We start from the raw sequence: 72,089 nt of genomic DNA, 5'->3' as shown, positions 1-72,089 counted from the left end.
TTCAAGAGTAAGTGGAACTTTTTCTTAATATCTTTTTCTGACAGTTTATTATTGGTATATAAAATGTTACAATTTTCTGGCCCTGGCTGGTTGGCTCAGTGATAGAGCATCCACCCAGTGTGTGGATGTCCTGGGTTCAATTCCTGGTCAGGGCACATAGGAGAAGTGCTCATCTATTTCTCCACCCCTCTGCTTCTTGCCTCTCTCTCTCTCTCTCTCTCTCTCTCTCTCTCTCTCTCTCTCTCTTCTCCTCCTACAGCCAAGGCTCAATTGGAGCAAGGTGGACCTGGGTGCTGAGAATGGCTCCATGGCCTCTGCCTCAGGTGCTAAGAAGAGCTCAGTTGCTGAGCAACAGAGCAACATCCCAGATGGGCATAGCATCGCCCCCTAGTAAGCTTAGCAAGTGGATTCTGGTTGGGGCATATGCAGGAGTCTGTCTCTCTGTCTCCCCTCCTCTACTGAATAATTAATTAATTAATTAAAATGTTACCATTTTCTGAATATTAATTTTGTATCCTGATACTTTGATGAATTCATTTATTAGATCTGGTAGTTTTTTTGTGTGTGTGGAATCTTTAAAGTTTTCTATATATAATATCAGGTCATCTGAGAATAATGATAATGTTACTTCCTCCTTCTTAATTTGGATGCCTTTTATTTCTTCTTCTTTTCTAATTGCTGTGGCTAGTACTTTCAGTACTATGTTGAATAAGAGTAATGAAGGTGGACATCCCTGTATTTTGTCCATTGAATATGATATTGATTGTGGGTTTATTATATACAGCCTTTAGCTGGAACAGCAATACTTATTATCAGACAAAATAAACTTGAAAACAAAGGCCAAAACAAGAGACAAAAGAAGTCACTATTTAATACTAAAAGGATCAATCCAGCAAGAAAATATAACCCTTGTAAACATTTATGCACCCAACAGAAAAGCACGTAAATATATAAAAAAATCTTGGTGGACATTAAGGACAAGATAGACAGCAATACAGTCATAATAGGGTATTTTTAACACCCCATTGACATCGATGGATATATCTTCTAAACAAAAAATCAACAAGGCAACAGCAACCTTAAATGACACACTGGATCAGATGGGTTTAATTGATATTTACAGAACATTTCATATCAAAGGAGTAAAATATACATTTTTCTCAAGTGCACATAGAACATTCTCAAAGGTAGACCACATGTTAAAATACAAAACAAGTCTTAACAAATTTATGAAAATTAAAATCTTATCAAACATCTTCTCTGACCACAGTGGTCTCAAAATAGAAATCAACTACAATAAAAAAAACTGAAAAATATTCAAACACATGGAGGCTAAATAGCATATTATTAAACATTGAATGGGTTAACAATACAATCAAGGAAGAAATCAAAGTTTACTTGAAAACAAATGAAAATAAACATATTAACAACCAAAAATCTATTGGATACAGAAAAGCAATCCAGACAGGGAATTTTATAGCATTACAAGCCTCCCTCAAGAAGCAAGAAAAAGCTCAAATAAACAATCTAACTTTACTCTTAGAAGAACTAGAAATAGAACAACAAAGAAAGCCCAGAGTAAGTAAAAGGAAAGAAATAATGAAGATCAGAGAGGAAATAAATTACATAGAAACTTTAAAAAAAAACAATACAATAGATTAATCCCTCATTCTTTGACAGGACTATGGTTCAGTATAAAACAATGTAAATGAAAAGAAAGGATCTTTTTCTTCACTGTGTTGTTACTATCAGTTCAACTCCCCAGGTATCTGATGTATTTAAGGCTATCTGAAAACAAATCTTAAAAAAAAAAAGAGAGAGAGAGAAAGTCAGTGCAAACCTTGTATCTTCTCTTTAAAGTTTCAATTTAGACACCCCAAAATAATATACATTCTCCATACAGTCACTGTTAAGAAGAATCATACAACATTTGGAAACAGGCAAAAAAGGTAGATGTCACATCCTGTCAATATCATGTGCAGTAGAAGGTTTACCTAAGGATTATCTAGGGAAATGTTTGCTCATTTTTAGCATTAACTAAGGTCAAAGATAAACTGAAGTTATGTGAAAACTTAAAGAATTTTGTCCAGTACAGGTACAAATAATTTCTGTCCAGTAGGAAAGATAAACCCAAAGGTAGTAAGTTTTTGGTCCTATAGCAAAGTTTGGTATTTAACCCAGTTATTTTATTCTAACATTTTATTAAATACTTATATATGCCAAGCTCCTCACATGTTCTTTAAACTAACCAGTCTTAATATCCTACTGTTTTCCACATTAATCAATAAATTGAATAAAATGTTTGGCATGTGTTCCTTTTATATATGTATGAGTCAGGATTTTATTATTTGTGAAAATTTTACCTTAGTGCCACTTAATACTTCACACATCCACATGCAAGCAAGTAGCTTCTGGACTACCTCATGAAAAAGAATGCAAATCAGAAAGAACTTCAATATGAAAAAATGAAAAATTTCTGAGGTAAGGGAAGAGTTACCTTCACTCTTCAAAGAGAAAAATATAAATCAGTCACCTTAGAAACCAATGTGGTACTAACTTTTATTCAGCATTCATTCTGCTCCTTTTGTTAGGAAAAGAGAAGGACTGGGTTTAAGCAGTAGAGAAGTATAAGGGATGCCTTGTTTGTAAACTAGAAGGTTAGTTACAGTTCTTTTCTCATTGAAATCCCTGAGATGCTTTAGCAGCTAAAGTTTAGCTGATATACTGAGAGCACTTCATTTCCTTTTTTCTGATTAAAAAAAAAAAAAAGTTAAATCATCACTTAGTTTCCTGAGTTACAACTCTTATCTCCTTGCCTATCCCCATTTTCAAATGTCACCCGAGTCATATTTCAGCCTTCAGCAAGCATTTAATTATTGCTTACCAGTGTCAGTCAAATGGGAATAAGCCATAAGCCATGTTCCCTCCCCTTAAGGAAGCCACAATCTCAGAGTAAGAAAGGGCAACAAAGGAGCACAGTGGACACAGGTCAGTGGACGCCAGAGGGACCGACTGGAAGAATCTGTTAAGATTTGTCCACTACTAAAAGTACTTAATTCTAAAGTGAGAGACAAGGGCAAGGGGTTTCACCTTAAGGAGAGTTCCACCATAAAGAATAAAGACAGTGGGTTGAAGTCCACTGGACTGTCAGTTATTTTTCTAAGAAATGAGTCAAGCAACTATAAATTTAGTATTCTAATTTCAGAGACTATGTAAGAGCTCTTAAGCTATTTATTTATTTAGAAACCATTTTTTGAGAGATGCAAATTTTGTGTTATTTTAATTTTCAATTAACAAAAAACATTAACACACTCTTTTTTATTATTATTTTTTTATCCATTGATTTTAGCAACAGAGGAAGAGAGAGAGAAAGAAGACCATTGATCTGTTCCTGTGTGTGCCCTGACTGGGGATCAAACCAGCAACTTCTGCGCTTCAGGACAATGTTCTAACCAACCAAGCCATCTGACCAGGGCAACACACTCTTACATGACGTGGTCTTATATACTAAAATTTGGCTTTCTCTTCACCTTGGGGACTTGATATGGAGAACCAAGCTCCAGAGAACCTACCAGTGGGTCAGCAGCTTTGGAGAGGAAACAAAAGTCAAGCATGTGGCTTGAAGGGAACTGAAAGCCTGGGATTCAGTCTGGAGCAAGAAACATCCCCTTGGTACACAAATAATGTGAGACCATCTATCAGTGTTATTTATATATATCAATGAGCTTGCCTCTCTACTATATCCATACCTCAGGCTGCCCATGCATAACTTCCTCCTGCTATTGCCTTGAAGTTTAACAAAACTATTTGCCTCTCTGTTCTGATGTAAATGCTAGGAAATAAAGAAAAACACAAAATAAAAATCACCCATAATACCACCTCATAAATGTCACACTCAGTCTCCTCATATAAGTCTTCCTTCTGTGTATATTTTTTACATACCTATATTAGTTTGCTAGGGTTGCTACAACAAATTATCAAAAACTGGATGGCTTAAACAACAGAAATTTATTACTTTATAGCTCTGGAGGCAAGAAGTCTGAAATTAAATTAAGGTGCCAAGAGAGGTGATTCCTTCCAAAGGGTGTGAAGGAAGGGTCTGTTTCAGACTTCTCTCCTTGGCTTGTAGATGGCTTTCTCCCTGTTTCTTTACATTATCTTTGCTCTCTGGGTGACTGTCTTTCTGTCTAAATTTCCCCTTTTTATAAGAACACAAGTCATATTGGATTAGGGTTCATCCTAATGACTTCATTTTGAGGTAACTACCTCTTTAATACAATACTCTATATCTAAATAAGGTCATATTCTGAGGTACTAGGGGTTGGAACTTCAGCATATATTTTGGAGGTACACAATTCAATCCATAACAATAACTGACATATTGACGAAACTGGTTATTCTCTGTTGCACCTTATTTTTCACTTCTCAATCTTGCTCTGTGCCTGAAAAAGCTAACTAGCTAATTTCTACAGATGACATCAATGGCCCCTTTTCCTCTGGCTTTCAGTTGGGTTGAGCTAATAGGAGATTCTGGCAAAAACACAACAACAACAAAAAACAAACAGAAGGCAGAAGGAGGGAAAGATGTATTATTTATTGGCTTCATTTTCTTCCATCTTTGCTGTTTCAGACCTACGGGTAGGAAATCACTGTTCCTAATACCTAGAAATCTCAACATCTCTTTTTGGTCTTCTTAACTCTATCCACCACTACTCTGTAACTAGTCTATTTTGTTAATGTTTCTAGGTTGTCCTTTGGTATGGCATGAATTTCCTGTCAGGACCCTGACTAATACTCAAATATATTGATACAAACATTTTATATAGTTGCCATACAATTTATTCAGAAAAATATCCAAAGACTAGAAATAAGTCAAGAGGGTGGGTAAACATGTCCTTTCAATATCATACTAAGAGCACTGTGTAACATAATTATATAATTATCTAAGAAAATATATCTGCATTTGACTTGACTTTTTACTATTTGATTAGAGTTCAGGCATTTGAAGTTATATGTTAACTTATAGATTTTTCTGTCTGGTAGAAAAGATTACTTCAGAGGTTTGGTTTTATTACCCTATGAGTTAATGAATTAGCTTGTATTTTACATAGCCTTATTCTAACATTCTTTTTTATTAATGCCTATAGATACACAGTTTATTAAATGCTCTCTGAACTGGTTTTATGATCTTACTGATTTCTTCACTAATAAATTGCATAAATCTTTGAAACATGTTTATTCTACATTAGATGAGTTTGATTTTTATTTTTTTGAAAATTATGCTTTGACATACTTAACACAGTCTGCATTATATATTTTTACACCATATATAGTCATCTGATTTCACTCGACCATTCCCCAAATGTTGAGAATTTAGGTTGCTCTAGTATTTAGCTATTATAGATAAGCTTTGCTGATGATACTCACTTTTAACTTGTAGTTCACATGTAGGCAGATGTTTGTGGGAAGAATGGTAGAGAGTTTACACTTCAGGATGGTCCTGCCCTCACTTTCTTCCTTCCTTGTCCTACTCTTCATCCGATCTCACCCTATTACAGTCACCAAGGTGTCCTTTTAGAATTATAGCCAGTTTGGGCATGGTTAGTTTGGGTCATGGCCTGAGCATATTCTTTGCTAACAATAGCATTTGACATGTAATAAGTCCTTACTATATACAGACACTGTGCTACATACCTGATAAATATTATCTCCTTTGGTCCTCATGACTATCAGTCACCCAGGCCCGTTATTGTCTCCTGTTATCCCTGTGAGGAAGCTAAGTTAGGAGTTAAATCCAAGTCTGACCATAAAGTCTGTGCTCTTGAGCACTAAAGTAAGAATTTACATATGTTTTGAATTACCTGAGTAAATGCATGAATGAATGGTCAAAATCCTCATAAGTGGGCTTAGCTGGAGGGCCAGAATAACAGTTTCATCAGCTAGGCACAATGCTGATTGGGGCTACATTCTCAGGCCTCTTCCTGGCTTCTTTACAGTTGTTTGCATGTTCTGCTGACCTGCTTTCTAGTTCAGGGGTTGGCAAGTGGTTCTAAAGGGCCAGACAGTAAATATATTAGGCTTTGCAAGACAAATATAGTCTCTATCACTTATTTTTTATTTCTTTTTTTAAAAACACTTTGAGAAGTGTCTATTCATTTCTTGTGCCCATTTTTTGATTGGATTGTTTGTCTTCCTGGTGTTGTTTTACAAGTTCTTTCTAAATTTTGATTATTAACCCCTTATCACATGTATTGTTGAATATGTTCCCCATTGCGTGTTTTGTCTTTTTATTCTGTTCTTATTGTCTTTAGCTGTGCAAAAGCTTTTTAGTTCGATATAGTCCCATTTGTTTATCCTGAAACTATTATGTTGAGTGAAATAAGCCAGGCAAAGAAAGAAAAATATCATATGACCTCACTCATTTGAAGAATCCAAGGAACAATGTGAACTGAGGAATGGAATTAAACCTGAAGGGAAGGGGGGAGGGATATGTTGATAGGGGGGTAAGGGAGATGTTGAGGGGAATACAGGGGAGAGGGGATGCTTTGGGGAAGACACTAGAATCTATGTAAACACAATAAATAAATTAATTAATTAAAAGAAAAAACTCTTTGAAAACGTGAAAACCATTAGCTCACAGGCCACACAAACACAAGTTGTGAGCCAGATTTGGCCCACAGGTTTTTGTTTACTGATCCCTGTTCCAGGTCACTGATTCTCTTTGCATATTTGTTTAGTCTTCTGAAAAAATCCAACCATTGAATTCTTAATTTTGGTTATTGTATTTTTTTAGTTCTTGAAATTTTATTTGGTTTATTTTAATAGTTGCTAGTTATCTGCCAAATTCTTGATATAGTTTTTTATCTCCTTGGGATAGGAAGGATAAATATTTTAAAGTTTATTTTTCATAAGTCTAATATCTGTCTATTGCCAGTATGAATGTTTCTATTTTCTATAATTTTTGCTATTTTCAATTTATGGTATTTTTCTTCTTATGTGTTTCATTATTTCTTGTCAAATACTGGACATTGTATTTTTAAAATTGTTTATAGAAACAATTTGATACATGATGTTATTTTCCTCCTGAGAAGATATATGCTTACTTCAGTATAGTATCTAGGCATGCCAGCAGTTTGAGATGCCCAGAAGCACTAGCCAGGTTCAGTGACTGAGATTCCAGGCTGAGCTATAGATCTTGGGTGAGTTTACTTCTGGTTGTTGAATATAGCCCTTTGGGGTAAAGACCTTAATTTCCCTCTATCTCCTTGACAAATTCCTCAGCTTGTCAGGACTATGAAAAGTCCTGTTCAGCTTTTCACCTTCCCTGCTGGAATTAGTATAAGTACCCAGTGAAAAGCAGCTTCCTGGGCTTTCTTCTGTTAGGTCATGGGCAGGTCAATCCACTTTGCACTCTAGGGTCCTCACACAGAACTTTTATATCTCAACCATCTTCTTCAGTTGTCCTGAAATCACTGTGCTTCAGCCATCCCCTAGCCTTCTATTCCAGAAGTAGGAAGCCAGAGATAAAGTAAATTCTCCAGGAGAGGAATTTGGACCTTATTATTGAAAGATAGTTGAGAAGAGGCTTATACTGTCCTTCAAAAAAACTCCAAAGAAGATAGATCAAACCAGCAAACAAATGAAAAATAACCATTAAAAACATACCTGTTAATTTGGTTTACATTTTCTACTGTAGCATTCATTTTTCAATATACAAGAGTTGTTGAATTTTTTAAAGAAAATATTTCTAGGTTATTATTATCCATGTTATATATACACTAAAATCAACAAGGATTGACTATATTTTGAGGTTCTTGTTGAAAAATTTTAAAAAACTAAATGAAAATTCCTTTGTGAAACAATTTTGAATTACAATTTTAACAGGATTCTTGAATTTTAAAAATACATATATGAAGGTTTTTCTCTCCTCCAATATATTCCAGCTATCCAGATATTCTCTACACTGGTTCTGATGCCTAGGTAGGTTTTGCTTAATAAAGTCTTATAGATCCTGAAAAAGAAGATACCTACTATAAAGGGCTCTGGATGGCTAACTGGGGTCAATTTAAAGAAGAAGAAAAAAGAAGAAAGAAGAAGAAGAAGAAGAAGAAGAAGAAGAAGAAGAAGAAGAAGAAGAAGAGGAGGAGGAGGAGGAGGAGGAGGAGAGAAGAGGAGGAAGAAGAAGAGGAAGAAGAAGAAGAAGAAGAAGAAGAAGAAGAAGAAGAAGAAGAAGAAGAAGAAGAAAGAAAGAAAGAAAGAAAGAAAGAAAGAAAGAAAGAAAGAAAGAAAGAAAGAAAGAAAGAAAGAAAGAAAGAAAGAAAGAAAGCCTAGCAGCCACCAAACTGCACTTCAGAGAGAAGCCTGCACTGAACTTCCTGTCTCTGCACTGAACTACCTGCCTGCACTGTGTTTCTGCCATCTAAGTCAGCCTTTATAAAGAAATTTCACTTCAAAAACTTAAGTTTTTCCTGTCCAATCAAAGCTGCACAGCTATATTCCCATCAACATTTTCACCAACCAATTAGAGCAGCTCCATTCTGACCAATCAGGACAGTACTTTTTGTACCAAGCAAACTTCAAGGATTTGGAGTCCCCATCCACATGAGAATGGAATAATCAGGGACCACAAGCAGGGACTTCTGTTTTTGTATCAGCTTCCCTCTGGTTCTGGGAGCGCACTTTTCCTTTCCACCAAAGACTGAAAACTACATTTCCTAGCTGAAACTAAACCCCTGAGGATAAAACACAAAAAATATCTTGATAGAGCAAAGCAGACCATCACAGAGTGGAGCAAACCAGCACAGCCCAAAGCAGACAAGCAAGGAGCAGAATAGAGTAGACCAGCTGGGAGCATAGAGAGCTGTCTAGCTAGAGAAGGACCTGGCCCCAGGGCTTCCTCACATTCATGCTGATTTCAGCCTTGTTGTATCACAATTGAGCTGTTTTCACAGCTGTGCTGTTTTGCAATGAATAAAGTTTTCTTTGCACCCCAAACTGAGGATTCCTTTTGGCATTGAATTGGACCAAGAACCTTAGGTTGACAGCTGTTTTATTAGCATCCTGTTCTCTTTCAACGCACAAGACAATTGCATTCTTCTAAAGATACAAAATGTAAAAAAAAAAATGTATATATATATTATACCAGCGGTTCTCAACCTGTGGGTCGCAACCCCGGCGGGGGTTGAATGACCAAAACACAGGGGTCATCTAAAGCCATCGGAAAATACATATTTATTAAAATACATATTTATTAAAATATGTATTTCCGATGGCTTTAGGTGACCCCTGTGTAAATATGTATTTTCTGATGGCTTTAGGCAACCCCTGTGTAAATATGTATTTTCTGATGGCTTTAGGCAACCCCTGTGTAAATATGTATTTTCTGATGGCTTTAGGCGACCCCTGTGTTTTGGTCATTCGACCCCCACTGGGGTCGCGATCCACAGGTTGAGAACCGCTGTATTATACTCTTGCCTGACCAGGCAGTAGCACAGTGGATAGAGCATCAGACTGGGATGTAGATGACTCAGGTTGGAAACCCTGAGGTCATTGGCTTGAGCACAGGCTCACCAGCTTGAGCATGGGGTCGCTGGCTTGAGTGGGGGATCATAGACATAACCCCATGGTTGCTGGCTTGAGCCCAGAGGTTGCTGATTTGAAGCCCAAGGTCCGTGACTTGAATCCAAGGTCACTGGCTTGAGCAAGAGGTCACTTGCTCTGCTCTATCCCCCCAGTCAAGGCACATAGAAGAAAGCAATCAATGAACAATTAAATTGCTGCAACAAATAATTGATGCTTCTCATCTCTCTCCCTTCTTGTCTGTCTGTCCGTATCTGTCCCTCTCTCTGTCTCTGTCTCTGTCACTAAAAAAAAATAAAAATGACAATAAAATTTTTAAAAAAGTTATACTGTCTAATGTTATTAGGAGAAAAAAAAAAGAAACCTCTACTCTCACTTGTAAGACAGGGTGAGACCCTGATTAAGGAGTAGCCATAACCATATAGATTGTAGGGACCCTCCAGCCTGAGAAAGAGTACACCAAGTACACCACAGCAAGGGACCCCAGAGGACATGGAAAAGAATCCACACAGTAATGGTCCAGCAACTGCTTGTTGACCACTATAATGCTAGCAGCTGAGATCAGGCAGGTTCACATTGTATTCGGGCAGATAGTAGAGGAACTGTGGAGCCAGAAAACTTTGGGCTATTCCCATTAAACAGATCCTCACGACAGCAGACAAGCAAACAAGCAGGAAAAAACCACTTCTCATAGCAGCAGGAAAACAAAGAGCAAAACAGCCCCTCACAGTGATGGGCAAGTGATCCACAATTTCCTCTTAGTCGAAGTGCCAGTAGCCTTACACAGGCTATGCGCACATGGCTCTGCCACGTGCTCATGCACTAATCACGCAAAGTGCAAATGAGCAAGCCTAACACATCTATTTTCCCAAAAACCCACCACTTTAAGGTTGCTCACATCACAATCTACACCACAGGTATCTTCCATGACAGTCCCTGTGCAAGGAGTGAGGTATATTACACAGGAACAGTAGCAACCAAATTACAAAGGCACAAGCTATACACCAAAAATGATAATATTACAAAGGTGCCCTTCCTAATGTCTCCCTGAGCACTCTGCCCAGGGATTTAACTGGAGGTCCATCTCTAGCCTCCTACCCAAAGATAGGTGGGAAAGCCTGTATGGTCCAGTGCCATGTCTATTGTAGCCATGAAGTGTCCTTGTTGCATATCTGCAACTGCATGAGAGCAGCTGTCTGGTGTAGGAGGGCCTCCAAAGGTGGTCTCTCATCGCTATCCATGAGTGGCCTGTCCATCTAACAAAGGAGCCATGCCCCCCCAGTCACAGTCCCTGCTTCAAGAGTCCACTACACCACTCAATGATCAGTCCCAGCTGCCTGTGCAAATCATAAATCACCCAAGGTGAAAGTCCATTACAGGCAACTAGCCATACAGCTCTTTATAAATGGACCTCAGCACCTTTCTATAAGTGCTCTGTCCATTGCCACAAGCCCCATCCAAACCCCTCAGCAAGCTCACAGGGCCTGGTGGGGTCAAGAACATTCAAAGCCTGTGCTGCCTTGACAGTTCTCTTAGTTGCAAGCAAGCAAACAAACAAACGAACAAAACATTTATTATCTTCTAAGACCAACAGCTGGAGCACATTAGGAGGGGAACCAGTGGATTGCCAAATCCACATGGGGCCTCATGGTCCCTGCTCATCCTCATTAGATAGGCTCCTCAGCCTTTCCCCCTATTCAAACTAGAACAGTAGGTTTTGGGGATCCTTCTCTCCCACAGCAGTCTCAATCATATAATCCTTGCAACCGTACAACCTGAACACTAGCCATTTTTTTGGCAGCTGCTGGCGCTGCCAGTTTCTCCTATTTTTTGGCAGCTGGAACCTCTGTTTTAGTTTAAGCTGCCACCAAAGCTCTAAAATGATTTTATTAGACCTGCCCTCTAATTTCTTTCTATCTTCCCCAGTAACAATTAAATCTACCCACATCTGTATTCAAGTAACCTTTACAGACCCATTTTTCTTGTTAGTTGAGTGTGGGCAGCATAGGCCTACACAGCCTTATGCTTTCGTGCTGCCTCCACCTCCCCCAAATCTGCTACTGTCTGTGTAACCACATTGATGGGCTGCCCCACATAGAGGCTCAAGTGTCCCACTAGTGCCTCAAAAAGGGATGACAGGACACTAAAGAGAATAAGGTCCTTCATCCCTGCTATAAATACTGAGGCCCACGGGACCTCAGATTAAAAGCAGTATTCTTCATACTGTAAGGTATTTTTCCCCGCCGAGAAGGAAGGAAGGGGCTGGAGCCACGAAGTGTGGAATAACAAAAGGCTTTATTGAGTACAGAACACGCATCCCGCCCAGCAAGGTTCCCTGGCCCCGAGGAAAGATGGAGGCCAGATGGAGGCCAGGGAAGTCGCAAGGATTAAACTGCATGGGAGATATTTAAAGGGGTCCTCTAGGGAAGTCAGGCTAATATGATGTGGTGAAATCTCACTGGCTGGCAGACGGTCGCTTTTTTCCAAAGGGTTCCTGTGAAGCCTCTTTTGGTGTGCTTGGTTGTGGGCGGTCCTCCCAAAGTTTGCCACATGACCATCCCCCATTATCCACTGACCTTACATTCTGACCTTTTGTGTTAAATAGAAAAGGGGCGCCATTTATTCATCTGGCTACTTCCTGCTGATTAGGGGCATCATGGGGAGGGGGAGATCGGAAGGTGGTGGCTTGGAGGGGTGTCCGGAGTTACATCTGTTTGGCCCTGACTGGAGAAACTTTGTGGATGCAGCCCTGTAGGGATTAAAAAAAAGAGTAATAGGGGATTTGTAGGGTCCAGGCTTTTGGTGAGCTAGAGATGGATGGAGTCCAGTGGTTCCGATTGCCAGTGGTCCTGTAAGGAGGCAAGCTTGAGGCAAAACTGCATGTCAGGAGTGGCATAAAAAGGGGGAAAGGAAGGGGTCCCATCCATTCCCATAACCGAGATCTGTGAGGGAATTAGAGGTCCAGAGTGTGATGGCAAAACAGAGAAGGTAGCCCCTGTGTCCACAAGAAATGAGATGGACTTACCCACTTGTTGCAGCATACCCTGGGTTCTCCGTGTCCATGCTGTGTCCTAGGAGATTGAGCGATGCACACACCTGGCTGGATTGGCCTTCCATTCGGGCGGCTTGTCCTCCACATAGAGGCGCTGAGGAAAAGCCTGTTGCCCAAAGGGGCAATTGTTCCACCAGTGACTGGGCTGCTTGCAGTCAGGGCAGGGCTCAGTGGGCAACCGTGGGCAGGGGCCCTGCTGGGACCAATGATCCTGCTTGCCACACTTAAAGCAAGCTGCTGGTGGCTCTGCTGGTCTCAGGGTTGCCACAAGAGCTGGGGTTTGGAGTGTTACCTTCTGCTGCATGTGGGCCTGGCGAACAGCCTTGGCCTGTTTCTACTAGTTGGGACCATTAAAAACTTTAAATGCCATGTTCACAGGTTCCGGATAGGGGTTTGGGGGTTGAGAATAAAAGGAGGAGGGCTCATGTGGAGCCCAGCACCCAGATCCTGCAGGAAACACTGGAGCCAAAAGCAAGACAGGGCCAGAACTTCCTGCAAGAAAATTGGGATTAGACGTCCTGAAAACTGGTGTAAGAGCCAATGCCAGGCTGAGAATGGCCTGACGGAGGAGGAGTTTAAGAACACAGTGGAGAAGGGAAGGAACCTGACCAGCAGGGGAGGAGAAAGAGAGATGGTAGTGGTGAATAAGAAACAGGATTTTGCAAAGGGAGGGGAGGGGGCTCTCAGAGGGAAGAGACCCGAGCACAAAAGAGGTCCGCAGAGGGACCAGAGAAAAGTCCCGAGAGAGGGGTGCCCCTGGGGGTCAGACAGGAGGGAGAGAGGGTTGGGAGTCTTCAGAGAAGGAAAGATTAGGAGTGGAGGTTTTAGGTGAGGTTTCTCTGGCCAGAAAAAGGCCTGTGTGGTGGAACAGGTGGCACAGAGATTAAGGACAGGTGTGTGAATAATTAGAAGCCATGTATGTAAGAGATCTCCAATCAGTTCACAGCTTTTTTGGTGATAGTTAAATTGGCGAGGGTGTTAACACCAAAAGTCCCTTCAGGAGGCTAATTCAGTAGGTTCTATGGCCTGGCCACAGCGGAGAAGAAGAACAGTTTCTTCTTCTTTAGGGAGGGAGATTCCTGTGCAGCCCTCAGTCCTTGGAGTGGTCAGATTTGAGTATTAGCATCCTAAAACTCAAGGTCTGGCCACGGATGGAAAAGGTAAAGTGGATATGCTTGGGACGTCTCCACAAGCACACGCACTCAGACGGAAAGATTTCCCTGACGTAGCTACGGTTTCGGACAGGGAGTCTCGGAGGAAAGAACTCAAGGGTGGCTGGAGGCAGGGGACTTACCACACCGTGCATGGTAGTGGGTGGAAGGTTGGAGATCCTGGTTCTTTCTCGGAGGAGATGAGGAAGAGGAGCAGTCCTTGTGGACTTCAACTCTTCCCAGATTTTTGGCACCAAAATGTAAGGTATTTTTCCCCATTGAGAAGGAAGAAAGGGGCCAGAGCCACAAAGTGTGGAATAACAAAAGGCTTTATTGAGTACAGAGCACGCATCCCGCCCGGCGAGGTTCCCTGGCCCTGAGGAAAGATGGAGGCCAGATGGAGGCCAGGGAAGTTGCAAGGATTAAACCGCATAAGAGATATATAAAGGGGTCTTTTAGGGAAGTTGGGCTAATATAACGTGGTGAAATCTCACTGGCTGGCAGACGGTTGCTTTTTTCCAAAGAGTTCCTGTGAAGCCTCTTTTGATGCGCTTGGTTGTGGGCGGTTGTCCCAAAGTTCGCCACGTGACCATCCCCCATTATCCACTGACCTTACACATACGAAGATCCTAGAGGACTTGCTACAGCTCAGTATATGACTGCCATCAATTCACTGCCCCTAGCAAGTCTCCAGCATTCTGCCAGACTGTATGAATGTCAGTCATCACTCATTCTAATAAGGTATGGTTTCCTGGGTTGTCATGGCAGTTCTGAAGATGCTGCCTCAAGGAGTAGTGCATGGTAATGACGGCTAATTTCTCCATCTCTGTTCTGAAGAGCATGATGCCATCCATCCCTATATCCCATAATTGCAACAACCAAGTTGCCAGGGATTCAGTGGGTTTCTGCCTGAGTTTTGCCCCTAACTCCATCAACTCTGTCTGGGTGTATGGCCAGACCACAGAGTTCTCACCTACCTGTAGAAGGGATTGTGCTTGCCTCTGAGGCACCTTTCATTGCTTAGCTTTTTACTTTCCAGATGACCATCAGCTGGGCTCTGAGTCTTCCAATGGCAATTTTAGCCTGAACCTTCTCCTCCTTATCCATCAACTGCTTTGGCTCTTGCAGCTGCTGGCTCTCAACCTGAAGCTAAAACTTGAGTTTTTGAACCTGCAGCTGTGTCTCTAATAATTGCCAGTGCCAGCCTTCAGCTTCTAGGGCAAACCGGAGTTCTCAAACTCGGGTGGCCTCTCTCACAGAGCTTTCAGTTCTTCTCACAGGGCTGTAAAAAACACCCAGCCCACAGCCTTGAACAAGAGAGCCACAGGGAACCATATGCTGGAGAAAAACAGACACTCCTCTATTCCACACATTAAGGGTGTTGGCGGCTCCATACAGATCTGATCCGAATCCTGCCCACAACGCCAGATGTAATGCAGATGGCTGAGCCCAGACAGGTTCACAGTGGATTCAGGCAGATGGTAGAGGAACTATGGAGCCAGAAATCTTTGGGGCATTCCCATTTAATAGATCCTCACAATGGCAGACAAGCAAACAGGCAGGGGAATACCACTTCTCACAGCAGCAGGCAAACAAACAGCAAAATGGCCCCTCACAGTTGCAGGCAGCTGATCCGCAGTCCACCCTGAGTGAAAGCACCCATAGTGTCGTGGTCCAGCCACGACGAATTTATTACAGCAGTGGTCCCCAATCCCTGGGACACAAACCGGTACAGGTTGGTGGGCCATTTGGTACTGGTCCGCAGAGAAAAAATAAAAAACTTACATTATTTCTGTTTTATTTATATTTAAATCTGAACGATATTTTATTTTTTTTAAATGACCAGATTCCTTCTGTTACATTCATCTAAGACTCACTCTTGATGCTTGTCTCGGTCATGTGATACATTTATCCATCCCACCCTAAAGGCCGGTCCATGGAAATATTTTCTGACATTAAACCGGTCCGTGGCCCAAAAAAGGTTGGGGACCACTTACAGGGTCTTTGAATGGGAAAAGGTATGGAATTAAATAAATGATAGAGAGTTAAAGATATATATTGATACATACAGATGGGTTCGGGAGGACAGCAGGGCGAACAGTCTCTACTCCTCCTTAGTTGATGCAATGGCGGCTCCCAGAAGCGCCTTCATTTTTATTCAGGGAAAAAACATGGTCCATTAGCAATTCAATTGTTTCCAAGACGACTCAAAGACAACCTTCACCATACCAATCAAATCTAACTTTACACCAATAAGAAACTAGCTTCCAATGTCTTCCGGAGAACATGGGTGGGACAAGCGAGAATCAGGTATAGTTCTTTGTTAACTTAGGCAGGTGAGGTTGGGGATTGGGCCCAGCACCTCTGTCCCCTAAATATATCCAAATTACAAAAATACCCTGTTTATTTATTCAGTCCCCAACACATAGCCTTACACAGGCTATTCACACATGGCTCTGCCACATGCTCATGCACTGATCATGCAAAGTGCAAGCGAGCAAGCCTAACACAGCTGTTTTTTCCAATAACTACTGTCCTACAGTTGTCGTTTTAAGGGAAGCATGACAACTGTGGTCTTCATCTTTGGCTGGGAAAAAGTCTCTGTTTATAAAAATAAAGACTAAGATAAAAGGTTGTTACCTGAGGTGACCTCTTTGTCCACACTAGCCCAGTGATTAGCTGGAGGAATGGGGAGGGTGGAACATCCTCATCATTGGAGGAGCATGTTCACCTCACAGTTTCCACAGTGCAACCGTCACATGTCTGCCCCTCCTCTCCACTACTTACTGTCTCAGATTCTGATACATAGGGTAGGCAAAAGTAGGTTTATAGTTATGTACAAAACAGAGTTTATTCTTGCATTATTATTTATTAATTATTATAATATTTTACACATAAACAACTACAAACCTACTTTAGCCCAACCCTGTACTGGCCAAATTGGGTGAGTGTAGGTCTCACCAGATGATCCAGATTTGCTGAGCCTCTCTTAACATGCCCAAGCCACACCCTCACTTTTATTTTATTTTATTTTTTTTGAGAACCACTGGTCTGATCTTACATGGTTTTTCCTCTACTGGGTATTCTTTATCCTGACCTATGTTTGCCTAATTATTTAAAGATTGACAAAAGTTTTCTGAAAACCTTCCTTCCCCGGCATACACTGTCCTGTGTCTAGGTGAAATGGATTTGTGAAGATGCCATTCTGGTAGACAAGAAGAGCCAAGGACCTGAAGTAATGTTCTAAATGTTTTCTTTATTTAGTATTTTTCAGATTTGGGTTTTCTATTTTAAAGATTAATTTCTATAACAGTAAAATTCCCTCTTTTTGGTGTACTCTTCTGTGTTTTGATAAATGCATACAGTTCTGAAATTACACTATAATCAAAATATGGCCTGACCAGGCTGTGGTGCAGTGGATAGAGTGTCAGACTGGGATGCAGAGGACCCAGGTTCGAGACCCTGAGGTCGCCAGCTTGAGCACGGGCTCATCTGGTTTGAGCAAAAGCCCACCAGCTTGGACCCAAGGTCACTGGCTCCAGCAAGAAGTTATTCAGTCTGCTGAGGGCCCGCGGTCAAGGCATATATGAGAAAGCAACCAATGAACAACTAAGGTGTTGCAATGCACAATGAAAAACTATTGATTGATGCTTCTCATCTCTCTCCATTCCTGTCTGTCCCTGTCTATCCTTCTCTCTGACTTACTCTCTGTCTCTGTAAAAAATAAATAAATAAAAATTTTAAAAATATATATGAAAGAATCCTATGGCCCCAAAGATAACCTCAGTGAGAAGCCCTGAGGATTCACTGCAACACCTCACCTGCAGGTGTTGTAAGTACCAAAAGTTACAGAATCGATATTAATATTTTAAGAGGCTTAAAGAACATTTTATTAATTTGGGTTAAGGTGTGCAGAGAGATTTTGTGAATGATATCTGTACTGTGTGATTGGCATAAAACCAAGATGGCCCTTGGCATTGTATTGTAAATGCAAAGGGAAGGAAAACATAGATTCCCTGACATTCCACCGCACCTGTGGGGAACAGGGTGGGTGGCTGGCCAGGTGCAGGAAGAGAAAAGCCAAAATAAACCTTTTCTTATAATGATGAGCCATTTGCGGGCATTTGTCCCCATGGAAACTACCTCTTCCATATGAATGCATATAGTTGATGTGTGTGACTCTGGACAGAGAGATGGCGGATGGACATTGGAAAATATAGGAATGTCTTTTAATATGTAAAGAGACATCTTTCTATCATTGTGTTGACTTGTAAATTTTGTTTTCTCCAAAAGAATGTATGGCCTGCAAATTGAACATGGTCCTATCATGTTAAAGGTCATATGACTATAACCAATAGTGGTAAAGGACACCTAATTACAATATTTGCTTCTATACTTCCCACTTACAAAACTATAAAAACTAAGTAGAACAAAGGGTCAGTGCGCTCTCCCTCAAATTTCTGTCAGAGTTGCCGCCGCTTGGCCAAGCTAAACAATAAAGCTTTAGTGTGTAATCGACGAATTTTGTTCATGTCTTCAATGTTTTGAGTCCCTCCGGATTAGGCTTAACACTCAGGTCCCATTGTAGTCAAACCTTCTCCCTACTCCCAAACCCTGGAAACTATTAATCTATTCACTGCCCCTATATGTTTGCCTTTTCCAGATAATCATTTAAGTGGAATCATAGAGTATGTAGCTTTTTGTGTCTGAGTTCCTTCATTTTGCATAATACATTCCCCAAGGTTTTTACGTATCAGTAGTTAGTTCTTTTTTTTTATTACTGTTAATCCAAATTCGGAGGGACCCGAAATATGGAAGACAGGAACAAGGTCCATCGTTTATACATTAAAGCTTTATTGTCTAGCTCGGCCAAGCGGCGGGAACTCCGACAGAAATCTGACGGGGAGCGCACCGGCCCTTTGTTCTACTTAGTTTTTATAGTTTTGTAAGTGGGAAGTACAGAAGCAAAAATTGCAATTAGAAGCCCCTTACCGCTATTGGTTATAGTCATATGTCCTTTAACATGATAGGACCACGTTCAATTTGCAAACCATACATCATTTTGGAGAAAACAAAATTTACAAGTCAACACAATGGTAGAAAGATATCTCTTTACATATTAAACGGCCTTCCTATATTTTCTAGTGTTCATCTGCCATCTCTCTGTCCAGAGTCAGACGTATTAACCACATGCATTTACATAAGAGAGGTAGTTTCCATGGGGACAAATGCCTGCAAATGGCTCATAGTTATAAGAAAGGGTTTATTTTGGCTTTTCCCTTCCTGCCCCTGGCTAGCCATTCACTCCTTTCCCCACAGGTGTGGTGGAATGTCAGGGAATCCATGCTTTCCTTCCTTTTTCATTTACAATACAATGGCAAGAGCCATCCTGGTTATGCCAATCACACAGTACAGAGACTATGTCTCACAATTTCTCTGCACACCTTAACCTAAATTAATAAAATGTTCTCCAAGCCTCCTAAAATATTAATATTAATTCTGTAGCCTTTGGTACTTTACAACACCTGGGGGTGAAATGGCTCAGTGGCTCCTCATTACTGAAGAATGTTCTATGTACATTAGTTTGTATAAACATTCATCCATGAGGGATATTTGGGTTACTTTTACTTTTTAGTAATTATGAATAAAGTCTGAGTTTATTAGTGAACAGGTTTTTGTGTGAACATAAAATTTCCTTTTTAAATGGTAAATATACTGGTGTGAGATTGTTGGGTTGCATAGGAAGTATATGCTTAATCTTATAAGAAACCGCCAAATCATTTGCCAGAGTGGCTGTATCATTTTCATACATTCTCATCAGCAAAGTATAAGAGTCCAGTTGCTTCTCATTCTCACCAGCACTTGGCATTGTCATTATTGTTACAAATGTTATCCATTAAAATAGGAGTGGAGTGGTATTTCACTGTGGTTTTCACTTAAATTTCCCTAATGACTAATGATGCTGAACTTCTTTTCATGTGATTATTTGCCATCAATGTATCTTCTTTAATGAAATGCCTCTTCAAATTCTTAGCCCATTTATCAGTTGAGTTGCTTGTTTTCTTATTATTGAGTTTGAAATGTTTTTGTGGGTTGCTTTTTCTTTTTTTTTTTAGAAATAACTCACATACCATAAAATTAACTCTTTCTGTCTATAGTTCAGTGGTTTATTTTAGAACATCTTCATCACCTCAACAAGAAACCCCTTATCCATTAGCAGAACAATGTCTGTTCTCTCCCCAGCCCCTGGTAGCCACTAATCTACTTTTCATCTTGTAGATTTGCCTATTCTGGACATTTCATATAAATGGAATTAAACAATATGTAGCTTTTGAGTCTGGCTTTATCCACTTAGTATGTTTTTAAGGTTCATCTATGTTGCAGCATGCTTAAGAACTTCCTCTTTATGGCTGAATAATCATCCATTGTATGGACATACTACATTTTGTTTATCCATTTGTAAGTTGATGGACATTTGGGTTGCTTCCATTTTTTCACTATTATAAGTAATATTGCTATAAACATTCATGTACAAGATTTTGTGTGAATTTATTTATTTGTTTGTTTGTTTGTTTATTTATTTATTTTTTAGAGAGCGAAACAGACAGAAAGACCAACAGGAGGGGAAACAGATGAGATGCATCAACTCATAGTTGCAGTGCTTTAGTTGTTCATTGATTGCTTTCTCATATGTGGCTTGATCAGGGAGCTCCAGTCTAGTGACCCATTGTTCAAGCCAGCGACCATGGGGTCCTGCCTATGCCATGATCAAGCTGGCAATCCCGTGCTCAAGCTGGTGAGCCTGTGCTCAAGCTAGATGAGGCTGCACTCAAGCCAGTGACCTCGGGGTTTCAAATCTGGGTCCTCAGTGCCTTAGCTCGACACTATGTTCACTGTACCACCACCTGGTCAGGCTGGCCATGTTTTCTCCTGGGTATGCATACAACTAGGAGTGGAATTGTTGAGTCATATTGTAACTGTATATGTAATGTTTTGAAGAACTGCTAAACTTTTCCATAACAGCAACACCATTTTACATTCTCACTAGCAATATATGAGGGTTCCAGTGTTTCCCCATCTTTTCTAACACTTGTTATTGTCTGTCTGTTTTATTTTGGCCATGCCTATGAGTAGAAAATGGTATCTTACTGTGGTTTTGGTTTGCATTTTTCTAAGGACTAATGAGGTTGAACATCTTTTGTTCTGCTTATTAGCTACTTGTATGTCTTCTTTGAAAAATGTTTACTCAAATATTTTCCCATATTATTAACTGGGTTGTTTTTATTGTTTAGGTTAAGAGTTCTTTAATTTTTTTAATACAGGTTTCTTATCAGATATAACATTTGCAAGTATTTTTCCAACTTTGTGGATTGTCCTTTTACTCACTTAATGGTGCCCTTTAAAGCACAGAAGTGTTTAATTTTGATGGAGTTCAATTTGTTTGTTGTTTTTTTCTTTTGTGTCATCGCTAAAAAAATCATTGCTTAAACTAAGGTCATAAATATTTATGTCTCATTTTTTCTATCAGTTTTATTAGCTCTTACATTTAAGTCTTTGATTCATTGATTGACTTTTATATGTTGAACCAACCCCACAATCTGGGACAAATTCTACTTGGTCATGATGTATAATTTTTTTTTGTCTGTTGCTAGCCTTAGTTGGTTGGCATTTTTATGTTATTGTTGAGGATTTTTTATATATGTTCATAAAAGATACTGAGTCTGTAAATATCTTTTCTTGTAATATCTCTGGTATTGGTGTCAGTGATCCTGAACTCAGAATGAATTGAGGAGTGCTCTTTCCTCTTTTACTTCTTTAGAAGAGTTTGTCAAGGATTTATGTTAATTCTTCTTTAAATTTTTGGTAGAATTCACCCACAAAGGCATCTGGATCCAAAATTTTCCTTGTAGAATATTTTTTGATTACCAATTCAATTTTTTGCTTGTTATAGATCTATTCATATTTTCAATTTCTTCTTGAGGTACTTTTGGTAGTTTGTACTTTTCTAGGAAGTCATGCATTTCACTTAGATTATCTAGTTTGTTGACATACCATTGTTTATAGTATTCCCTTATAATATTTTTTTATTTCTGTAACATTAGTAGTGATGCCTTCCTCTTTCATTCCTTTTTAGTAATTTTTCCCCTTTTTTGCTTAATCTAGCTAAAGGTTTGTAGAGTTTGTTGATCTTTTAAAAGGACTCACTTTTGGTTCTGTTGATTTTTCTCTCTGTTTTTCTGTTCTCTATTTCACTCCTTTCAAATTGTGCCAATTTTATGTATTATATTTCAGGGCTCTTTTGTTAGGTTCATATATATCTATCAGTGTTATTATATTTTCTTTGGTGAATTGATCTTTTAACATTATAAAATGTTTTCTTTGGTCTGACATGTGGTGGCGCAGTGAATAAAGTGTAGACTTGGAATGCTGAGGTTGGTGGTTGGAAACCCTAGGCTTGCCCAGTCAAGGCAAATATGAGAAGCAACTGCTATGAGTTGATGATTGTCCTCTTTTCTATCTCTTTCCTCTTTCTAAAATCAATAAATAAAATCTAAGAAAAATTAAAATTAATTAATAATTTAATTTAATATCTTCTTTGTTGCCAATAAAAATTTTTGTCTTAAAGTTTATTTTGTCTAATAGTACAGCCATTCCAGCTCCTTTTTAGTTACTGTTTGTATAGTACATGTTTTTCCATCCTTTTACTTTCAATGTATTTGTGTCTTTGAGACTAATGAGTATCTCTTGTAGACAGCATAGAGTTGGATCATGCCTTCTTATTCATTCTGCCAATCTCTACTTTTTTATCAGACTGCTTCCAGAGAATTGCCAAGAAAAGTTGTCTAATACTAATTCTCTTGGGATAGTGCTTTTGGGGAGCTCTAAACCTCTCTGTTCTCAGTGGCTATTAGGTTGATTGTTTTCACAGCTATTGTTTTTGTGAAACAATAGGTTGTCAAGGCTTCTACTGAGGTGAGAAGGGAACAATTTTATGAGGCAAATTAAGATATCACAAAGCTCCCTAGTCTTATTTAGATTCCATACTTTTTCTAGAATAAACATTCCTCGAATTGTTGCAAACTTTAGATACTTTTCAGTGTTCTGAAAAAGTTGATTTTGACCATTTTTGTCAGTATTCTCATTGTTCTTATGGAGAAGCAAATTTTCAGAGGTCCTTAGTTCATCATTTCTACAGATGTCGCTTCTCCAAATCTTCTTTTATACCTAACCACCCTTAAGGAAATTATGTCAAATGTTTATTTGTTTAGGAAATGAAAAAATATATATCTATATATTTTTCTACACTGTAAAAAAACTGAAAACATCTTAATAGGTAGGCACATTTCAGAGATACAAATAAGGAACAGAGAATAAATTTTATATAATTCAGAAAGATAAGGAGCAATTTGTAACAGTAGAGCAAAGCCACAGATTTTAATTCCATACATAATAGAATTCAACAGGTTAATGCATCCAAACTCCAAATTATCTGAACATTTTTCTCTTAGTACCTGGATCTTTCTAAAATACTATGTCAGTTTTTTATTGCTGCCATAACAAATTTACCACAAACCTAGTGGCTTAAAGCAACACCATCTATTTGCTCACTGTTCTGTATGTCAAAAGCCTAGGCAAGTTCAGGTCTTTACTACATTCTGGGTCTCATAAAACTGAAATTAAGGTTTCAGTCAGGTTGTATTTCTCTCTGAAAGATCTAGAGAAGATTTCTTTTCTAAGCTCATTAAAATTATTGATGAAATTCAGTTCATGTGATTAGACTAAGCTCACTGAAATAATCTCCCCATTTTAGGGCCAACTGTGCTATGTAATATAACATAATTAGGGGAGTGATCTCATTGTATTCACAAGACCAGAGTTTAGGGCATAAAATCTTGAGAGAGCCATAATTAGAATTCCGGCAACCTAAGTAAAAGCTGGTTTATTTGCAAATTGGTAGGCCTAAGTGCAAATTTGAAGGCAAGATGTATGCTTACACAGAAATAAATTTTCGCCCAAATTTTAACTTTGGAAATTTGCAAACATACAAAAAAGTGGAAAAAATAGTATAATGTATATACACACACACACACACACACACACACACACATCTACCAATAGGTTGAAGAGGTTTAAATTTTTTGCTATACTTTATCCATCTATCATCTATTTATCTATCTATCTATCTATCCATCATCTCTCTATCATCTATTATATACATACATACATTACACAAGTATTATAATATCACACTCTTGAATATTTGAACACACATCTCCCAAGAATACATTTTGTCACCACAATGCCATTATCATATCTAATTAATGATTATTTCCTTATAGTATCTATTATGCAGTTAGTATTCAAAATCCACTAATTGTTTAAAAATGTTTTTATAAATGCTTTTTAAAGAAATTGTCTAAAATTTATAAAATATATTTCTCATGCTATCACTTTTGCGTCCTTTAATCCAGAACTGTCCCCATGTCTTTTTTACTTACATTTCATAGACTTTGAAGAAACAATATCAATTTATAGTCTTTTGGAATGCCTTACATCATTCTGAATTTGACTTGTTCTTAGTAGTATCATTTAATTTATTTTCCTGGACCTTGTATTCCATGTAAAAAAGTTGATTTCAGAGCTTATGCCATTTTCTTCATATCCTACTAAGAGTACAAAATGTCAAACTGTCCCACTCTTAGTGTTGTTAAGTTTGATTCCTGAGTGAAAGTGGTAGCTATTAGATTTCTCCAATGGAAACTTATGCTTTTCCTTTTATAGCAAACAAGTTTTATGATAGTGACAATTTGGCACCATGAAGTTATTCTGCTCACCAACAGTCTGACATATAATAGTTGTGCATCCATTGAAAATCTGTTACTTAACCAATTGTGTCACTAGGACTTGCACAATGGTGATTTTCTAATTTTTATCATTCTTATATGTTTATCAGTTGTAATTCTTCTGTAAAGAAGAAGCTTCTATCTTCAGTTAAATAGAGGAAATACTAAATTTTTTCAAAGTACAAATTTTCAGAGAAAAAGTTGACGTAGAAATCGTCAGTGGTAGCAAATGAGTGTTTTTTTTTCTTTTTTATTAGCAATATAAATTTATGAATTCTATTTATTTTATTTATTTACTTACTTATTTTTTAAGTGAGCGGAAGGGAGATAGAGAGACAGACTCTCACATACACCCCGACCAGGATATACACAGCAGCTGCCATCTGGGGCTGATGCTCAAATCAAACAAGCTATCCTCGGTACCTGAGACTGACACTCAGACCAACTGAGCTAGCCTCAGCACCCGAGGATGATGCTCAAACCAGTCAAGAGAGAGAAGAGGGAGTGAGGGGGAAGAGAAGCAGATGGTCACATCTCATGTGTGCTCTGACCAGGAATTGAACCTAGGATGTCCACATGCCAGGCCAATACTCCATCTACTGAGCCAACTGGCTAGAGTATTTATTTATTTATAATCAATTACATTTGTCATTATTTTTATCATCATTATCATTATTTTTTTGACAGATACAGAGAGAGAGTCAAAGAGAGGAACAGATAGAGACAAACAACAAAGAAGAGAGATGAGAAGCATCAATTCTTTGTTGTGGCACCTTACCTGTTCATTGATTGCTTTCTCATATGTGTCTTGACTATGGGATGGGGCAACAGCAAACTTAGTGACCCCTTGCTCAAGCCAGGGACCTAGAATTCAAGCCAGCAACTTTGGGCTTCAAGCCAGTTAACTTTGGGCTTCAAGCCAGTGACCATCTGGCTCAAGCCAGCAACCATGGGGTGATGTCTATGATCCCACACTCAAGTCAGCAACCCCATGCTCAAGCTGGTGAGCCTGTGAACAAGCCAGATGAACCTATGCTCAAGCTGGTGACCTTGGGGTTTTTTGAACCTGGGTCTTCCACGTCCCAGTTCAACACTCTATCCACTACATCAGTACCTGGTCAGGTCCATTGTCATTATTTGCTGCTCAAATTGCTCAGTCAAATTGGCCAGTGAGAACCCCATCAATGTGAAGCCAATGTCTTTTTGAAATGACTCATTCATCATGGAGGTGTTTTTGTTTTAGTTTTGCTTTCTGACATTAGACAACCCAAGATTATCTTAAATTTTTCCATCCCTAGACCTGGAATCAGGTATCTCTTTAAGAAGCTTTGATTTCTTTTAGTAGGAATTGGAAATCAGAAACCAACATGTAGGTGCAAAATGTTCTTATTACTGTTGGAGACAGGGGCATGGATTCCAGACTACAAGTTACCAAACATAGCAAACTGTGCTCCTTAAACCAAATCAATCCCACTGCTTGTTTTTGTAAATAAAGTTTTATTGGAACACAGTCACATTTATTAGTTTACATATTATCTGTGGCTGCTTTCATACAACAACAGTGGAGTTGAATAATTACAACAGAGAGGATATGACCTTGAAAGACTAAACTATTTACTATTCAATTATTTACAGAAAAAGTTTTCTGACCATGATTTGCTGTGCAGGAAGCATGGTACAGAGTTGTAATTACTCATAGATGAATTTTAGAAGGAAATTTATTATGATTAATAACAATAAAAAATAATCAAGGTGCCAACCAGGTGGTGGTGCAGTGGATAGAGCATCGGACTGGGATTCAGAGGATCCAGGTTTGAGATCCCGAGCTTGCCAGCTTGAGCGTAGGCTCATCTGGTTTGAGCAAGGCTCACTAGTTTGAACGCAAGGTCACTGGCTTGAGCAAGGGGTCACTCAGTCTGCTGGAGCCCCTGGTCAAGGTATGTATGAGAAAGCAATCAATGAACAACTAAGGTGCTGCAACAAAGAACTGATGCTTCGCATCTCTTTTTCTTCTTGTCTGTCTGTCTCTCTCTCTGCCTCTCTCTGTCTCTCTCTGTCTCTGTCATAAAATAATAATAATAACAATCAAATAAGGTTTGGACTTATATAACCTAAAGTAGAATAAAGAAAAAGAATCAACGCATCAATAAACTACACAACATCACCAGATGGAGAAACATTAGCCTGGGTTCTAGAGTAATAGCTAGTTAAAGCTATTAAAAAGGCTAAGAAAAAAGAGAATTACGAATACAATTTTCAACAAACCGTGGAGGAACATATCACCAGACCAAGGAGCCTCAGCCTGGCCTTCAAAGTCAGCCACCCGCCGAGCACATCAACAAGAAATAGTTCTCTAGAGCTTGAGAAGCAGTCTGAGACCCTACCTATATTATGGGAAATTTTTGGCTGGAGGCTATAACATGAAGGGCTTTCATGCATAGTGTCTAGGAACAAAGGAAGGTCACTAAATTCTGCAATAATTAACAAGACTGGCAGTCAAGTAATAAGAACATCCTCCCTGGCTTCAGGGGAAACTGCAGCAGAACAACTTATCCTACCAGAGTAAATGACTCAGTCATTCTTTTAATCATTTTTGTGACCCTTATTTTTCATGTTCAATTAAGTTCAAATTAATATTTTTCATATACTGTTTCTCCATACATGATATAAGCATCTAGAAATTATATTTTGTGATAATAATATTTCACATTTGTTTTAAATTCAAATTGGACCACAGTGTTTTCCTTAATTTTTTTGATTTTTATATTTTTATTCTTAAAAGTCTTGATTATTTATTTATTTATTTATTTAATTCATTTATTTATTTATGTTGTGTGAGAGACAGACAGGAAGGGAGAGGGATAAGAAGCATCAACTCCTAGATGCAGCATTTTAGTTGCATTGATTGATTCTCATAAGTGCTTTGACAGGGAGGGTGTTCCAGCTGAGCCATTGACCTCTTGCTCAAGTCAGCGATCATGGGATCATGTTTATGATCCCATGCTCAAGCTGGCAAACCTGAGCTCAAGCCAGCAACTTCGAAGTTTAAAACTTGAGACCTCAGCATCCCACGTCGACGCTCTATCTACTGTGCCAACACCAGTCAGGCAAGAAAAAAGTTTTTTTTTTAAATTTAATTAATTGTGTTTACATAGATTCTAGGGTCAGCCCAAAAGCATCCCCCCTCCTCCATATTCCCCTCAAAATCTTCCTTGCCCCTCTCCCTACAGCACCCTCCACCCATCCCTTCAGGTTTATCCCATCCTATCATCCCCTTTCCCTCTGTCCTCTTTCCCTCTGGTCCCTTTGATCCCTCCTCTGTCTCAATTCTGTTCCTCAGTTCTCATTGTTTCTTGGGTTCCTCAAATGAGTGAGGTCATATGGTATTTTTCTTTCTCTGCCTGGCTTATTTCACTCAACATAATAGTTTCCAGGTCCCTCCATATTGTTGCAAAAGGTAATATTTCCTTCTTTTTCATAGCCCCATAGTATTCCATTGTATATATGTACCACTTTTTTAATCCACTCATCCACTGATGGATACTTGGGCTGTTTCCAGATCTTCAATATTGTGAACAATGCTGCCATAAACATGCGGGTGCATTTCTTTTTTTTAGTCGGTGATATGGTGTCCTTGGGATATATTCCTAAAAATGGGATTGCTGGGTCAAAGGGCAGTTCCATTTCTAATTTTTTGAGGAATCTCCATACTATTTTCCACAGTAGCTGCACCAGTCTGCATTCCCACCAGCAGTGCAGGAGGGTTCCCCTTTCTCCACAACCTCACCAGCACCTATCATGTGTTGTTTTGTTAATGAGTGCCATTGTGACTGCTGTGAGGTGGTATCTCATTGTGGTTTTAATTTGCATTTCTCTAAGGATTAGTGATGTTGAACATTTTTTCTTCTGATAATTGACCATCTGTATGTCCTCTTTGGAGAAGTGTCTATTCATTTCTTGTGCCCATTTTTTTATTGGATTGTTTGTCTTCCTGGTGTTGAGTTTCACAAGTTCTTTATAAATTTTGGTTATTAACCCCTTATCAGATGTATTGTCGAATATGCTCTCCGATTGTGTTGTTTGTCTTTTTATTCTGTTTATATTATCTTTAGATATGCAAGAGCTTTTTAGTTTGACATAATCCCATTTGTTCATCATGTCTTTTATTTCATTTGCCTGTGGAGATAAATCAGCAAATATATTGCTGCGATAGATGTTGGTGAGCTTACTGCCTATGTTTTCTTCTAGGATGCTTATGGTTTCACAATTTACATTTAAGTCCTCTATCCATTTTGAGTTTATTTTTGTGTACGGTGTAAGTTGGTGGTCTAGTTTCATATCTTTGCAGGTTGCTGTCCAGTTTTTCCAACACTATTTGTTAAAGAAACTGTCTTTACTCCACTGTATGCTCTTACCTCCTTTGTCAAATATCAGTTGTCCATAAAGATGTGGGTTTATTTCTGGGTTCTCAGTTCTGTTCCATTGATCTATAAGACTGTTCTTATGCCAGTACCAGGCTGTTTTGAGTACAATGGCCTTGTAGTATAACTTGATATCAGGAAGTGTGATACCTCCCACTTTATTCTTCTTTTTCAAGATTGCTAATGTTATTTATGTTCTTTTTTTGATTCCATATAACTTTTTGAAATATGTGTTCTATATTTTTGAAATATGTCATTACTATTTTAATTGGTATTGCATTGAATTTATAAATTGCTTTGGGTAATATAAAAATTTTAATGATGTTTATTCTTCCTAACCAGGAGCACGGTATATGCTTCCACTTGATTGTGTCTTCCTTGATTTCTTTTATCAATGTTTTATAATTTTCTGAGTACAAGTCTTTAACTTCCTTGCTTAAATTTATTCCTAGGTACATTATTTTTTTGTTGTTGCAATAGTGAAGGGGATTGTTTCCTTAATTGCTCTTTCTGACAGTTCAGTGTTCATGTATAAAAATGCCTCTGATGTCTGTGTATTAATTTTATATTCTGCCAAATTGCTGAATTCATTTATTAGGTCCAGTAGTTTTTTGACTGAGACTTTAGGGTTTTCTATATACAGTATCATATCACCTGCAAATAATGAAAGTTTTACTTTTTCTTTTCCAATTTGGATGCTTTTTATTTCTTCTTGTCTGATTGCTGTAGCTAGGACTTCCAGTACTATGTTGAATAAGAGCGGTAAAAGGGGGCACCCCTGCCTTGTTCCTATTTTAGGGGAATTGCTTTTAATTTTTGTCCATTCATTATGATGTTTGTTGTGGGTTTGTCATAGATGGCCTTTTTCATGTTCAGGTATGATCCCTGTATTCCATCTTTTCTAAGAGTTTTGATCATAAATGGGTGCTGGATTTTTATCAAATGCTTTTTCTGCATCTATTGAAATTATCATGTGTTTTTTTTTTCTTTCCTTTTGTTTATGTGGTGAATCACATTAATTGATTTACGAATGTTGTACCACCTTGCCTCCCCAGAATAAATCCCATTTGATCATGATGTATGATTTTTTTCATGTATTGCTGGATCTGGTTTGCTAATATGTTGTTGAGGATTTTAGCATCTAAATTAATCAGGGATATTGGCCTATCATTTTCTTTCTTTGTGTTTTCTTTACCTGGTTTTGGAATCAGAATTATTCTCATCTCATAAAAGGAACTTGGAAGTGTTCCTTCCTCTTGAATTTTTTGCAATAGCTTTAGAAGAATAGGAGTTAGTTCTTCTTTGAATATTTGGTGGAATTCATCAGTGAAGCCATCATGCTCAGGGGTTTTGTTTTTTGGGAGCTTTTTCATAACCATTTTGATCTCTTTTGTTGTAATCAGTCTATTTAGGTGTTCTGATTCTTCCAGGTTGATTTTTGGAAGATTATATGTTTCAAGGAATTTGTCCATTTCACCTAGGTGGTCTAATTTTTTGGCATACAGTTCTTAATAGTATTTTCTTACAATATTTTGTAATTCTGTTGTATTGGTTGTTATTTCTCCACTCTCCTTTTAATTTTGTTTATTTCAGTCCTCTCTCTTCTTTTCTTGATGAGTCTCGTAAAAGGTTCATCAATCTTATTTACCCTTTCAAATAACCAGCTCTTGGTTTCATTGATCCTCTGTATTGATTCTTTAGACTGTATGTCATTTATTTCTGCTCTGATCTTTATTATTTCCTTCCTTTTACTACCTCTGGGCCTTTCTTGCTGTTTTTTTTTTTTTCTACTTCATTTAGATGAAGGGTTAGGTTGTTTATTTGAGCTTTTCAAGCTTCTCAAGGAATGCCTGTAGTGCTATGAACTTCCCTCTCAGGACTGTTTTTGCTGTGTCCCATATATTTTGAGTTGTTGTATGTGCATTATCGTTTGTTTTGACGAATTTTTTTATTTCTTCTTTGATTTCATTGTTAATCCATCTGTTATTTAATAACATGCTATTTAGTTTCTATGTGTTTGAGTATTTTTGAGTTTTTCTGTTGTGGTTGATTTCTAATTTCATGCCATTGTGATCAGAGAAAATGCTTGATATGATTTCAATCTTCTTAAATTTGTTGAGTCTGCTTTTGTGTCCTAACATGTGGTCTATCCTAGAGACTGTACCATAAGCAATTGAAAAGAATGTATAATCTGCTGCTTTAGGGGGGAAAGGTTCTAAGGATATCTATTAAATCGAGTTGATCTAGTGTGTCCTCAAAGTCTGCTGTTTCTTTGTTAATTTTCTTTCTTGAGGATCTATCTAGTGATGTTAGGGAGGTATTGAAATCTCCTACTATTATAGTGTTGCTGTTGATGACGCCCTTTATGTCCATCAAAGTCTGATTTATATATTTACGTGCTCCCATATTAGGTGCGTAGATATTTATGATGGTTATATCTTCCTGTTGGATTGCTCCCTTTATCATTATGCAGTGACCTTCTTTATCTCTTACTATAGCCTTGGTTTTAAAGTCTATTATTTCTGATATAAGTATTGCTACCCTAGCTTTTTTTTCATTTCCATTAGCATAAAATATTTTTTCCCATCCTTTTACCTTCAGTCTATGTGCATCTTTTGTTTTAAGGTGTGTCTCTTGTAGACAGCATATGTACAGGTCCTGTTTTCTTATCCATGCAGCTAGCCTATGTCTTCTGATTGGGTCATTTAATCTATTTACACTTAAGATTATTATTGATATGTAGTTGTTTATTGCCATTTTATTTTTAAAACTGTATTCCTCTTTTGGTATATTCTTTTCCCACTTTGATCTGTTTACAACAGGCCCCTTAACATTTCCTGCATCATTGGTTTGGTTGTAATGATTTCCTTGAGTTCTTTTTTTGTCTGGGAAGATTTTTATTTCTTCTTAAATTTTAAATAATAGCCTTGCTGGATAAAGTAGTCTTGATTGTAGGCTCTTGTTCTGCATTACTTTGAATATTTCTTGCCATTCTCTTCTGGCCTCAAGTGTTTCTGTTGAGAAATTGGATGTCATCCTTATGGGGGCTCTATTGTAAGTGATAGCCTTTTTTCTTTAGCAGATTTTAATATTTTCTCTTTATCACTTAGGTTTGGTATTTTAATTCTGATGTATCTTGGTGTAGGTTTCTTTGGGTTTCTCTTTAATGGAGTTCTCTGTGTTTCTTCAACTTGTGAGACCCTTCCTTGCATCAATTTAGGAAAGTTTTCAGCTATGATTTGATTGAATAAAGTTTCTAACCCTTGTTTTTTTCTCTTCTTCTTCAGGAACCACTATGATGCGGATGTTGTTTCTCTTAATGTTGTCACAGAGCTCTCTCAGAGTTTCCTCAGACTTTTAGAGTCTCTTTTCTTTTTTCTCTTCTGCTTTCATGCCATTGTTCATCTTGTCCTCCAATTCGCTGATTCAATCTTCAGCTTTATCCATCCTACTTTTAATTCCTTCCACTGTGGTGTCCATTTCTGATATTGTATTTGTCACCTCTGACTGATTCTTTTTTAATATTTCAATGTCCTTTTTTATACTTGTTATCTCTTTATTTAGGTGTCCGTAATGAGCATCCATTGTTTTTCTAAGATTCCTAAGCATCCTAACAATCATTATTTTAAACTCTGCATCTGGTAGTTTGGTTATTTTCATCTCATTCAGTTCCTTTTCTGGAGGTTTCTCTTGTGGTTTTATTTGTGTTGCACTTTTCTGTCTTCTCATTATGTCTGTGTGTTTGGGTGTGTTGTTTGTAGGTCTGGTTGAGTCTAGGCTTGGTGTTTTCTGCCTCCAATTTTCAGTTGTGTTATTTCTAGGTCTTCTTGGGTTGGCATCAGCTGTTGTTTGTAATCCACTGTAGGGTTTGGCTTTTCTAGTAGAAGCGCTTTGAAATCTTGATTCAGTTGTTTTCTTCTCAGATACCTTATAGTGGTGGTAGTCTTGTTTACTGATCTCAGCAGGGGTCTTATTTGAAACTGTATCCAGGAATGTGTTGGGTGTTTCCTGAGACTCCAAAGACCTGGTCTTCCAGTTACTCTCTCTGGGGCAGGTTGCTTTTCCTGCTTCAGTAGGGGGAGGTGTATCTCAGATCTCCATGGAGACCTAATTTACTGCCCCTTTTTCCCACTTGTTTTCAAATGTGTCTTGTTTTCAGCTGTGTCTTGTTGCATTGAATGGAGCTGGAGAGATAGAGATATCTTGATATAGGTGACCTGCAACCACTTTAGTCTTGTGTTATGTGGAAGGATCAACCCCTCCCAAGCTATGGCCACCACCAGCACTGGATAAGTCAGCTTTTCAGGTCCTCTCATGCATTCCTCTGCCCATCACTATCTGTCTCTCTCTCCCCCATTTTCTTTTGGAAGATAAGCCAGCCCTTTCAACACTCCTCTACCCAGAGCCCCAGGAAAGTGGCTGTGAGTGATATTTTCTACTCCTTTCCTTGGAATGAGAGCCCTTCTGGGCTATCAACCTCACCCCCCCCCTTTTTTCTGTAAGCAGGGGAGACCAACCACTCCTCGGCATTCCCTACCAGGTTCAGTGTGGCTTCCTCTTTGCTCCTTGGTTTTTGAGAGCTGTTCTTATAGTCCAGAGTTGGTTTTTCATGCTGATTGTTCCTAAATTAATTTGTAATCTAGTTTGGTTGTGTAAGCTGGGAGTCTGTGTATCTGCCTACTCGCTGCCATCTTCAGGTCCCCCTCTGCATTTTTTTTTGCATTTTTGTGAAGCTAGAAATGGGGAGAGACAGTCAGACAGACTCCCGCATGCGCCCGACCGGGATCCACCCGGCACGCCCACCAGGGTGCAATGCTCTGCCCACCAGGGGGGCGATACTCTGCCCCTCCGGGGCGTCACCCTGCCCCAACCAGAGCCACTCTAGCACCTGGGGCAGAGGCCAAGGAGCCATCCCCAGCGCCCGGGCCATCTGCTCTAATGGAGCCTTGGCTGCAGGAGGGGGAGAGAGAGACAGAGAGGAAGGAGAGGGGGAGGGGTGGAGAAGCAGATGGATGCTTCTCCTGTGTGCCCTGGCCGGGAATAGAACCCGGGACTTCTGCACACCAGGCTGATGCTCTACCACTGAGCCAACCGGCCAGGGCCCCCCTCTGCATTTTTTAAATCAGAAGGCTGGGGGTTTTTTTGGTATTGAAGGTGTCTTTAGCCTTTTCATAAAAAATTAAGAAAAAAATATTGATTCTTAATTAATGAACATAGCTATGTATTTTGCTTTACCTTTAATACACAAAACTTCAAAATTGAAATATCAGTATTACTTCTAAAATAAAATTACTGGAGGGGTGTGGCAATAAGTTAGGAAGATGTTACAATTCCCGCCTTCCAGAACCAAAGTGGATTACAGCTTAATTTAGGAACAGTCATCTTGAAAAACCAACATTGGACTAAACTAAGAGGAATCTGTAACCAATTATCACCAAAAAAAAGCACACTGAGTTGGTAGGAAGGGTGGAAATGCAAAAAAGGCTGACCTGCACCCAGGAGTGAGAGTCAGTCCCGAGGGTCTCTCATGGTTGAGTGGGTTGCCCAGAGAGTTTTGGGTCTTCAGCCCAAGGACCAGAAACCCAGCCTGGAGATCCAGAGACTAGAGGAGGCATACAAACAGTATTTAGCTGAAAGAAGAGCCAAGTTATTGTCTGCAAGAGGAAGACAGAACTCTCAGACCCAGGCTCCATCTTAAAGGGACTGCACAGAAAACCTCATTAACAGCCACTTACCTGGGGCTCTGGGAGTGGGGACTGCTGAGAGGACTGGAGTTTGTGAGACAAGAGTGTAGTCTTAGGGGCACAGGGAGAGACTGTGGGGGAAAGCCACCCTCACCCTGGTACTGGGTCACTCCCCAAACCTAAAGTGGCCATTTTTCCTGTCATAACCAAGCCAGGAAAGGGAAGCAATTACCCCACCCAACAGAGGCTCTAGTGTTCCAATCAGTGCAAAGAGATGCTTAAAAGCATGGAGCACATCAGGGACACAGGTTTTAAGTGCTGAAGTCTGGGCTACACTGCCCTGGCAAAGTACTGAGTACCCTTCTAAGGGCAGGAGGGCCCAGTTATGATGATGGCTACCTGATCGAACCACCAGCAGAAAGGTCCCAAGCCCAGTGAAGCAGCCCACAAGCCCACAAGAGGCAGAGCCCAGCGGGGCAAGTAGTACCATGCACCAGTGAAAGCAGAGCCCAGGGGAGCAAGGTGTCCCCCATGCCAACGAGGAACAAAGCTTGGTGAGGGGTCCAGCATGCATGCAGGGGGAAGAGCCTGAAGAGTCATCCTATGTGCCCATAGGTGGTGGAGCCCAGCGAAGCAGCCCACAAGCCCATGGGAGGCAGAATGTGGGGAGGTGAGTAGCCCCCAAAACATGCAGGACAGCCTGAGCTGCAGCCTGTGAGTCTGTGTACCCAGCAGTATTGGTGTCTAAGTGCCCAAGTAGGCAACAGAAGTGGGGGGCCAGTGGAAAGACAACACCTCAGGAGTAGAGAGGCCATACACACTAGCTATGAGTAGATAAAAGCCAGCCTAGGAATGAAGATGATATTTACAATGTTCTCAGGGCCCATCAGAGGCAGCCACAAATTCTGGATCGGCTGCAGGTCCAAGAAAGTTGCTAAGGGCCAGTCATAAAGAGTGATCCCCACTGGCCTGTGCCAGGTTCTGGCCAGGGAGGTCCAGGGCTGGTACATCCATCAGCCAGATATGGAAAGCATCAACTGAAGACCTAACAACCCTAGTAAGAGTGGTATCTTAAGGAAAGGCTCCTCACATCTGACCCAGCTAAGGCATAGAAAATGCTGACATGCTTGACCTGTGGTGGCGCAGTGGATAAAGTGTCGACCTGGAAATGCTGAGGTCGCCGGTTCGAAACCCTGGGCTTGCCTGGTCAAGGCACATATGGGAATTGATGCTTCCAGCTCCTCCCCCCTTCTCTCTCTCTGTGTCTCCCTCTCCTCTCTAAAATGAATAAATAAAATTTTTTTAAAAAATTAAAAGAAAAAGAAAATGCTGACAAAATTGCAAAAAGAGCAGTAGCAGCAGACAAGTAGACCACAGCACATTACAAACAATAGCTGATATCAACCCCAAAAGATCAAAGAACAACACAACAGAAAGCTGGAGGCAGACTACACTAACCCTATAATTAGTGAGCTATACAAACAACATATTCAAAGGAGCAGTCTATACAGAGACAAAATGGGAAGACAGAGAAATGCAATCCAAATGAGTCAACAAGAGAAATCACCAGAAAAAGAACTGAATGAGTTGGAAATAACCAAGATACCAGATGTAAAGTTTAGAATAATGTTTGTTAGGATGCTCAATGATCTTAGAGCAACAATATATGGACATAATTAGCACCTAAACAAAGAGATAGCAAGCATCAAAAAGGACATTGAAATCATAAAAAAGAATCAGACAGAAATTACAAACACAGTATCAGATATGAACACTACACTAAAAGAAATCAAAAGCAAGCTGGATGAAGCAGAGGATCAAATCAGCAATTTAGAGGACAAGATAAGCAATAGTACGGAAGCAGAACAGCAAAAAGAGGGTCAAAAACTCTGAGGAAACTCTAAGAGAGCTCTGTGACAACATGAAAAGAAACAAAATCTGCATCATAGGGATTCCTGAAGGCAAAGAGAAAGAAGAAAAAATAAAGAACCTGATTGAACCTGACCAGATGGTGGCGCAGTGGATAGAGCATTGAACTGGGATGCAGAGAACCCAGGTTCGAGACCCTGAGGTCGCCAGCTTGAGCGCGGGCTCATCTGGTTTGAGCAAAAAAAGCCCACCAGCTTGAACCCAAGGTCGCTGGCTCCAGCAAGGGGTTACTCAGTCTGCTGAAGGCCCATGGTCAGGGCACATATAAGAAAGCAATCAATGAACAACTAAGGTGTTGCAATGCACAATAAAAAACTAATGATTGATGCTTTTCATCTCTCTCCATTCCTGTCTGTCTGTCCCTGTCTGTCCCTCTCTCTGACTTGTTCTCTGTCTCTGTAAAAAAATAAATAAATAAATAAAAATTTTTAAAAAGAACCTGATTGAAGAAATTGTATCTGAAAACTTCTCTAAATTGATGAAGGAAAAAGTCACACAAGTTCAAGAAGCACAGAGAATCCCATTAAAGAGGAACCCAACGAGACCTACACCAAAACACATCATAATTAAAATACCAAAGCTAAGAGATAAAGAAAGAATACTAAAAACTACAAGAGAAAAGTAATCAATTACCTACAAAGTAGCCCCCATAAGGATGACATCTGACTTATAAACAGAAACAATTGAGGCCAGAAAGAAATGGCAAGAAATATTCAAAGTAATGCAAAACAAGAGCCTAAAACCAAGACTTCTTTATCCAGCAATGCTATCATTTAAAATTGAGGAAAAATAAAAAGCTTCCCAGATTAAAAAATTTAAGGAATTCATTACAACCAAACCAGTGCTGCAAGAAATGTTAAGGGGCCTGTTTTAAACAGAACATAGGGGAAAATCAGTTAAAGAGGAATATAGATTTAAAGAATAAAATGGTAATAAACAACTACATATCATTAATAACTTTAAAAGTAAATAGATTAAATGCTCCAGTCAAAAGACATAGGGTAGCTGCATGGATAAGAAAAGAGGACCCATAGATATGCTGTCTGCAAGAGACCCACCTCAAAACAAAACAGTCACACAAATTGAAAGTGAAGGGATGGAAAAAATATTTCATGCAAATAGAAATAAAAATTAGCTGGGGTAACAATACTTATATCTGAGAAAATAGACTTTAAAACAAAGACTATAGTAAGGGATAAATCACTACATAATGATAAAGGGAGCAATCCAACAGAAAAATATAACATTATAAATATTGATGAGCCCAATATAGGAGCACCTAAATATACAAAGCAGATTTTTTAAAGATTTTATTTATTCATTATAGAGAGGGGAGAGAGAGAGAGAGAGAAGGGGGGAGGAGCAGGAAGCATCAACTCCCATATGTGCCTTGACCAGGCAAGCCCAGGGTTTTGAACCAGCAACCTCAACATTTCCAGGTTGATGCTTTACCCACTGCCCCACCACAGGTCAGGCCTACAAAGCAGATTTTGATAGACATAAAGGGCAAGATTAACAGCAATACTATAATAGTAGGGGATTTCAATGCCCTACTAACAACATTGAACAGATCCTCAAGAAAGAAAACTAACAAAGAAACAGCAGCCTTAAAAAACACACTAAAACAACTAATTTAATAGATATCTCTAGAACCTTTTACCCTAAAACAGAAAAATATACATTCTTTTCAAGTGCTCATGGTACATTCTCTAAGATAGACCACATGTTAGGACACAAAACAAGTCTCAACAAATTTAAGAAGATTGAAATCAAATGAAGGATCTTCTTTGATCACAATGGCATGAAACTAGAATCAACTACAATAGAAAAACAAAAAAACATTCAAACACTTGGAAACTAAATAGCATGTTAGATAATGAATGGGATAACAATGAGATCAAGGAAAAATTAAAAAATTTTCTTGAAACAAATGAAAATGAACATACAACAACTCAAAATGTATGGGACACAGCAAAAGCAGTCCTGAGAGTGAAGTTCATAACATTACAGGCATACCTTAAGAAGCAAGAGAAAGCTCAAATAAACAACTTAACCCTGCACCGAAAAGAACTAGAAAAAGAAAAGCAAGTAAAGCCCAGAGGAAGTGAAAGGAAGGATGTAATTAAGATTAGATTGGAAATAAATGACATAGAGCAGCGGTTCTCAACCTGTGGGTCGCGACCCTGGTGGGGTCGCCTAAAGCCATCAGAAAATACATAATGCATATCAGGTATTTACATTCCGAATCATAACTGTAGCAAAATTACAGTTATGAAGTAGCCACCAAAATTATTTTTTGGTTTGGGGTCACCGCAACATGAGGAACTGTATCGCGGGGTCACGGCATTAGAAAGGTTGAGAACCACTGACATAGAGTCTAAAAAACCAATACAGGGAATGAATGAAACCAAGATCTGGTTCTTTGAAAAGGTAAACAAGACTGATGAAATTTTATCCAGACCGACCTAGAAAAAAAGAGAGAATTTAAATAAATAAAATTAGAAATGAGAGTGGAGAAATAACAACTGACACAACAGAAATAAAAAAATTTGTAGGAAAATACTATGAAGAACTGTATGCCAAAAAAATAGACAACCTAGGTGAAATGGACTAATTCCTTGAAACATATAATCTTTCAAAAATTAATCTGGAAGAATCATAAAGCCAAAACAGACTGATTACAACAAATAAGATCGAAAATTTTTTCAAGAAACTCCGAACAAACAAAAGCCCTAGGCTCATTGGCTTAACAGGTGAATTCTACCAAATATTCAAAGAAGAACTAACTCCTATCCTTCTCAAGCTATTTCAAAAAATTCAAGAGGAGGGAAGACTTTCGAGCTCCTTTTATGAGGTGAACATAATCCTCATTCCAAAACCAGGCAAAGACAAAACAAAGAAAGAAAAACTATAGGCCAACATCCCTGATGAATTTAGATGCTAAAATTTTCAACAAAATATTAGCAAACCGAATCCACCAACACATGAAAAAAATCATACATCATGAACAAGTGGGATTTATTCTGAGGAGGCAAGGCTAGTACCGTATTCGCAAATAAATAAATGTGATTTATCATATAAACAAAATAAAGGGGAAAATTACATGATAATATCAATAGATACAGAAAAAATATTTGATAAAATCCAGCACCCATTTGTGATAAAAACTCAGCAAAGTGATACAAGGAATATACCTCAACATGATAAAGAACATCTATGACAAACCCATAGCCAACATCATAATCAAAGTGCAAAAATTAAAAGCAATCCTCTTAAGATCAGAAACAAGGCACAGGTACCCCTTTCACCACTCTTATTCAACATAGTTCTTGAAGTCCTAGCTACAGCAATCAGACAAGAATAAGAAATAAAAGGCATCCAAACTGGAAAAAAAGAAGTAAAACTATCATTATTTGCTGATGATATGATACTGTTCATAGAAAACCCTAAAGTCTCAGTCAGAAAACTACTGGACCTGATAAATGAATTCAGCAAGGTGGCAGAATATAAAATTAATATTCAGAAATCAGAGGCATTTTTATAAAACAACAATGATCTCTCTGAAAGAGAAATTAAGAAAACAATCCCCTTCAGTATTGCAACAAAAAATTAAAGTATCTAGGAGTAAATTTAACCAAGGAGGTTAAAGACTTGTATTCAAAAAATTGTAAAAGATTGAAAAAAGAAGTCAAGGAAGATACAAACAAGTGAAAACATATACCGTGTTCATGGATAGGAAGAATAAACATCATTAATAGGTCTATATTACCCAAAGCAATTTATCAATTCAATGCAATTCCTATTAAAATATCAATGACATAGATATTGGAATTTTGGAATAGAACACATATTCCAAAAATTTATATGGAACCAAAAATGAACACGAATAGCCTCAGCAATCTTGAAAAAGAACAATAAAGTGGGTGGTATCACACTTCCTAATATCAAGTTATACTACAAGGCCATTGTACTCAAAACAGCTTGGTACTGGCATAAGAACAGGTATACAGATCAATGGAACAGAACAGAGAATTCAGAAATAAACCCACACCTTTATGGTCAATTGATATTTGACAAAGGAGGTAAGAGCTTATAATGGAGTAGTCAGTCTCTTTAACAAATGGTGTTGAAAAATTGGACAGCTACCTGCAAAAAAAAAAAAAAAAAAAATGAAACTAGACCAGCAAGTTAAACCATAAAAATGGCTCAAAATGGGCCCTGGCCGGTTGGCTCAGTGGTAGAGCATTGGCCTGGCATGCGGAAGTCTCGGGTTCGATTCCCAGCCAGGGCACACAGGAGAGGCGCCCATTTGCTTCTCCACCACCCCCCTCCTTCCTCTCTGTCTCTCTCTTCCCCTCCTGTAGCCGAGGCTCCATTGGAGCAAAGATGGGCCAGGCACTGGGGATGGCTCCTTGGCCTCTGCCCCAGGCACTGGAGTGGCTCTGGTCGCAGGAGAGCGATGCCCCGGAGGGGCAGAGTATCGCCCCCTGGTGGGCAGAGTGTCGCCCCTGGTGGGCTTGCCGGGTGGATCCCGGTCGGGCGCATGCGGGAGTCTGTCTGACTGTCTCTCCCCGTTTCCAGCTTCAGAAAAATACAAAAAAATAAAAAATAAAATAAATAAACTCAAAATGAATAAAAGACTTAAATGTAAGTCGTGAAACCATAATCATCTTATAAGAAAACATAGGCAGTAAGCTCTTAGATATCTCTCACAGCAATATATTTACTGATTTATCTCCACAGGCAAGTGAAATAGAGGACAGCATGAACAAATGGGAGTATATCAAACTAAAAAGCTTTTGCACATCTAAAGACAATATGAACAAAATAAAAAGACAAACCACACAACGGGAGAACATATTCGACAATATGTCTGATAAGAGGTTAATAACCAAAATTTTTAAGGAACTTGTAAAACTCAACACAGGAAGATAAACAATCCAATCAGAAAATGAGTAAAAGAAATGAATAGACACTTCTCCAAAGAGGACATACAGATGGCTAATTGGCAGATGAAAAAATATTCAATGCCACTAATCATTAGAGAAATGCAAATTAAAACCACAATGAGATACCACCTCACACCAGTCAGAATGGTGCTCATTGACAAAACAACACACGATAGGTGCTGGCAAGGATGTGGAGAAAGGGTACCCTCCTGCACTGCTGGTGGGAATGCAGACTTGTGCAGCCACTGTGAAAAACAGTATGGAGATTCCTCAAAAAATTAAAAATGGAACTGCCTTTTGACCCAGCCTTCCCACTTTTAGGAATATATCCTAAGAGTACCAAATTACTAATTCAAAAGAAGAAATGCACTCCCATATTTATGGCAGCATTGTTTACAATATTGAAGATCTGGAAACAGCCCAAGTATCCATCAGTAGAGGAGTGGATTTAAAAGCTGTGGTACATATATACTATGGAATACTACTCAGCCATAAGAATTGATGACATCGGATCATTGACAACAACATGGATGGACCTTGATAACATTATACTGACCAAAATAAGGAAATCAGAAAAAAACTAAGAACTATATGATTCCATACATAGGTGGACATAAAAATGAGACTCAGAGACATGGACAAGAGTGTGGGGGTTACAGGGTGGGGGGGAGGAGAGGGAGGGGGTTGGGGGTGGGGAGTGGCACAAAGGAAACCAGTTAGAAGGTGACAGAAGGCAATTGGACTTTGGGTGATGGGAATGCAGCATAATCAAATATCAAAATAACCTAGAGATGTTTTCTCTGAACATATGTACCCTGATTTGTCAATGTCACCCCATTAAAATTAATTTTAAAAAAATAAAAAATAAAAAACTGTGGTATATATACACAATGGAATACTTACGTTTTGGGACAAAATGGATGGACCTGGAAACTATCATGCTAAGTGAAATAAGCCAGGCAGAGAAAAAAAAATATCATATGACTTCACTCATTTGAGGAACCCAGTGAAAATTGTGAACTGAGGAGCGGAATAGAGGCAAAGGTGGGATCAAAGGAACCAGAGGAAAAGTGTTTAGAGGGAAAGTAGAAGAGAAGATGGGATCAGAGAAAGGAAAGATTAGTGAAATTATATATACATAACACAGCATTATAGAGAACAAGAAAGCAAATCCTGGAGGAAAGGGGGGAGGACTTTAGGAGGGAAGGGTCAAGGGGGATCTTTAGGGGTACATGAGTGTGGGGGGATGTATTTGGTGGGACACTTGAATCTATGTAAACACAATAAATTAAAATCAATAAAAAAATAAAATACATAAAATAAAATTACCGATGGAAGTTTAAGATTTCTTTGTAGTTTTTAAAATGTGTTTATGATATACAGTATTACACAAGAGTATTGTGTTCAAATCAATTAAAATAATTTTCTTTCTGTTACTAATGATTTTTTTGGGGGTAGGGGGCGATAGAAAAGCATCCACTCATTGTTATACTTAGTTGTGCAGCCATTCATTTTTTCTCATATGTACCCTGACCAGGGCTCAAATCTACAACCTTGGGGTTGAGTTGGCACCCTCGGAATCCAGTCAGTGCTCTCAGGATCAAACTGGCAACCTCAGACTTCAGGACAATGCTCTGTCCACTGCGCCACTGGCCAGGGCACTGTGAGTAATGTTATTGATTTGATATATTGTTAAGTTCATTTTGTTTCACTTTATTTTTAATTTTAGTTTGTTTTGTATTCTTTTTTATATTGATATTATTTTGAAATATGTAAAACACAATCTTAACAGAGGATTTTAACAGGCTTATTAAAAACTAATACATTAAGACTACAAAATAGGTATAAAATATAGAATAATTGGGCAATACAATTAGCAAGCTTGAAAAAAACCACTCAGCTCATTTTTTGGAGTTAACATAATCTTTATGCCAACAACAAAATAAGAAAGTACAGGAAAAGAAAAGAATAAATGAACCACTGTTACAAATGCAGGGATAAAAACCCCTGACTACAAAAAGAAAATTAGAAAACCAAATCTATTGCTATGTATATGTGTTAGATAGATAGACAGATAGATATACCTGGAGGTAGTATGACCTGTAAGTTGAATCAGTAGACCAGGGGTCCCCAAACTACGGCCCGCGGGCCGCATGCGGCCCCCTGAGGCCATTTATCCGGCCCCCGACGCACTTCTGGAAGAAGCACCTCTTTCATTGGTGGTCATTGAGAGGAGCACATTGACCATCTCATTAGCCAAAAGCAAACCCATAGTTCCCATTGAAATACTGGTCAGTTTGTTGATTTAAATTTACTTGTTCTTTATTTTAAATATTGTATTTGTTCCCGTTTTGTTTTTTTACTTTAAAATAAGATGTGTGCAGTGTGCATAGGGATTTGTTCATAGTTTTTTTTATAGTCCGGCCCTCCAACGGTCTGAGGGACAGTGAACTGGCCCCCTGTGTAAAAAGTTTGGGGACCCGTGCTGTAGACTATGAAGCCAGAAGGCTTAAGTTTGAATTTCAGTGTCACCAATTACCATCTGTACAATCTTAGGCCTTAGTTTCTTTATCTGCAAAATGGAGATAATAATAATACCTATTTCACAGGTTTCCATCAATTAGTAAAACACTTCATATAGAAAGTGTTATGCCGCGGACCAGCGCAGCTCCAAATAACAGTGCGGAATTAAGGAAACACACTTTGTCAAAACAAAACCGATGGGACGGGGAGGACTCCTCAAACTGCCTGGCAGTATCTGAGTGCCTCACAGCCCCAGTTCGCTTTATTATATAGACCTATGCAAATCAAGGACCCTGATACAAAGTTGCACATCAAAGGCTAAGACAGTAACTCTCCCAAGGCAAAAACAGGATACATTAGTGAAATTTACAAACATCTTAAATAAACAAAGAGTCAGAGGAAGGGCATGTATATTGCTTCCAGCAACCCAAGGAAACAAGTGGAGTGGGTGCAAACACTCAGCATCAAAGCCAAATATGGAAATGGAGGGGGGAGAATTTAGCCCCCTGCCAAGCCTCGAATCTATAATGGCTTTTTGCCATTAACGGTCCACAACAGTGTTATATAAATGTTAGTGTCTATTATTGTTGCTTTTTTTCATTTATTGAAGAACATCTTGCCCAGAGAGTATTTGTGGCTCATGGTTTCTACCAAAAGGTGGCCAAACTTGAGGCTAAAGGCACCAGCAGTTTAGGAAGGGACATGAGAATAAGTCCACAGGTCTGACTTAAATAACAAAAAAAGATAGGAACTTCCCATAGAGTATGAGGAGGTAAACCTCACATCCCAAAATTTGCCTCATCCACTTATAGGGACAACATTGATGACACCAGGAGGCTGAGCAGGTAGAGCATTTCACCTGAGTGTGCCAATCAGTGGCTTGTGTTCAGAAGGCAATGTAACATAGTGATTAGGACAGAAAGTTCTGAAGTCACCCTGCCTGAATTTAAATTCTGGCTCTACTTTATACAAAGCATCACCTACTGCAGGCTTCTTAACCTCTCTAAGCTTCAATTTGCCCATCTCTAAAATGGGAATAATATTAGTATCTAACTCATAGAGTTATGAGGATTGAATGAAATAGTACATGTCAATCACTTAAAACAGGGTATGGCACTCTGTTAGCTATTATTATTACTCTCTACATTGTTTACAAACTTGTCACCATAGAGGCTGGTCTTTAACAATGAGTACCATCTTCCTTTCATCTGGTCATAAGGAAAGGCCACTGGTGGACAACAGGAGAGATTTAAGAAGCCTCGAGGATTCAGCAAGTTAGAAATGAAAGGGTCTTTGGAGAACTGCTTACTATCTTTCCTTCACTGAGTTGGGATGCACTGGTCAGGTCAATGCACTTTCAGCGTCTGGGAGAGTAGGAATGGGGGAGTAAGCCTGAGCATTTGTCTTGAATTGCTCAGAAAAGGGAAAGGATAAGGCAGATTGCTCCGAGGAATCCTACTACGGCCTTCAGGGTCTTTTCCTCTTTCCCATAAACAGAAGCATTTCCTTTCAAACACATGACTTGAGAGATACCAACTCTTCATTAATTGCACAAACAAGGGCTGCTTCTCATTTTTTCCTATCTTGGAATTCATGTCAGACCTTCAATATTGCAGTGGTCAGCTCAGAGGGACTTCACACAGATTCCATATTTCCCTGCACTTGGCAGGAGTCTTAGTTTCAGATGACAAAAAGCCAACTGGAATTACTAATGCAAAAGAGGATTTGTTGAAAAGATACTGTGAGTAGCTCCTAGAATAAAGACGTTTGCTAAATAAATGAGTTACAGAGGTAAAAATCAGGACAGCTAGGGGGATCTCATGAATTGAAAAAAAGATCCTCACTCAAAGTCAGCCAGCCCTCTTTCTCTAACTCTGTCCTCTGTGCCTCGCTCTCTGTACCTGTCTGTGCACCTGTGACATTCTCTCAGACCAGCTTTTGCCCAGCTGTTAATACCAAGGCCCTGGCAGCTTCAGGCCTTATATTCGCTCACATTCACCACCTCACAGGCAAGTGGCCTCTTTCTTTTGTTTTAATTAAAATTATCCTAGAGGACCCAGATCTGTCTTAGGTCACAAGCTCATCCTTTAGACCCATTACTGTGGCCAGGGTTCCAGCCAGTTTAGTCAGATGCCACTTTTTGACAATGACTTTGGTCAAGGAAATGAGGTCTGTAAGATGACTTTTCCTATACGGCCTTAGGGTTAAAGGATCATCTCCTAGAAGAAAGCAGTCTTGCATTCAGAGGACAGGAGGGGAACTGGGCACAAGGAACAAATTGATAACCTTATAGTCTCATTAAAGACTCAAATCTAACCTTTAAACCTCATACTAATCAACAAACCTCCACAGTCATTTCAGATGGGTATTTGTAATAAAGCAAACCCTCATTTAACCAGTATATTAAAAAAATGTTTTCACAAAAGTGACTTTTCTAGGTAACTGAATTTTATCCCTTTAAGTGCTAAAACATATTTTAGATCATTTTTATAGTCTACCTAAAATATGGCCTAAAAAATTTTCCTTCTTTTACAAAAAGTGTCTCAACACAATTTAACCAATACTTGTCACCAAGTATGTATATCAATAATTGGATATTAATGACATTCTCCTGGACCATTGAGGCTCATGTCAAGGGCACCAGACTACATTTTTTAATTTCTGATGTCATTTTTAAGATATTGGTCTCATGTTCTCAGATATTATTTCCTAATTTTTTTGTTTTATTTATTATTAATTTTAATGGGGTAACATTGATCAATCAGGGTACATAGGTTTAGAGAAAACATCTCCAGGTTATTTTGACATTTGATTATGTTGCATACTCATCACCCAAAGTCAAATTTTCTTCCATCACCTTCTATGTTTTTTTTTTATGCCCCTCCCCTCCCCCAACCCTCTCTCTCTCTTTCCTCCTCCCCAAAAAACCACCACTCTCTTGTCCATGTCCCTGAGTCTCATTTTTATGTCCCACCTATTTATGGAATCATATAGTTCTTAGTTTTTTCTAATTTACTTATTTCACTCAGTATAATGTTATCAAGGTCCATCCATGTTGTTGTAAATGATCCGATGTCATAATTTCTTATGGCTGAGTAGTATTCCATAGTGTATATGTACCACATCTTCTTTATCCAATCATCAACTGAAGGGTTTTTTGGTTGTTTCCATGTCTGGCCACTGTGAACAATGCTGCAATGAACATGGGGTTGCATGTGTCTTTACGTACCAGTGTGTTTCAGTTTTGGGGGTATGGTCCCAGTAGAGGGATTGCTGATCATATGGTAGCTCTATTTTTTGTTTTTTGAGGAATCACCATACTTTCTTCCATAATGGTTGTGCTACTTTACATTCCCACAAACAGTGAGTGAAGGTTCCTTTTTCTTTACAGCCTCTCCATCATTTGTTATTACCGGTCTTGTTGATAATAGCTAATCTAACAGGTGTAAGGTGGTATCTCATTGTACTTTTGATTTGCATTTATCTAACAGGTAATGAAGATGAGCATCTTTTCATATATCTGTTGGCCATTAGTATTTCTTCCTGGAAGAAGTTTCTGTTCATGTCTTCTTCCCATTTTTTTATTGGATTGTTTGCTTGTTTGTTGTTGAGTTTTATGAGTTCATGGTATATTTTGGATATTAGGTCCTTATCTGAGTTGTTGTTTGAAAATTTTAACACCCATTTAGTTGGCTGTCTGTTTATTTTGTTGGCAATTTCTCTTGCTGCGCAAAAACTTCTTAGTCTGATGTGGTCCCATTCATTTATCTTTGCCCTTACTTCCCTTGCCTTTGGAGTCAAATTCATAAAGTGCTCTTTAAAAACCAAGGTCCATGTGTTTATTACCCGTGTTTTCTTCTATGCAATTTATTGTTTCAGGTCTTATATTTAGGTCTTTGATTCATTTTGAATTAATTTTAGTACAAGGGGACAAACTGTAGTCGAGTTTCATTCTTTTGCATGTGGCTTTCCAGTTTTCCCAGCACCATTTGTTGAAGAGGCTTTCTTTTCTCCGTTGTGCGTTGTTGGCCCCTTTATCAAAAATTACTTGACCATATACATGTGGTTTTATTTCTGGGCTTTCTATTCTGTTCCATTGGTCTGAGTGCCTATTTTTCTGCCAATGCTATGCTGTTTTGATTATTGTGGCTCTATAACAGGGGTCCCCAAACTTTTTACACAGGGGGCCAGTTCACTGTCCCTCAGACCGTTGGAGGGCTGGACTATAAAAAAACTATGAACAAATCCCTATGCACACTACACATATCTTATTTTAAAGTAAAAAAACAAAATGGGAATGAATACAATATTTAAAATAGAGAACAAGTAAATTTAAATCAACAAACTGACCAGTATTTCAATGGGAACTATGCTCCTCTCACTGACCACCAATGAAACAGGTGCCCCTTCCGGATGTGCGGCGGGGGCCAGATAAATGGCCTCAGGGGGCCGCATGCGGCCCGCGGGCCGTAGTTTGGGGACCCCTGCTCTATAATATAGTTTGAAGTCAGGTATTGTAATGCCCCCAGATTCATTCTTTTTTCTTAGGATTGCTTTGGCTATTCTGGGGTTTTAGAGTTCCATATAAACCTCATGATTTTTTGTTCCATTTCTTTAAAAAGTATCATTGGAATTTTGATAGGAATTGCATTAAATTTGTATATTGCTTTGGGTAATATAGTCATTTTGCCTATATTTATTCTTCCTATCCAAGAACAAGAAATATTTTTCCATTTCATTATATCATTTTTGATTTCCCTTAACAATGCATTGTAGTTTTCATTATATAGGTTCTTTACATTCTTTGTTACATTTATTCCTAGGTATTTTGTTGTTGTTGTTGTTGCAACCATGAAGGGGACTATTTTTTAAGCTCATTTTCTGATGTTTTATTTTTGACATATAGGAAGGCAATGGACTTTTGTATATTAATTTTGTATCATGTGACCTTACTGTATTGGTTTATTGTTTCTAGTAGTCTTTGGGGTTTTTGATGTATAGGATCATATCATCTGCAAAAAGTGAAACCTTTACTTCTTCTTTCCCAATATGAATGCCTTTTATTTCTTTCTCTTGTCTGATTGCTCTGGCTAGTACTTCCAGCACTACGTTGAATCAAAGTGGAGAGAGTGGACAATCTTGTCTTGTTCCTGATTTTAGGGGAAAAGTCCTCAGTTTTATGTCATTTAATATGATGTTAGCTGATGGTTTATCATAAATGGCCTTTATTATGTTGAGATATTTTTCTTCTATACCCATTTTGTTGAGTGTTTTAAACATAAAATTATGTTGTAGTTTATCAAATGCCTTCTCTGCATCTATTGATAAGATCATATTGTTTTTGTTCTTTATTTTGTTGATATGGTGTTTTACATTAACCGTTTTCATATGTTGAATCATCCTTGCGATTCTGGGATAAATCCCACTTGATCATGATGTATTTTTTTTAATGTGTTGTTGTATTCAATTTGCTAGTATTTTGTTTAGTATTTTAGCATCTGTATTCATTAGAGATATTGGTCTGTATTTTTCTTTTATTGTGTTGTCTTTGCCAGGTTTTGGTATGAGGGTTATGTTGGCCTCATAAAATGTGTTTGGCAGAATTGCTTCTTCTTCAATTTTTTGAAAGACTTTAAGTAGAATAGGAACGAAGTCTTCTTTGAATGTTTGATAGAATTCACTAGTATAGACATCTGGCCCTGGACTTTTATTTTTGGGGAGGTTTTTGATAGTTGTTTCTATTTTCTCCCTGCTTATGGATGTGTTTAGGCTTTCTGCTTCTTCATAACTCAGTCTAGGAAGATTGTATTCTTCTACAAATTTATCCATTTTTCTAGATTTTTAAATTTGGTGGCATATAGTTTTTCATAGTATTCTACAATATTCCTTTGTATATCTTTGATATCTGTGGTGATTTCTTCTCTTTCATTTTGGATTTTGTTTATATGAGTCTTTTCTCTTTTTGCCCTAGTGAGTCTTGCCAAGGGTTTGTCAATTTTGTTGATCTTTTCAAAGAACCAGCTCCTTGTTTTATTAATTTTTTCTATAGTTTTTATGTTCTCTATTTTGTTTATTTCTGCTCTGATTTTTATTATTTCTTTTCTCCTGCTGGTTTTGAGTTTTCTTTGTTCTTCTTTTTCTAGTTCCTTAAGATGTAAAGTTAAGTGGTTTACTTGGGCTCTTGAGAGGTTATCTTCTTCTTTTTTCCTTTTGTTCTCTCTTTTTGCTGATGGTGCTGTACTCCAGGTTCTGCACCTGAGCCACTCTTAGGCTGAGATTTGCAGTTGATATGTAGCTATGTTGATGACATAAACTAGGCCTTGGTCCCATTGGTAGGTGGGGCTTGTCAGCATTTGCAGGCTCTCACAATGGGATAGTCCGTTTTACCTGAGCCTCTTCCTCAATCCTTCCTGAACCAGCAGCCTTGGGATCCAGCTGTGAATTTGCCCCAGCCACTGCCTGGAGAGTGAGAGGCTCTAAGAGCTGTCAAATTCCCCCTCTATCTCAGCTCAAAGCAGGGTTCTGGGTAAGGCTTTGCCAGCCAGAGCCACCAGCATAATCAGGCAGGACTGGGAGCCAATTGCTTTTCAGGTGTCTTTCTATGGGCATGTCTAGTATGCCTCAGCAATCCATGGGTCTACTCTCCCCAGATTTTTTAATTTTGTAATCTGTATCAGCTGGCAGGAAGATGCCCCAGTCACTGCCTGCAGAGCAAGAGGTCCTAAAAGCTGCCAAGTCCCTTTTCCAGGTTCGTTCAAAGCAAAGCTCTGTGTATGAAAGCTTTCTCAACCAGAGCCACCAGCTCAAGCAGGCAGGGAAGTGAGCTGATTTCTGGTTCTAGTAAAATTTGCCTCAGCACTACGCATGTCTGCTCTCCACAGGATTCTCCCTTGTTGAGAAGCCTACAGCCCAGCCTGCCAAACTTCCACAGTGTTCTCTGAGGTCTGTTCTGTGGAACTGTACTTTTTAACCTGTATTGGCTAGCTGGAAGTTGCCCCAGCCGCTGCCTACTGAGCAAGAGGCCCTGAGAACTATCAAGTCCCTCTTTTGGGTCCCCTTAAATCGCAGGCCTGGTAAATAAGGCTTTGTCAGCCAGAGTCACCAGCATAAACCCATCGGGCAGTGAGCAGACTTTGGATTAGGCTCCTTTCAGCACTCAGTGGATCTGCTCTCCAGAGGCTGTCTGTGCGCCCTTCCCCCTACCATTTTCATAGTTCTCTTTGCCAGAAATGTGCTTTGTTTGCCTGTATGGCTGGCGGAGGCACCACACCCATAGGGAAGCTGGCTCTTTGCACACTGTCACACTGTCATTTGGGACACTGGATTATACAGAGACTCTGGTCACAGTCCACGCAGAGGGCCACTGCTGACAGTCTCTGACCTAACCCCTCGGTCTGGGAATGCAGGCACCCATGCCCGAGGCACCAGATGGATCCACTCGCACACTGCCCATGCTCACCAATCGGGATACTGGGAGTAAACAAGGCAACTGCTTGCCTACCTCTACTGGGGTCTGCAACTGGCGTTAGCTCTGCATGGACTGAGCCCCATGTATACTCTCTCCTCAACTTGAACGTCTCTGCCCCAGCCAGCTTTTTCACCCCAAGCTCTCCCTTTTTCTCAGTTCCAAGTGAAAGCAGCCCTTGCTCAGGTCAGTGAGGAAAGCAGAATACTCCTTTCTCCATCTTATTTCCTTCAGAGTGGATTATATATTCAGCCACCTTTTTGCCCAATCGTACCTTTGATGTATGTGTATTTCAGATGCTCCTGTGATTGTTTTTCTGTCTCCAGTTGTTGAATTTGTTGAAATTTCAGGAAGAGGTTTTGGGAGCACCCCTCACAGCTCTATTTCTCTGACGTCACCCCGTCATTGTTCTTATTCTACCATCTTTTCCCTTTTAAGCACCTCCTCTTTGCTTATTTTGTTAATTCTAGTTTGCCATGGATAAGAAAATCAGATGACTACAAATGTTACAATATTGTGCAAAATATTTGCAAATTCAGAAGCTGGAATTTACTGCTGTGAAGAAATAGTATCAAAGTAAAGGTTGGAGAGTCAATCTATGAATAAATTATAAGAACTCAAACAATTATCCAGGTATTTGTAGGTACTTTTTATTTTCTTTCCTGTGTTTACCTGTCTCAAGTAATCTAGATGGTTGAGTTACCAACAGTTTGATTCTGTAAGAACTATGGTATTTCTATACTTCTTTTCTTCATATTCTCTCTTTACTTGATTAGATTCTCTTCTTTTCATTTTTAAACATCTATTTGTCTGTAAATCTTCACTTAACTAACTACTTTAGGCCATTTCCAAGAAATAAAAAGTGTTGACACCCCACCCTTTAAATCCATAAATGAATATGCAGGGGGGAAAATTGTGTTAAAATTTATATTAACCCAGCATCTTCCTGTCATGGAAGGAGAAAATATGTAGAGACAACTTTTTCTGTAGATAAATCACTTTTAAACACTTTGTGAGTTAACAGTGGGCAGTGTTGAATTCTAGAAATTGATGAAAAAATATTTCCCTGTGGGAAAGAAAGGTTACAACAACAAAAACTGACATAGAATTAAGAAAATAACTGAATTCAAACACACAAATCCTGCTTTTACCATAGATAATAAAATGGGGGGAGGGGTCAGTCCACTTCTCTGCTACTAAAAGAAAGTACATTGCAATGATTAAGGTCTACATGTCTCAGATATGAAGACCCACTCTGAAAACTTCATCTCCAAAAATAGAAAGTCTGGCTCCATTTACACTTGGCTAAACAATAGTTCTATTGGTCAATTCAGGGGAAATAAAATTGGTTATAAGACAAAATTAAGTAGGTATTCCAGTTCTTAGACTGTGTAATAAACCACCCAAAACTTCATTGCTTAAAACAGCAAAATTTATTTTGCTCACAAATCTAAAATCTGCACAGAGCTCAGCAGGAACAGCTCGTCACTGCTCCACTCCATGAGGTGACTCAAACTGGCTGCACTTAGCATTAACAAAAATGGCTTGAAGGCTGCAAGCTGGAACCATCCATGGCTTGCCCACTCACACATCTGGAGGTTGATGTTGAGAAGACTTAAAGAGCTGTACATTGGGACAACTGTTGCTGTTTAGGCATCTCTCTCTATCTCTATGGGGTTTCTTTATGTGGCTTCACTAGCATGGTGGCTGGTGGCCTATGGGTAGCTGGACTTCTTACATGATAGCTCCAAGATCCAAGGCAGTTGTCCCAAAAGAGCAAGATCCTGGCAGAAGCTGTATTACCTTTTCTGACCTAGGATCAGCAGTTACTCAGTGTCACTTCCTCTCTATTTTATTACATGTGACTAACCATAGGCCAGCTCACATTCAAGGGGAGGAAGTAAACTCCACCTTGGTAGCTGTAGTGATCAAGAATTTGTGGGAACATTTTAGAACAACACAGTCAGTGACTCTGTCTGCCTGGGGAAAGGCCACAGATATTGCTAGATCAAACTTCTTAGTATGGTAACCCCAAACCCAATTCCATTCCCTTGTAATCTTCTAACACCTTTCCCTGGAATTTTTTCAAATGCAGCAAGTTTCATAAGTATGCTTATTATGGGTTTATGAATCTGAAACAGGGGAAGAGAAGAAAAAGAAGAGTTGGCTGGGTAGTCAGTGACTACACTTGCCCAGAGGCCCAGCAGTGAGGAAGCTCTGCTATGAGCAAGGTGGCCTCGTAGCATGTTTGGGTTCCATCAAAACAAGATCCTCAGAGGGAAGTCCTGGAAAGTAGCTGCAGTGCTAGCAATGTCAGAAAACCCAACCTGAGTGAGAAAGTGAAATATCTCAGGTCTACAAGTGCTCCTGAGTCACCAAGTGGTCTCCTTATAGTTGTTTACATTCATGATGTAAGGTTTCTGAAAAATAAGATCAATCATAATAAATGCTCAGAGTTGTAAATTACTTTGGGCTTTGTAAAGTATTTACACATAAATTCTCTTGTTATAGTAAACATAAAATCAAATTAATATAAAATGTGAAAAGGAAACCAAGAATGAGTTAGATATAACCTACTACGCTCTTTTGAGATAACTCCATATGTTTCAAGTGTGTGCCAATTAATGGGTGTGCCAACTATGTATGAATTAATGTGATTAACCATATTTTACGTAAAAGTTCACTGTGTAAGGTCCAATTACCAAGGTGTAACAGGTTTACTCCCTTTTCTAATAACTCCATCTATCAACCTTATCAAGCCCATGTGTGACTTATGTTTGAAGTGTGATAATGTAACCTTATGATGTGACAAGTGGCCAAATCAGATAAAAGTATCTGGGGTGAAAATCAACACAGTAGCTCAAGACTCTAACGCAGACTCCGTGTAGCCTACCAAGACCCCTCAGCAACTGCCGTGAAGTACTCTGCCTCTCCAAGCAAGTTTGTTTGGGGCCCCACCAAAGCGATGACCAGATTTAGCAGGCCACTCCTAACCATGAGTGAATTAAAGTCTATGTTATTTAGCTTGCTATGGGTGTCTTTGCCTATTCAATTGGCTTTTAATTACTTTAATTTACATCGTGAAATATTAGAAATAAATTCAACTAGAATAAAAATAATATTTTATCACGACATCTCTATTCTCTGTTCTGTTATGACAGCACTTTTGATTATTTCTCCTCTACCGAATGGTAACAGAGGCCACTATCAAGTTCATCTTTAAAGAAGAAATTGGATCAGTCTTAAAACAGATGGATTTCTATGTCAGTGGAGGTTCAGATAGCTGCTTGCGATGGTGTCTTCCATTGATCAGAGTGAATTACCAGTGTTTTCATGATTTCTCTCTGGTACTCAAGTGAGAAGTAACTCTTCTTTGTCTTCACTCTCATAGCACAATGATCACACTTTTATTTCACATTTATTCTTTTCTGGGTACCATTTTGGTTAGCTCTTTTTGATATCAGTTCTGGAGCCAGTTCTGGGAGGTTCATGTACAGTGTCATATAAAAAAAAATTATAAAACCCACACTTGGAAAAGCTTAGACTTTTATAATAAGATTTATTTGGGATTGAACTAGAGGGTTGTCCACAAGTTCCAAATGTCTTATTTCCTTCTGTCTCACCAAGAAAAAAGTCAACTCTAGTCTTCAGTAAGCCCACTATAAAAATCAAAGTCTAGATATGCTGTGCCATGGTTCAGCCTATAGCAAAGTTCAGTCCAGTTTAGGTACTGCTCAAAGCCTATACTTAAGAGACCATCTGGCTGCCACCCTATGTATCATGGCTGCAAATGTGGCTCAGCAGGGAAGCAGAAAGAGGGGCAAACAGGGTGAAATGGACCAGATCTCTCTTAAGCTTAGGTTTATATTTTCAAGCTGGAAATGACTAGCTTTTCCTTTAAGCCAACCTTTAAAATTTTATGGGCTTGCTTTGATTCCTCTCAGTAACCAATCAGATCCTTCTTCTAGACTAGACTGACAGGTTTCTGTGGTCGCCATTCTGGCTTCCACTGTGCATGCTTAAAGTACAAGCACAGAAACACCTCCTCTCCCCACCCCAGCACATGACTAGCAGTTTCTTGGGGAGATTCCTCCCAAACCTGAGTCTAGATAGCTGAGGCACAATGGACTCTGAAGACACAATGGATTCCTGAAATGTGCAATTGAATCTATGAATACTTTTAGCCTTCTAGGAATTTAAGCTAAATGGGATGTTGAAGCTTCTCACTGAAGCATACCCTCTACTTTTATTAAACTTTAATATTTTTACTCTTTCTTTCAACTATCTTTTTCTCCCTTAATAACTAACTAAATGCTTACACTAACATTTTCACATCCCTACCCCGTTCCCTATGCTTACTACACAATCATGAACATCTGAGCATTAAGAACCATTTGGTTCTATTTTTATTCCTTAAAGCAACTACATGGTGCTTTTCCCATATATGTTTGTTGAGGAGTGAATGCATAAGTCAGTAGGTGAAGAGTCATGAAAATAGATAGTAACTTCAACATAAAATATGTGAAGACTGAAAATCATACTTATAAACATGAAAGATGTCTCTTCTAACTAGAAAAGACTAAAAAATCAAATAAAAACACATAATCTTGTTTCTGTATGGTATGAAGAAATATTTCAATGCCACCATCTATCCATTTTGATAAGCATGTGCTTGGTGTAACTTATTGGGCTTACATCAATATCTGTATCATTATCATCAACAGAGAATAGACTTTTAACATTTTATAGCAATTTTATGACCATCTCATTTGAAAATTGCATAGATCTTTTGAAGAACTCATTGTTTTAATAAGCTAGATTTATGGAAGACATTTCTAGCATCAAATGAAGAAGAACCTCATCAGACTTTCATTGTAAATGACTTTTCATATTGCCAAGTCAATTATTGTGGTTCTGAGACACTGAACCCAGAAAATAATTTTAGAGTCAGAAACGTTTGATTTGTAAGATGTGAACTGAACCGATGTCTTTACTTTGAATTATTATCAAAACCAAAGATAGACAACCTTTTAATTTTTAGAAGAAAGAGGACTCAAAAGCCAGTAAAATGAGAATAATTTTATATCTCATGGGCAAGGAGCTGATTGTCCATGTAAGAAAGTAAATCATGGGTTCTATTACAGGGACAATACCACTCACTCTATGAGCAGAATGTGGGATGGTTTAACTTTTTCCAAGTAATGGGGCACTAGGTGCAGGCTGGTGTAACCTGGAAAAGGGAGGAAGGGGAATGGGCTTTCATTTACTTAGACCAGAGTGATGATCATTCTAGCTCAGGGAATGTAGGGCCACACTCCTTTTAGCACCCTTTCATGGAACCAGCTTGTCTGCTTTCCAACTTTCAGTGTACAAAAATTGTCTCATTCAACTACCATGCAAATAGAAGGATCTTATTTGTTATAAGAAACAAATGCTTTTGCTCAAAGGTAAGCACTTCTGAAAGAAAAGAAGAGGGCAAAGCAATGTCATTCCTTTCCATCCTTTTGAATGAATAGAAAGGGGAAACTGAGATGAGCATTCTTTTTTTTTTTTTTTGGTTTTTGGTTTTTGTTCTTTTGTTTTTTGGTTTTTTTGGTTTTTGTATTGTGACAGAGACAGAGAGAGTCAGAGAGAAGGACAGATAGGAACGGACAGACAGACAGGAAGGGAGAGAGATGAGAAGGATCAATTCTTCATTGCAGCATCTTAGTTGTTCATTGATTCCTTTCTCATATGTGCTATGACCGGGGGGAGCTACAGCAGACTGAGTGACCCCTTGCTCAAGCCAACAACCTTGGGCTCAAGCTGGTGAGCCTTGCTCAAACCAGATGAGCCCACACTCAAGGCGGCAACCTCGGGGTCTCAAACCTGGGTCCTCCACATCCCAGTTTGATGCTCTAATCCACTACGCCACTGCCTGGTCAGACTGAGATGCTCATTGTTGATTTGGTTTTTTCCACATGTAATTTTTCTTGGCCTATGTCCTGTGAAGGAAGAAACAAGGTTCATTATGGTGATAATACTTTTCACACTCCAGACCTTCAAAATTCACTGGAATCCCAGAACTACTTCTTTTTTATTGTAGTTGTTGATGATCTGAGGGTCCTTAAAGATCTCACTAACATCCCATGAATTTTCTTCTTGACACCTCATGCTATGTGTCTTCTCATGGATTGCATGCTGATGATTGCTTGACAAGCCAAGTTTCACTTGCTCCTCCTTGTCCCTAGGTTCTTCCTTTCCTAGCTGTGCATGTGCTGCATCTCTTCTTGAAATGTGGGGAGAGGGCTTATATCTCTCCAGTGTATATTTGTTCAAGGACACAAAGCAGAGACCAGCATTTCTGACCCCAGACTCTTCCAGAAGTCCTAGAAGTCAAGGTCCACCACGTCAGCCAGTCTCTCCATTTTTCTTTAGAAACCTAGATGAAGCTCTTTGGGCAGTTTCATCATGAGATATTGTAAGGAACACTGCTTAATGATGACAATCAATGAATGTCTTCTCTCTACGAGGTTCTGTGCCTCTGGCTGTACCCTGGTTCTCTCCCCTCACTATTAACACTTGATCCATCTGCTTCTGTCCAGGACATTAAAAGCTGCTTGGTAAACTCCAGATTTTGAGTCTCTTAGCCTGAGGGATGGCAGGGGGAGGGGGAAGGAGTGAAGACCTCAGGAGCCATTAACTCCAGTAGGTATACTATACCCACTCAAAACAGACCATCCCAAGTGGCCAGTTGATACGAGATGAATGGAACTGCACCAGCATGCAAGAGAGTAAGAGACCCAAGAAAGAAAATGCCAAGCCCTGAGAAAGCCATAAGGACAGGTTCTTGGGTAAGGCATCAAAAGCAGAGATAAGAGAAGCCATGGGTATTCCTGAGAAGACCAGCAAACATCTGGAGAAAAAGAATGGGGGCCTGGGGACAAACAGCACAAGCATTAGTCAAATGCAGATATGACACACTAGGTAAGGCAGTCTCAAATTCAGAACTTTATCTGCAGAGCCTCTTTCCTTGAGGATAAGGTAGTGCTGTGGAAGGAGATATGGTACCTGTTTTTGTTCAAGTTCTCCAAGAAGCAGAGCTTGAAACAAGGACACTTGGTTGCAGGTAGTGTATTTGGAAGGTGACCCCAGGAACAAGATGAGCGAGTGAGGACAGTGAGACAGAGAAGGAAAATAAGCTAAAGGAAGGCTGCTTTAGTGAGCTGATTACTACTGCAGACCCATTCTCACAGGGAACCACTGAGGAATCATATATACTGAGCTTCTCGAGGACAATAGGTGAGACCATTTATTTTTGGACCCCGATCTCCCCCTGGTTGGTAGGTATTCCTGGCCTTTCCTTCCACTTTCTGAGTGTTTTCTTAAAAGCTTTGGTAAAAGCCTTTAGAGAAACTAAGACACCCTGGAGTTTAAGGCTCATTCATGCTGACTGCAGCTGAAGTCAGAAAGGGCCAAGGAAATGTGATACAAGACACAAAAGCATCTACCACAGCTCTTTAGCATAACCTTAGCAGCCCAAGTACACCTAGCCCAGAAATGGTTTGACTTGCTGAACTCACAATGCCATGTTTACCATGGCTCTGCTATTCCTTATAAAGGTCAAGATTTGCCAGCAAAGGCATTTCCCATCTCCTCCACAAAGAGACTGTGTCTCATACATTCTTTTGGGTTACTGTGTCAGTGAGAGTTGCCTGAATCAGAAGGGGTCAGTTGGGCAATCTGGTCCCAACTTATTTATTATTTTCTTTTGCTTGTCTGCAAAGTTTTGGATAAAAGTGGTTTCCCTATGGAATTTGTAAAACCTTGTTATTCCCTCTATAGCTTAGCCTGTCCAGCCTGTAAATGTCTTGCCAACAGGCAGGGAATAACATCTGTCTTATTCTCATCACTGTATCTTCAGTGCCCAGCTCAGTACCTGCCTGCCACTTACTGATTTTTAGTAAATATATGTTAAATAAAAATGGGAGAACAAATGAATTAGTGAACAACTAATATTGCCATCTTATTCTGATTCTCTTCACCATTTCAAATGCCTCACACATTCTCATGTTTCTATCCACTCTATGAAATTCTTGTTTTCCTTTGATATTTTATTTCCAATGTTTGGTCCAGTTTCTGTCACCTCACCCAGGACCTGAGTTCACAGTCAATTGGCACTTGGGAACTAAGAACTGGGGTCTAGGAGGATTTGGAGTGAAGGAATACAAAGACCCAGGGGATTGTAGCATTGAAGACCTTGAGTGACAGACTAGGGAAAAGGGCCTCTGATGCCCACCTAAGGAGGCCCTTGACTTGATAGCAAAACTAAAGGACTGTTTAGTCCCATCATTTGGACTCTGTGTATATGTATAATGGTCTATAACTGAAATGCTTTTCTAAATCACATGAAATAGAAAAATGATTCAAGTGATCATTTTCTCAATTCTTATAAAGATGGTACATAAGTAGTCCCATTCTGGAGAGATTAGAAAGAAATTAACTTATTACACACAGTGGATGCCTTAAGGTTTAGTTCTATCACAAGACTCCAGCTGAGAAAGGTTGGTCTATACTAAGATTTTCTTTTTGGTAATTGGCAGCACCTTTTTATCTTTCCAAATGTGACAGGCACAACTAAGTGTATGCAGAAATTCAGATGACCTGGTTAAAATAACTTAAACCACACCACTTCTGTCACCTAGTGCCCTGTTATGACCATGGTCCAGGTCATGAAGAACTCCTTCCATGTTCAGACTTCAATAGCTACACAATAAATGCTTCATCATATCAATGGATACAAAGTGTCTCCAACAATATACCTGCTCTTGGACATTCTGGTTTTCTCCAATTTGCCATGAACTTTTTTTTTCTTCCTAAATTAAAGCAACCTCAGCAGAATATGGAGTCTGGATTGAATGAGGAAGAGACTCAAAACCACTTAGCCAGCCATGGAATGGGTCAGAATAAGATCATGACTCCAAACGAAGGCAGAAAGAATAGAACAAAATAGGTCGAACTAGATATGCAAGAAAAAAGACATTTTGGCCCTTTGAGATATTCAGATGTCTGTTTTACTCCACACCCTGAGCTTTCAAATTTTAGTTTTACGTCATGATCACTTAACCACGTGTTGATTCTTTAAAATCTACATTTTTGAAACTTAACAAAGCGCTCTAATTTCTGAACAATTGCTTCTTCTCTATTCTTCCCTTGAACAAATGTTGACTCTGCTATCAGTGGCTTGCCCATTGTGCAGCCTTGCATGAAGAAAGAGCTAAAGGCAGCTGACTCCTTGGGGTCCTCTGCCTTTGAGCATCTGCTCTGAGGGTGAGTGGCAGGCTGCAAAACTCTGCTGGAAACCGAACACTACTAGAAGCAAAGCACTCTTATTTCTAGCAGAATATTTCACATCATTAATTAAAGAATAAAATTTTAAATTATCTTAAAGTTTTATAATTTTTCTCTGCAGAAAGATATCATTTTTACCAAAAGAGAATCTAATAGCTTTAGATGTTTAAATGTTTTCCTTAAGAGTCAATAATCTGAATTTTGGTTATGTTTATTTAATTTTTAAAAAATATTGATGCTCTCTAATTCAAAGTCAGAGATGCTGATTTTGATATTTTGGAGTAAAGATATATATATATTTAAAAAGTAAAGATACTTGCAAGAGCCACACTTACGATATTCACCATATACCTGCACTAGCTACCTATGTAAAATTCTAAAATATCTTAACACCATGCCAAACACATAATACAAGCCCTGTAGTGAATTCAGAACTCTGCTTTGCTCTCTTTCAAGTGCATGTTTCAGTCAAAATAGATTGTTTTTTCTGAGCATTCTAAAATTTGGTTGCTATCAGATTCTCATTTAGCTCTTTAACCTTGAGATCCTCCCTCAAAGTAACAGCCATATGCTAGAAAAGAAAAACAATTTTTTCCAGATACCCCATTGCCTATATATCTACATTAATTGTGTTACCTTCTTTCTGGGAAAACTTTATGAAAATTAATTGTTCTAACTCTCAGATGTCAGAGACAATGGATGGATGAGTTCTACAGAAATGTTCAGCTCCAAGTCTATAGTTTTTCAAATCTATGTTCAAGTTGTTTTGGAAATAGTTTTTTTAACCAATAAAAAAGGTAAACTCTGAATTTTCTTTCTGTGGCAGTCCTGTACTTCTTGAGTTATTCAAGGTCAAGTTCAGCTGTGAACTTTTCAGTGAAGCCACACTTAATATCTTAAGTCTAAGATGATCATAGCAAAACAAAAACCAGGAAGATTGATGAAGCAATGTGGCAAAAACTTAGAACCAGGAAAAAGTATAATAGACTTCTTGATTAAGAAATAAGAAAGAGGATATAAAATCAAGAGAGCAAACAGGATAGTGAAATCTGAACACTTTATTTTGGTCAGTGAAGTAGAAATACAACTAAATTTGAGGGAACATTAAATTGACCACCTGAGCCTATAGAGAACTATTGCCCAAATGTCAGTAACTGTTGCCATCTTATTTTTCTTGCATTACTGTAACATGGAGTTTTTCCAAACAACATCTCAGCAGAGGCCCTTTAGCTCTTTACTGGCTCAAGCCTATGTGAGGACCATTGGCCCTTGTTCTTGTTGTTGCCTTCACACTAGCTTCTCTGAGTTCCTTGACTCTACCAATTACAATATGGCCTGGTGGAAAGGGACAATTACATGAGAGTTAGAAAACTTGTTACAGTCCTCTGCCAAAACCAGCAGAGTAATCTCAAACATGTTTTATGAATTTTCTGGGCCTGGGTGTCTTCTTTAGTAAAGTAAGGGATTTGGTCTTGGTTATTCTTTAATCATTTTTCTCTCTTCCATGGAGACATCACTCTGATTCTAGAACCAGGATCAACAAAGCAAATGAAATTCTGAGCTATTCAGAACAGCTCTCTTCTGGTAAGAGAAAAGGACAGATACATTGGACATCCAGCCCAAAGCAAATGTGTTCACCTGGCAGTGTGTTAAAGCCCCTTCTAAGAATGAGTCTTGTGCAGTCCTAATGAGCAGCTGTGTGTCACCAACCTGTAGAATGATCATCTCATTGTACTTGAGCTCTAGATGGGGGTTCAAAGCTAACTATGCCTTCTTTAAAGTAAACATCCTAATGATCTTAAAAATAATCAATAAGAAATAATCAATTGTCAGGGTCCAAGTCTTGTCCTAGATACCAAGTATTTGAAATAAGGTGGTGAAAAGTCAAGAGGGATAACCGGAGCTTCAGATTACACAAGCTACACTAGCCAGGACTTCAGGTGTGAGAGTTAAGATGTAGTAGTGTGGAATGCTTTTTATTGTAAATTATTGAGCACCTCCTCAACATGGAGATGGTGATCAATTTACGAGATTATCCTCAGGTTCCTAAATAAATGGAGCCTGCTATTCCAGTCTTCTCCTTCAGCAAGATATCAGAGTACCATGATATCACATATCCTGCTTGGACATTTTGGGAAGGGGGGCCTGCTGTTTGGCCAGTTTGTCCTAAAGATCTTGGACAGTGGGATCTCTTCAGAGAAAATCTGGTAAGGTCAGCAGCACAGTGGCCATGGTAAATGAAAAATTCCACAGTATATTTCCGAGGATCAAGGATACCTTTGGAAAGTCAGCTGCTAAGGATGTCCCTCTTGTGGATCACTGCAAATACAAGTATTTGTTTAATTTTTGAGGTGTAGCTGCATGATTCTGGTTCAAACACCTCTTCCTATGTAGTTCACTTGTTTTCCATATTGGTGATGAGTGGGTGGAATTCACAATATGCCAGTCAAAATAGATCTCTCAATGTCCAGGAGCTGTTGCAATTTGTGAAAGCAAATGACATAGCTCAAGAAATTACAGAAAGGGGAAGCCAGATTATTATGAACCACTTGAAGATGGACAACATCACCTGTTACTGGGAGAACTTGACAGAATACTCTAAATTTCTGTCCTATAATGTAATAAGAAGAAAAAGCTATTATCAGATTATTCTCAAAATTTTGAAAACTAAACTCTAATAGTCATCATTGAGCCAAAGTCCTCTCTATGGCAGCAGACCTGAAATATCTTGTGGTAGGAAAACTTACCATGAGTGTGGTACCTATATCTTAAATACAATTATCAAGCCCAAAAAATTAAGAATTAAGAGTCCCCATAAGTTTTCAGTAGTCATAGCTGTTAGCAAGGCCCCTTGCTTTTATTTTTTTAATTTTTAAAAAGTTAAATTTGATCTTATGTAGATGACATCAGATAATGGCAGCATGAGAGATATTCCTGAACTCTCCTCTTGAAATTTCAATAAATTGAACAACTATAATATAGCGAAGGAACTCCATATGGGCTAGCAGGCACACTTGAAAGGTCCACACACCAAATAGACTAAAGGTGTAATGGGGTTCCATAAAAACCTGGTGATGTTTTTTGGTCCTATTTCTTTTAAAAATGACATTGGGGTATTAAAGGGGATTGCATTACACTTGTATGTTGCTTTGGGTAATATGACTATTTTAACTGTGTTGATTCTTCTGATCCATGAACATGGAATATTGTGTCTTTTTTAATTTTTTCAGTAATGCTTTGTAGTTTTCTATATAGATCCTTAACATCTTTTGTTAAGTTTATTCCTAGGTATTTTTTGTTGTTGCAATTGTAAAAAGAATTATTTTTAGTTCACTTTCTGGTTTTATTGTTGGCATATAGGAAAGCTGTAGACTTGCCCCTATCACATGACTGGTAAATGGCTAAGCTGGAATTCTAATCCAGGTAGTCTGATACTGGAATCCACACTTCCAAAAATAGCAAAAACAAACAAATAAAAAACTTTTATTTTGACAAAATTTCAGTCTTCAAGTTGCAAGAAGAGTGCAGCAAATTATCCCTAAATACTTCCATTTGTGATTTTATAAAAAACAGAAATTCTCTTATTTAAACATGGTATAACTGTCACTGTACTGTCAATTAACATTAGAAACATGTTGTTATAAGGTCTTCAGATCTTATTTAGATTCTGCCAATTCTTCTTATTATGCCTGTTTTAGAAAAAATCTGGTCATCCAGCATCAAATGCTTGATTAGACATTGCATTCAATTCTCACATTACTTTAGTCTCTTTTAACATGGAACATTTCTTCGGTCTTTCTTTGTCTTTTTTATCTTGAAATGATTGAAGAGGATGAGCCAGTTATTTTATAGAATATCACTAAATTTGGTTTGTCTGATGTTTTCTCATGTTTAGATTCAGGTTATCCATTTTTGGCAAAAAAAAAAAAAAAAACTGCAAAAATGATGCAATGTCTTTCTCCATGCATTTTCTCAGAAGGCACATAGTGTTAGTTAGTTCACTACCAGCAATGTTAACTTAGATCACTTGGTTAAGGTGGTGTCTGCCGGTCTATATCTCCCTTTGCAATGAACCTCATCCAGAGCCCACACTCCTAATCACCGTACAATATACCTACCTTTCCACAACTGGCATTGTGCCAGCCATTGAGGATACAAAGAGCGTTGAAAGAATGCTCTTCACAGAGAGTATATTATATTAGTAAGAAGACAAGTATATAAAATATTACTTCAGCATCCATCCACAAATGGTTCTGTGAGTCCCACAGGCAATCAGAATCAGTATAAATCACAAGTAAAAGTGACTTTTGAGACTTAAGGGCTCTCTGAAAAGGAGAAATTGAGAAGCTGCTCTAGCAAGGGAATTAGAAGAAAGGATGGATTTTGCCTCTGGGTACTTCAGGGTTGTGCAGAGCCCTAAGTAGGAAGTTGGCAAGATCAAAAACAGTCTGGGCACTGTTTTAGGAAGGCCAGAATAGGGTGCCATTTTCTCATACAAGGGGATCCTGGCAACCATTCTGAGGGGCTTCTGGTAAGGTCAATCAGTCAGATTGAAGAAAGTTGGAGTTCAAGGGCTCCTGGGAAGCAAGACATGTGGTTAGATACAGGATTCTGATATCTGAGCCTGAGTATCCCTGAAAATGTAGCTGATTAACTTCTTTGCTCCTAAGCTCTTATTTCATCAAGACTTAGCAACACCAGGTGCTTGACATGCATGTTCTCAAGTTCTCAGGAAGTGTTCATGGTATTTCTGATGCCAATGCCAAGGCTGTTGACCAGAGCAGAGGTTCTCTGTGGAACAATAACATGAGCTAAGGTAGGAAAGACAGATGAGGCTTGATTGGGAGACACCTGTGTACTCCAATCAAGAATTATTTGTGTGATCTTAGTATAAGGACTCTATCTTGTGCACATACAACAAAGTGCTGAAGAGGTTAAAATTTTTTTTATCTGTCATTTCACTGGCTACTCCTAAGCTCAAAGTAGAATTTTTGCAGAACACATTTTCACCTGCTTCAATAGCAAAAATGGGGCTGGCACTTCTTTGAAGTACCCTTTGCTTTCAATCTGCCTTAGAATTAAAGAGCTCTAATTAAATGTAGACTTTATTATATTCTGCTCTAATCTGCAGCACAATCATAACACAATGATTACCTTGAATTATTATTACACACACTTCCAACTTATTATTATGTCTCTGTACTTTAATTATGTGTCAATGAATATAATTCTATACCCTTCAATACGTAAATAATATATGCTTTAAATATAACCATGTGCTATAATTCTTTGTAAGTGTGTTTGCATTGCAAACAATAAAAATGAATACTGCTCTGGAGGTTGAAACAAAGTAGGCCATGCTTGGAAGAAATCAGTTGGCATTTTAATGGAATTTTAAAACATTGAAATTTGTTACTAATTTATCTTTTCAAAAACACATTTTTAAGAAGGTAATTTCTGTAGCCTTAACAACAACAACAAAAATCTTTGAAAGGACAAAGCAATTCTCTCTAAAGGATTTTGTAACTTACCATTTCATCAGAGACTTTGCTCCCACTTGGGAATTGATTTTAAAAAAAAAACAAGGAGTGACGTCAGATAAATGGCGCTCCAGATACTTCTCCCCTAAATTTCAACAAGTTCTACAACTAGAGACAGAAAATCAATCCCAGGAGCACCTCTGTACATCCCACACACTGAACAAAGGTATGATTGGGCGAAAAGGTGGCTAAATATATAATCGACACTGAAGGAAATAAGACGGAGAATGGAACACTCTGCCTTCCTCACTGACCTGAACAAAGGCTGCTTTTATTTGAAACTGAGAAAAAGTGAGGGCTAGGGGCATGGAAAGAGCTGGGCTGGGGCAGAGACATTCAAGCCAAGAAAAGAGTGTGCCCGCGATGGCTCAGCACACGTAAGGTAATGCTGGCGGCGGACCCTGGCAGAGGTGGGCAAGCAGTGGACTTCATTACTCCCAATATCCTGGTTGGCAAGCGTGGACAGTGTGCAAGTGGTTCCTCCTAGCACCATAGGCATGGGCACCCAAGTTTCAGGACAGAGGGGCAGGGTTAGAAACTGTCAGCAGTAGCCTTCTGCATGGGCTGTGACCAGAGTCTCAGTGTAATCCCTGCTCCCCGAACAACAGCACATGGGGAGTGCATGAAAGCCGACTTCCTTAGGCCCAGATGTCTCCAGGTGGGTGGGACACTTCCACCAAGGCTAACAAAGCACATTCCCAGGGAAGAAAAAATACAGAATACTGAAGTACTAGGGGGAGGGGTGCACAGGCAGCTTGCAGACAGTCTCTGGAGCAGATTCACAGATCCAACCGCTGAAACTAGCTTAACCCACAGTCTGCTCACTGCCCAACTGGCTTACGCTGGCAGCAACTCTGGCTGACAAGGTCTTCTTTCTCAGGTCAGCGATCTAAGAGAAGAGATGTGATATTTTTTAGGGCCTCTTGCTCTGCACATAGTGGCTGGGGCAACTTCCTACCAGCCGATACAGGGTGAAAAACACATTCTTACAGAACAGACCTCAGAGAACACTGCAGAGGTTGGACAGGCTAGGCTGTAGTTTTTTTAACAAGGAAGAAGCCTGCAGAGAGCAATCCAATGGAATGCTAAAGCAAATTTAACTAGATATACTCGAGGAACCTTAGAAAGGAGCCTGAACAGAAGTCAACACGCCTCCCTACCTGCTTAAGCTGGTGGCTCTGATCAGCAGAGCTTTCATACTCAGGGCTGTGCACTAAAAGGAGGAATTTGGCAGCTTTCAAGACCTCTTGCACTGCAGGCAGCAACTAGGGCATCTTACTGCCAACCAATACAGGTTACAAAGTGAAAAAAGCCTGGGGAGAGTGGTCCCACAGAGTGCTGAGACATACTAGACATGCCTGGAGGATCATAGAAAGACACCTGGAGAGCAATTGGCTCCAAGCCCTGCCTGATTATGCTAGCAGCTCTGACTGACAGAGCTTTACCCAGAGTCCTGTGCTGAGTGGAAATAGAGTGGGGATTTGCCAGCTATTAGGGCCTCTAACTCTCCAGGCAGTGGCAGGGGCAACCTCATAGCTGGATCACCAGGCTGTTAATTCAGGAAGGAGAGACTTAAAGAGAGGCCCCAGGAAAACAAACTCTACCATTGTTAGAGCCTGCAAACGCTAACAAGCCCCAAATACCAAAGAGACTGAAACCTAATATATGACATCACCTTAGAGAAATATCAACTGCAAATCTCTTCCTAAGCGTGCCACAGGGGCAGAGCCTGGGGTACAGTGCCACCGACCTGGAAGAGGGAGAAGAAAGAAAAAGGAAGAAGATAACCTCTCAAAATCAAGGATAATCCACAGTCTTTATAACTTTTTTCACTTTTTTTTTGTTTCTTTCATTTTCTTATTTTTATTTTTTTTTCTTCCACCTTGGTCCTTTTATCCTCTGCTCATCTTATTCTTTTCTCTTCATCTTGAACTACATTACCCAAAGGTGTTACATTTCCCATTTTTTTCTTTTCTTTTTTCTTTCTCTCTATGCAGGTAACACTCTGAAAACCTTAACTCTCTCCTTTTTTTTTCTTCTTTTTTTCTTTTTCATTTTTCTCCCTCTTTCTTAGTTTCTTCCTTTCTCTTTCACTTTCCTGTCATTTGATCCTCACTCACAAACAAATTATTTTATTTTGGATTCAAATTTTTTCTTTGTGGCATTTTGTGTGCTTTTTACTTCACTTTTTAACTGATTAGAATTCCCCCTAAACCTGGCTCTCCATTCTATGTACTTTTTATTCCACTGAATACAATAGTATTTTTTTTCTTGTTTTCTTCTTATCTTTCTCACTATATTTCTCATTCGACCATCATTTACAAGCAAATTATTTTATTCTTGACCCAAATTTTTTCCTTTTTTGTATTTTGTGGGTCCTTACCTTGTTTTTTTGCCCCTTTGTCACTTCTCCCAAACTCAGGCTATCTGTTCTAGGTAGTTTTCCATTTACCACAATATAATTCTCAGTTTTTCATGGTATTGTCTCAAAAAAAAAAAGAAATAATATTTTTTAATTATTTTTTTAATATTAGGGTTTTTTTACTTTTTATTTTTTATTATCTCTCATTAGTGTTATTTAAAAAACCACCTTTGATGCCATTAAGGAAAAGGAAATCAAATATCATGGATACAAAAGACAGAAATGTAGTAAAAATATATGAGAAAACATCTATAGAAAAAAATTTTAATAGATTGGAAACCTTGGAGTAAAATGACAGAGAATTTAAAATAGAAATTCTAACAAGACTCAGATATATACAAGAAAACACAGAAAGGCCATTTAGAGAGCTCAAAAAACAACTCAATGAACAGAAAGAATATATTACCAAGGAAATTGAAACTATAAAAACAAATCAAACAGAGGTGAAAAACTCAATTCATGAACTGAAAAACAAGGTAACAAGCATCACTAATAGAACAGGCAAGAAAAAAGAGAGAAGTAGTAACGTAGAAGACAGGTAACTTGAGGCACAACAGAAAGAAAAAGAGAGAGACTCACAAATTTAAAAAAATGAGAACACCCTACAGGAATTGTCTGACTCCAAAAAGAGTAAAATAAGAATAATAGGTATATCAGAAGGAGAAGAGAGAGAAAATAGAATGGAGAACATATTCAAACAAATAATAGACAAGAACTTCCCAAGCATGTGGAAAGAACTAAAGCCTCGAATTCAAGAAGCAAATAGAACACTGAGTTGTTTTAACTCCAACAAACCTACTCTAAGGCACATAATAATAAAATTGGCACAAATAATGACAAAGAAAAAATTCTCAAGGCAGACAAGGAAAAGAAGAATACAACATATAAAGGAAGGCCCATTAGATTATCAACAGGTTTCTCAGCAGAAATACTACAAACTAGAAGAGAGTGGACCCCAATATTTAAAGTTCGGAAAGAGAGGAACATCCAGCCAAGAATATTATACACATTAAAGCTGTCCTTCAAATATGAAGGATAAATAAAAACATTCACAGATACAGAAAAGATGAGGGAATTTATCATCAAAAAACCTCCACTTAAGGAAATACTAAAGGGGGTTTTCAAACCGAATACAAACAAAAAAACAAAACCACAAGTAAAATCTCCACCAAGAACACAATAAAACCAAATTTAAACTGTGACAACAAAAACAATAAAGGAGAGAGGATGAAGACCAACAGTAGCAAAGGAGGATGGCGTGAAGAAGCACTCATAAGATAGTGTACTACAATGAACATGGTAGGAACCCTTTTCATTACTTAATGGTAACCACCCCTGAAAAAACCAGAGCAGAAGCACATGACTTAAAAAAAGAAGTAACATAAAAAAGAGTATAAATTATAACCAAACAAAAACAAATGATAGAAAAACAAGACAAGAATCAAACAAGATACAAAACTAACAGAAAGCAATATATAAAATGGCAATAGAAAACACTCAAGAGTCAATAATTACACTAAATCTAAATAGATTGAACTCACCAATAAAAAGACACAGAATAGCAGAATGGATTAAAAAAGAAAATCCAACTGTATGCTGCCTGCAAGAAACACATCCAAGCAACAAGGATAAAAACAAATTCAAAGTGAAAGGCTGGAAAACAATACTCCAAGCAAATAACATCTAATAAAAAGCAGGTGTAGCAATACTCATATCTAACAATGCTGACTACAAGACAGCAAAGGAAATCAGAGACAAAAATGATCATTTCATAATGATTAAGGAGACACTGAATCAAGAAGACATAACACTTCTTAATATATATGCACCACACCAAGGAGCACCAAAATATATAAGACAGCTACTGACTGACCTAAAAATAAAAAGTGACAAAAATACAATTATACCTGGAGACCTCAATACACTGCTAACGGCTCTAGATCATTCATCCAAACAGAAAAACAATAAAGACATATTGACCTTAAATGAAACACTAGAGCACCTGGATATGATAGACATCTACAGGACATTTCATCCCAAAGTGACAGAGTATACACTTTTCTCTAATGCACATGCAACATTCTCAAGAATTGACAATATGTTGGGCCACAAAAATAAAATCAACAAATTCAGGAAAATTGAAATTATACCAAGCATATTTTCTGATCATAAAAACTTGAAACTAGAATTCAACTGAAAAAAAGGTAAAAAACCCACAAAAATGTAAAAACTAAACAACATACTTTTAAAAAATGAGGGATTCAAAGAAGAAATAAGTGCAGAGATCAAAAGATACATACAGACAAATGAAAATAACAATATGAAATATCAGAATCTCTGGGATGCAGCAAAAGCAGTAATAAGAGGAAAGTTCATATCACTACAGGCCTATATAAACAAACAAGAGAGAGCCCAAATAAACCACTTAATTTTACATCTTAAGGAACTAGAAAAAGAAGAACAAGGACAACCCAAAACCAGCAGAAAAAAAGGAAATAATAAAAATCAGACCAGAAATAAATGAAATAGAGAACAGAAAAACTATAGAAAAAATTAATAAAACAAAAGCTGGTTCTTAGAAAACATCAACAAATTTAACAAATCCTTGGCAAGACTCACCAAGGAAAAAGAGAAAGGACTCATATTAACAAAATCAATAATGAAAGAGGAAAATTCACCACAGATATCATAAATATACAAAGAATTATTGTAGAATATTTTGAAAAACTATAATCCATGAAATTCAATGATCTAGAAGAAATGGATAAATTCCTAGAACAATAGAATCTTCATAGATTGAGTCATGAAGAAGCAGAAAGCCTAAACAGACCAATAAGCAGGGAGGAAACAGAAAAAACTATTAAAAACCTCCCCAAAAATAAAAGTCCAGGGCCAGAAACCTATACTAGTGAACTCTATCAAACATTCAAAGAAGACCTGGTTCCTATTCTACTAAAAGTCTTCCAAAAAATTGAAGAAGAAGCAATACTTCCAAACATATTTTATGAGGCCAACAGAACCCTCGTACCTAAACCTGGCAAGGATGGCACAAAAAAAGAAAACTACAGACCAATATCTCTAATGAATACAGATGCTAAAATTCTAAACAAAATACTAGCAAATCGAATACAACAACATATTAAAAAAATAATACATCATGATCAAGTGGAATTCATCCCAGAATCTCAAGGATGATTCAA

At 38.6% G+C, this 72,089-nt stretch overlaps 1 pseudogene; it reads left to right on the top strand.

The window, feature by feature from the left end:
* Positions 1–15,274: 15,274 nt before the first annotated feature.
* LOC136386336 (protein O-glucosyltransferase 1-like) lies at positions 15,275–63,605 on the top strand (annotated as a pseudogene).
* Positions 63,606–72,089: the final 8,484 nt, after the last annotated feature.

The sequence above is a fragment of the Saccopteryx leptura genome, chromosome X, assembly GCF_036850995.1.
Source record: "Saccopteryx leptura isolate mSacLep1 chromosome X, mSacLep1_pri_phased_curated, whole genome shotgun sequence".
NCBI lineage: Eukaryota > Metazoa > Chordata > Mammalia > Chiroptera > Emballonuridae > Saccopteryx > Saccopteryx leptura.
Note: the sequence above shows the minus strand (reverse complement) of the source record. Positions and strands in the feature narration are given on the sequence as shown.